The 72,089-nt window shown below is 38.4% G+C and overlaps 1 protein-coding gene across 1 annotated transcript; it reads left to right on the top strand.

The window, feature by feature from the left end:
* The first annotated feature begins 30,936 nt into the window (after window positions 1-30,936).
* On the top strand, window positions 30,937-71,250 carry DSG1 (desmoglein 1). The gene is made up of 15 exons (XM_068993612.1): window positions 30,937-30,984; window positions 39,762-39,797; window positions 40,058-40,189; window positions 41,398-41,553; window positions 43,696-43,840; window positions 46,617-46,783; window positions 52,131-52,265; window positions 52,852-53,037; window positions 55,729-55,988; window positions 58,759-58,898; window positions 61,267-61,560; window positions 64,742-64,875; window positions 65,178-65,250; window positions 66,990-67,198; window positions 70,231-71,250. Exons 1-15 carry the CDS (start codon window positions 30,937-30,939, stop codon window positions 71,248-71,250), a joined length of 3,135 nt encoding a protein of 1,044 aa, XP_068849713.1.
* Window positions 71,251-72,089: the final 839 nt, after the last annotated feature.

The raw sequence follows: 72,089 nt of genomic DNA, 5'->3' as shown, positions 1-72,089 counted from the left end.
ATGTCAGGGAATACTGCAAAGAAGAGAAGCCTTTTGAGATGTATTTTAAAGATTAATAAAGAATTTGTCAGGCTGAGAAATGAGGCAAGGGTTGGGGGAAAGTCAGCACAACAGAATGAAACCACATGAGCACAGTCGTAGAGGAATGAAAAGGCTCAGCAACTGGAGAAAGGTTACGTAGTCCAGTGGAGCACATGTTAGTCATGTCTGGCTCTTTGCGATTATATGGACTGAAGCCCGCCAGGCTCCTCTCTCCATGGAATTCTCCAGGCAAGAATACTGGAGTGGGTAGCCATTCCCTTCTCTAGGGGATCTTTGGAAGTGATGAGAGAAGAGAGGAAGATTTTGGTCAGATATTTAGACTTGAGATAGCAAGTGAAGAAAACTCTTCTAGCCAGTAATCTGCCCCCTCACTGGTTTAGAGAAATACAACTTCATGTAAGCAAACATATGGGGCCTCTGTAGGTAGTTCATTGGGTATTATATCATGCTAATGGTAAGATTCCAAGTTGTCAGTCTCGACTCATTTTCCTCAGGATGGGACCACAGCACAACCCACAAGGTTTCTGGAGCAGTTTTTAGCACTTCCTCTGTTACACTGTTCTTCCTTACAGGAGATGTACGTATGGTATTTATTGACCCACAGGGGATATCTGAACCCATTCAATTAATTTATGACTTATCTAACAGACTAAAAGACCTGAACACCCCTGCACACAGATCTTTGGTATACCTATTGTCCAGTTGGTTCTTGTTTCCAGCTATTATGAGAGGGCCTCCTTTCCCTGTGAAATTTATCCTGTACCCCAGATATGCCTAGAACACCCAGAATTCCCAGGATGTCTCCTGCATGCTCCTCAAAGTGCTCAACTGAACATTACACAACATCTACCATTTTCTTCCTCTCCTCACTGGCCCCCTCAAGTTGTCTGCTCCAGAGATAAGCCACTTTTCCATTACGATCATCACCGTCTGCCGTGTGCCACTGTCTCCTCCTGGAATCCTCAAACTGTACAGTCTACAGGTGTCACACTCTTCTTTCCTACTGGGAGCCATGTTTTAGGTTGCCAGCAATAGGTTTTAGTGAAGATATCATTTCAGTTTTACATTCAACCCCTCCTTTCCCAACAGAATCGGGTATGCATCAGTATGTCAAGGGACAGAGCGATGTATGAACAACATGGTGTATTCATGATTGTTGCTGCTTCTCTGACAGTCAGTGCTTTGTTTCCTAGACCAAACTTGTCCTCCTGTCTCTCTCCATGGGTGAGAACCTCTCCTAGGTAGCCCATCAGTCCCTCATGCATGTCTAAATTTCTGATGAGCCTATACACGCAGAGACACACAACTGGGCGAGAGAAAGGGACCTTTACTTGCACTTCAGTTCATGCCTCTGCATGTCAGCAGCCACTGTCTGTGAGGAAGAGCCACAAAAGGAGATATATATATATATAGTTATATATTTATTCATTGAAGCTACCAAATGCTAAAAGAGTTTTCTATGAAAAAAATGCTTTAAAAGCTCTAAAATGAAAGCAAATCTTTTAATTTATTTCCTTTTAGCATCTTTTGAAGGTAAAAGGAGAAGAGGGTGGCAGAGGATGAGATGTTTAAATAGCATCACTGACTCAATGGACATGAGTCTGAGCAAACTCCAGGAGATAGTGAAGGACAGGGAAGCCTGGTCCACTGCAGTTCGCAGGGTGGCAAAGAGTTGGAGACAACTTAGCAACAAACAACAGCATCTTTTGAAACGTGTTTGAAAAATAATCGAATGGAGTCATTTACAAAAGATACAGTGATAATAAGTATGAGGTCAGGAGAGGAGGTAGAGGTCTCAAGTACTGGAAAGGGACCAGCATGGCATGGCCCAGGAGCAAAGCCTTGTCCCGGGAGAGCGAAGCACACTTGAGAACAGGATGGTATGGGTTCCTGCCTTGCCCATGCCTGAGACTTGGGGAGCTGCTGCTGCTAAGTCACATCAGCCCTGTCCGACTCTTCATGATCCCATGGACTGTAGCCTACCTGGCTCCTCCGTCCATGGGATTTCCCAAGCAAGAGTACTGGAGTGGGGTGCCATTGCCTCTCCAGACACTTCGGGAGACCATGGTACAAAAATCTTCACCTTTGAAAGATATGATAATGCATCATTAATTTGATATCCCTCCATAATAAAGGGTTTCCCTCGTGGCTCAAGGGGTAAAGAATCTGCCTGCAACGCAGGAGACCCAGGTTCTATCCCTGAGTCAAGAAGATCCCCTAGAGAAGGAACCCTGCCCACTCCAGTGCTCTTGCCTGGAAATCCCATGGACAGAGGAGCCTGGCAGGCTACAGTCCATGGGGTCACAAATAGTAGAACATGACTGAGCAACTAATACGTTCACCATTACAAAAGAGGATGGCATTCTTATTTTCCTCTCACCAAGACTACTGTATCATGGGATCCAACTCTCTTCAGTGGGACAGGGGGCATTGACTGGGCAAGGGAAGTGGTCCACTTGGCATCACCAGATCAGCTCAGGAACACTTTGAGGAAATCCTCCAAGAAATCTCAGGTTCAAAGAGTGGTTTGTTTGCAACTGAGGGGTGGGTGTGTATCAGCAGATGGGTGCCCTGTCTGATGAAAGATCAATTTCAATTAAAAGGACCAGATCTATTTTCCCCCCTTTCCCCCATAGCCTGTCCTTTATTGCCTCTCTACCATTTTGTTTATCATTTTTAGCACAACCATAACCTTGGGCAAGTTTCTTGGGCGGTTCACAAAGTCCCTGAAAAGTCCCTGCTCTGAAAAGCACATCATTGTCCTTAGTGTTTCTTCAGTTCACTATGAACTCTACCATCGGACAAAAGTTCCTCACCAGCTACAGAAACCAAATTTGAGATTTTATGAATGCAGCAACAGCTTTTTGTCCTTATATACTGCATCTAGGCCAAATTAGTTCAATGAGCTCTTAATTGGCTTTCGAGCAGTGCCTGAACCACATCATCCTGAGTCAGAAGGAGTCAGGCGTGTCAAGATTCTTATTCAAGTGACTCCAATCTTTCCTTATCTCTTTCGACTTCTTTCCTGCTTTCACCCTTCCCCCATCCATCCATCTTTTCGCAGCAAGTTTTCAAGAGTGCTAACCTCCTCAGAACTGCATCTCATGCCATGCAAACACTAGCCTACTTAACTTTTTCCCTCTCCCTTTTCTCAACCTGCCTCTTTTCAAGGACCCAACACGCCTAATCTCAGCAGAGCCTCTCCACCCCGCCTGCTGCCCAACCCGGAGTCAGAGCACAGGTTGCTGCATGCTCTGGGCTTCTCCTCCTCCCACTATCCTTCTCCACCCACCGCCCCGGTCCCCCGCCCAGTCTGCACCCGGAGGCAATCTCCTGCTCTCCCAAGCTACTTAGACTGCCCATCCTGAGAGCCAGTTTTACTGCTCATTGTTCACTAGGGGGAAAAAAAAAAGCAAAAACCACTGAGACAGCACCCAGGTAACTTCGAGGAGGCAGCTGAGGAGGAATACAGATGCTCTAGACAGTCACTTTCATTTTTTTAAAACCATAACTCATCACAAGAAAATAGTTTATATACTGATCCAGTTGTTCAGTTGTTAAGTCCTGTCTGACTCTTTGTGACCCCAGGACTGAAGCCTGCCAGGCTCCTCTGTCCCTCACTATCTCCTGGAGTTCTCTCACATTCACGTCTATCGAGCTGGTGATGCTATCTAACCATCTCATCCTCTGTCACCTTTTTCTCCTCCTACTTTCAATCTTTCCCAGCAGAAGGGTCTTTTCCAATGAGTCGGCTCTTTGCATCAGCCAGCAAAATTTTAGAGCTTTAGCATCAGTCCTTCCAGTGAATATTCAGGGTTGATTTCCTTTAGGATTGACTGATTTGATCTCTTTGCTGTCCAAGGGACTCTCAAGAGTCTTCTCCAGCACCACAGTTTGAAAGCATCAGTTCTTCAGCGCTCAGCCTTCTTTACAGCCTAGCTCTCACATCCATATCCAGTACATACACATATACTGAGGAATTTATAAATTAATACAACACACCAAAGGAAAGAATAGAATATACCAAGTATACCATCAAGCATAGGATTCAGTTCAGTTCAGCTCAGTTCAGTCGCTCGCTCGTGTCCGGCCCTTTGTGACCCCATGAACTGCAGCACACCAGGCCTCTCTGTCCATTACCAACTCTTGAAGCTCACTCAAACTCACATCCATCGAGTCGGTGATGCCATCCAGCCATCTCATCCTCTGTCATCCCCTTCTTCTCCTGCCCCCAATCCCTCCCAGCATCAGAGCCTTTTCCAATGAGTCAACTCTTCGCATGAGGTGGCCAAAGTACTGGAGTTTCAGCTTTAGCATCATTCCTTCCAAAGAACACCCAGGACTGATCTCCTTTAGAATGGACTGGTTGGATCTCCTTGTGGTCCAAGGGACTCAAGTCTTCTCCAGCACCACAGTTCAAAAGCATCAATTCTTCGGTGCTCAGCTTTCTTCACAGTTCAACTCTCACATCCATACATGACCACTGGAAAAACCATAGCCTTGACTAGACAGACCTTTGTTGACAAAGTAATGTCTCTGCTTTTGAATATGCTATCTAGGTTGGTCATAACTTTCCTTCCAAGGAGCAAGTGTCTTTGAATTTCATGGCTGCAGTCACCATCTGCAGTGATTTTGGAGCCCCAAAAAATAAAGTCGGCCACTGTTTCCACTGTTTCCCCATCTATTTGCCATGACGTGATGGGACCAGATGCCATGATCTTTGTTTTCTGAATGTTGAGCTTTAAGCCAACTTTTTCACTCTCTTCTTTCACTTTCATCAAGAGGCTTTTTAGTTCCTCTTCACTTTCTGCCATAAGGGTGGTGTCATCTGCATATCTGAGGTTATTGATATTTCTCCCGGCAATCTTGATTCCAGCTTGTGCTTCTTCCAGCCCAGCGTTTCTCATGATGTACCCTGCATATAAGTTAAATAAGCAGGGTGACAATATACAGTCTTGACGTACTCCTTTTCCTATTTGGAGCCAGTAATTTACATCAATTCAATCACACATTTTAAAAAACTGGAAACTTACATGGTACGTGCATAATGTTTATTATATTCTGTACATTTCTGTGTTATAATGATAATAATTGACACTTATTCAGTACTTGTTCTATGCTTGGCACATATATTAAATCATGAAATTCTTCTAACACTATGAGGCAGATACTGATATTATACTTACTTTAGCAATAAGGAAACAGGCACAGAAAGGTGAAATAACCTTTCAGGGTCACAGGGACTGAAAATTAACAGACTAGGATTTGAAACCAGGCTGCCTGCCACACTCTGGGACAAGTGCCCTATCCTCCTACGTTAGCCATGTGTAACTTTATGTCACTATGTAGGGCTATGTTCACAAAACAAAGTATATTGCTGTTGATGGATAATTGAAAGGTTTTTTGTAGGTTATTATCAATGTGATTTTGGTTCCATCCACTTACTTTACAATAATCTTACTCTTTGCGAGATGAAATTCATAATGGAATAAACTGACGTTAAAAATTAATATAGTGTTTCTAGTTAAATATAAAGCAGTTTTAGTAAATTACATTTCTAAATCAAGGGGCAGATCAATATTATGAATAAAATACAAAAATAGTAATTTACCAGTGTATCTTTCTATTATTCTTTTAAATAACAGGGGTAAACATTTACATTAATGCTATCATTTCAATCGAATAACAACTAAAAAACCTACCTCTAAAAAATGATAACTATGTGCTAATGACCAGGCAATCTTAACATCATAAACCTGGGAAAACTGAACAATTCCAACTTCTATCATTAACAGGATGAAAACAATAATGAAAAATTTTTGCTATTTTATCAGTAATAATTTTATCAATTATTGGCTAAATTTTCCACTCTTTTTATAACTGTGAAGGTAATATGGCTCTTTTGCTTCCTTTAATTCTAGGAATGTCTGAGGGCTATCTTTATCCATCATCCTGATTGTCATGATCAGTCAGTTCAGTTCAGTTCAGTTCAGCCGCTCAGTCATATCCAACTCTTTTCGACCCCATGGACTGCAGCACACCTTCCTGTCCATCACCAACTCCCGGAGTTTACCCAAACTCATGACCATTGAGTCGGTAATGCCATCCAACCATCTAATCCTCTGTCGTCCCCTTCTCCTCCCGCTTTCAATCTTTCTCAGGGTCTTTTCAAATGAGTCAGCTCTTCACATCAGGTAGCCAAAGTATTGGAGTTTCAGTTTCAGCATCAGTCCTTCCAATGAACACCCAGGACTGATCTCCTTTAGGATGGACTGGCTGGATCTCTTTGCAGTCCAGGGGACTCTCAAAGTCTTCTCCAGCAGCACAGTTCAAAAGCATCAATTCTTCTGTGCTCAGCTTTCTTTATAGTCCAACTCTCACATTCATCCATGACTACTGGAAAAACCATAGCCTTGACTAGACAGACCTTTGTTGGCAAAGTAATGTCTCTGCTTTTTAATATGCTGTCTAGGTTGTTCACAACTTTCCTGCCCAGGAGTAAGCATCTTTTAATTTCATGGCTGCAGTCACCATCTACAGTGATGTTGGAGCTGAAAAAAATAAAGTTTGCCACTGTTTCCACTGTTTCCCCATCTAGTTCCCATGAAGTCATGGGACCAGATGCCATGTTCTTAGTTTTCTGAATGTTAAGTTTAAGCCAACTTTTTCACTCTCCTCTTTCATTTTCATCATGAGGCTCTTTAGTTCTTCTTCACTTTCTGCCATAAGGGTGGTGTCATCTGCATATCTGAGGTTATTGATATTTCTCCCGGCAATCTTGATTCCAGCTTGTGTTTATCCAGCCCAGAATTTCTCTTGATATACTCTGCATAGAAGTTAAATAAGCAGGGTGACAATATACATCCTTGACATACTTTTTTTCCTATTTGGAACCAGTCTGTTGTTCCATGTCCAGTTCTAACTGCTGCTTCCTGACCTGCATACAGATTTCTCAAGAGGCAGGTCAGGTGGTCTGCTATTCCCATCTCTTTCAGAATTTTCCACAGTTTATTGTGATCCACACAGTCAAAAACTTTGGCATAGTCAATAAAGCAGAAATAGATGTTTTTCTGGAACTCTCTTGCTTTTTCCATGATCCAGCGGATGTTTGCAATTTGATCTCTGGTTCCTCGGCCTTTTCTAAAACCAGCTTGAACATCTGGAAGTTGACAGTTCACATATTGTTGAAGCCTGGCTTGGAGAATTTTGAGCATTACTTTACTAGCATGTGAGATGAGTGCAATTGTGTGGTAGTTTTAGCATTCTTTGGCATTGCCTTTCTTAGAGACTGGAATGAAAACTGACCTTTTCCAGTCCTGTGGCCACTGCTGAGTTTTCCAAATTTGCTGGCATATTGACAGCATCATCTTTTAGGATCTGAAATAGCTCTACTAGAATTCCATCACCTCCACTAGCTTTGTTCATAGTGATGCTTCCTAAGGCCCACTTGACTTCACATTCCAGGATGTCTGGCTCTAGGTGAGTGATCACACCATCGTAATTATCTAAGTCATGAAGATCTTTTTTGTACAGTTCTTCTGTGTATTTTTGCCACCTCTTCTTAATATCTTCTGCTTCTGTTAGGTCTATACCATTTCTGTCCTTTATTGAGCCCATCTTTGCATGAAATGTTCCCTTGGTATCTCTGATTTTCTTGAAGAGATCTCTAGTCTTTCCCATTCTGTTGTTTTCCTCTATTTCTTTGCATTGATCACTGAGGAAGGCTTTCTTATCTCTCCTTGCTATTCTTTGGAACTCTGCATTCAAATGGGTATATCTTTCTTTCTCTCCTTTGCTTTTCTCTTCTCTTCTTTTCACAGCTATTTGTAAGCCCTTCCCAGACAGCCATTTTGCTTTTTTTCATTTCTTTTCCATGGGGATGGTCTTGATCCCTGTCTCCTGTACAATGTCATGAACCTCCATGGATAGTTCATCAGGCTCTCTGTCTATCAGATCTAGTCCCTTAAACCTATTTCTCACTTCCACTGATTTCAATCTTTTATCTCACTGGTATTTTTTCTGTCAATAAAAACGGCTCAAGTTATGAAATCTTACATAGACAGGCTAGGCTGGTGTAGAAAAAAGCATTGAAAAAGCCTAAGACCAGAGGTGACCTTGGATGTCTTTCTTGCCGTGTCAGGCCCTCATGTGTCTTTTGTGAACTGAAGTGGTAGAGCAGGCAATAATCACTGTTGTTCCCGAAGACATGATTATAATCCAAAAATACACCGAGTTCATACTGTATGATAAGTACTGTGGTATAAAATAATAATAATTTACAACTATAGAGGATAGAAAATTTACTACACAAAAAATCATCCGAGAATTACACATAACCTTAACGTTGCAGCTTCACGTAATGCAATTCCAAATTTCCCTCTCTCTTAAATTTATAACAAAATGTACTTATTATAAAAATATTTCTTTTGTAGCATCATAAACTATCAGAATTGGAAGAAACCTCCTTGCATCTGATACAACATAACATTTCTTTGTGAGAAAGAACTTTGCCACCCAGAAATATGTCAGCCTCATTCAAGGTATGACTTAAAAATGAGCGGTAGAAGGGCTTAATAAATAACCATAATTTTCATTAAATATTTCTAAGGAAAACTCATTTTTAATATCACAAAAATTTAAATAGGACTTTTAAAATACAGTTTATCTTCTAAATGTTTCCATATCTTTGAAGTATGTGAAATGTTTTATCTTCAAAACTAAGTTCTACATTGGACCATAATTAGAAAGTTGGTGGTTATCATTTCCAAAATCATTGTAAATTCCACTTCTATTATCTCCACTTTCACAGTTGCCATAACCACATCTAGAGCCCACCCTGGTTGCCAAATCCAGGACCTCCATCACCATATCTTCCTCTTCCTCCTCCATAACCAGAGAGATCTCCAAAATTACCACCTCCAGGTCCTCCTCCATAACCATGACAGTCATGTTCCTGTAATCTTTGTGAGAGTATTGGTGTGTAGTCACTAAATCGTGTGTGATTCTTTTGCGACCCCATGGACCATAGCCCACCAGGCTCCTCTGTCCATGGGATTTTCCAGGCAAGAATATGGGAGTAGGTTGCCTTTTTCTTCTTCATCTTTTCTTCTCCTTCTTTGATAATGTTTCAAATGACAAGTGAAACCTTTTTCAAGGTTTTTCTCAAAGTTTTGAAAAGCTATTAACCAAGAATCTGGTGTAATGTTAAATGTGTATGTAAAGAAGCAGTTGTATACTTACGATTAAAAAAAAAATTCTAAAGGGGGAAGAAAAAACCCAAAGTTCTATCTGAGTAATTTAAGTTGTTACAGAGAATAATGAGTATGTCTGTGAAGTTACACTAATTGGTCACACACACCAGAAAAGAAAGTTCGAGTTCTTGCTGAGAACAGACATTTATAAGACTTACTAATCTAGCAAAACAATATTAATATAAAGCCCCTGTCACTAGTGGTAAGATAATAAGATAGCAATGGACATGAAATAATAGTCAAACCCACAAATTTGATTCCAATTCACCAGGTACCTCTCCTCAGACTGAGTGAGATAACATTTACAGTTACGGTCAGAGCTGGGAGGTACCTCCAGAGGGACAAATATGGAGTTAGACAATAACAGAAAGTCCATTCTGTTTCTAGTAGTGTCCCTGTTGAGTCCATTGTCTCTACTGAGTGCAATCAGTTTTCAGCAGTTTCTCTATTGAGTTCATTGTTTCTGTTGAGTCCATTCTGCTTCTAGTAGAGTCTCTGTTGAGTCCATTGTCTCTCCCAGGCCCATTCAGTTTTTATAGTGTCTCTATCGAGTTCATCCTCTCTGTTGAGTCCATTCAGTTTCTAGTAGTGTTTCTATTTCATTTTAAAATTAGAGTACTATTTAATTCAACTATTCACCCTAACTTAGAGAATCCAATGACCATACATCACCACTTGGTCCTGAGACTGCTTTCAGGATGGAGTCTGGGAGACTCTAGCGTGTATCAAACTCACAATTTATCAACTGTCAAAGTCCGAAAAGTCACAACCTACCTAAGATTCCACAAATACCATCTTGATATATTAATAACCACTAGTAAGCAACAAGCTCTTAATTAAGTATCTATACAGTTAAGTTGAAAAGATGTGTAAACTGTCACAACGTACTCATTCGCTCATTGCTAAAAAGAATCAGCTGACTCTAGACATAACTCAACCACTGGAGCACTCACTTATCTTTCAGCCAGTTTTGATAGCCTTTCATTTTAAGTGCAATACACCCTGAAATTCAAAGACAGTTAAATAAACTCTGTATAAGATCCTTAAAAAGAAAGATGCTTTTAAAAATGGTGAATGATTCATTTCATCATGTACACAAAAGTAGTGAATGTTCATTTAAAATACACTTTAGGAGTTAAAGAGGTTTTCAAATACTCACATTAACTCTGAAAGTCTTTTGGTCTGCTATAGTGCAGTAAAATACATGTGGCAGATAATCACACGGAATTTTATACTCAGTTTTTATTTTCACTGCTTATATTCTACTACTAATTGTGAATATAAAACAATATTGCACTTCCCTGGTGGTCCAGTGGTTTGCATGCCAATGCAGGGAACACGGGCTCAATCCCTGATCCAGGAAGACCTGACATGCCACGGGGCAACTGAACCCATGCACCACAACTTCTCAGCCTGTGCTCTGGAGCCTGTGAGCCCCAACTACTGAGCCTGCACGCCCTAGAGCCTGCACTCTGTAACAAGAGAAGCCACCGCAATGAGAAGCTTGCACATGGCAAACAGAGAGGAGCCCCCAGCTCACCACAATCAGAGAAAGCCCCAGCAGCAACAAGACCCAGCGAGCCAAAAGTACAATAAATTAAATTTTAAAAATACTACTAGAGACTATTTCAATAAATCTATTAAGTTTTGAACTTTGGAAAGCTTAAAACCATTTAACGTTTTTGTATCAAACATGTGGTTTAAAAAGGTAATTCAAGCCTTAGGCCCACCCAAGAGCAACTGGGAGGAAATCTGACCATATTTACAATTTCTGTAATTAAAAAAAAAATTTTGCTTTATCCATTTTTTTCTTCGTTCATATTGAAGACCATCTTGTTTATCAGGGTCAATAATGTTTTATTTGAAACATTAACAACTTTCTGTAAATTTATGAGAAAAGCAAATTTGTCACAAAAAAAGGAATTTATATCTTCTTAAATAGTTACTCTCTCCAATATCTGTCAGGTTGTTGTGCAATATTTTGTGCTAGATACAGATAAATACTGGTGGAATAAATGAAAGAATAATATTAAATTCTCAAAAAACTCTTGCAAAATTCCTTGTGGGTAAAAAAATAATAATAATAAGGAATATTAGGGGACTACTCAGGTTTTCCCAGGTAGAACCTGTCTGCCAATGCAGGAGACATAAGAGACAGGGGTTTGATCCCTGTATCAGGAAGTTCCCCTGGAAGAGGGCATGGCAACCCACTCCAATATTCCTACCTGGAGGATTCCATGGACAGAGGAGCCTGGTGGGTTATAGTCCATAGGGTCACAAAGAGTCAGACATGACTGAAGCGACTTAGTACGCAGGCGAGTGATTACTCATTATTTGTTTTAAAATAAACATGACTTAGGCTCATTCATGTTAACAGTTTGATGGTCAGTGGTTCTGAGTGGTTTCTGTTTTTAAAGTATGCAGTTCTCCTTTTAAATATTTACATAGTTTGCATTTATATAAAAGTTTTTTATTGGGTTGTAATATCACTAATGAATATCTGCCAAGAAAATACTCAATTACTGAAATTACAATTAATTAATTTTATTTGTATTTTATTAATTTTATGAAGAAGATAATTTTTATAAATATTTGAAATATTTTATACATATGTGAAAATTTGAACTAATTTTTGGAATTACCACTGTTTAGCTAATAAATGGAGAATATATAAATTGGGGGTCTATACTTAATCTACAATGATAGGAAAATATAAGCTATCAGAGGTTCCTTGCAATAACTTTATCCTGTCACATTCCTGGCTTGCAGAATATGACTTAAAGGAAAGTGACTCCACTGACTTTAAGGAAAATAGATAATACAAATATAAAATAACACTGTCATTTTTCTCCACAAGGGCACCATGCTCTCCGAACTGTGACCTCCATATGGATATGCTGACTCTCTAACATCGAGCATAGCATACGACACATAATCAGAACACAACCCAAGTTTATTGCATGGGTAAATTACTGAATTTCATTCATTGGCAGGCATCTATAAATTCACCATCCATCACTTTCTCAAAATATTACACTGACAGAACATTTTTTTGTTTTAATAATTGGTGGATATTCTTATGCCAAGTATTTGTTGGGATCTGAGTGTGGGGGGAAGAAGATTTTGAGGCGCAGGTGGAATCCTGGCTGGCTCATGGACCATAGCATGCGGTGGGTGTGGCCCTCTTTGTACCACCTGCCTCATCGAACAGAAGGCCTCTGGGAAATACTCTCTTTAAAGAGAAAGTGACCACGGGAGGTCAAACCTCATTTTATGAAACATTCCATCATGGAGGAGCCCCGAGCCTAGCAGGCTTTATAAGTAAGGTCTCATTCAATGCCAAAAAGCCCCTATTTCTAGAATTAGGAAGAAAGACCTGTGGAGATTTCACAATGGACTATCTAGCCCCGTGAGACTCTTTCTAAATCCAGAAGTCCTGACAATAAACAAAAGACAATGAGAGAAGAAGAATCTTCAGTATAGTGTGAGGAGTTTATAGCAAAGACATACACACCAACATACACACAGGCTGAGGTCATCCATCCTCCAGAAAGAAGATACAAAACAGATAAGCAACAGTTTTAACAGTTACACAAATGTTTGTAGAGGAAGACCCAGCATTTAAGAGAGTTGTTTTAGATCCTGATTATATAAATAAAATGGGCATGAAACTTTCCCAGCCAGAGTCTCATCCCCAGCTTGCATGGAGGAGAAGCAACTTATCACTGGGCATCTTAAGATGCTTCACAGATGAGTAACATAAACCAACTGTTGAACAAACACCAGAAAGCATTGCTTGGCCTTCAGAAAAATAATTCTGATGTGGGCTGATGTGAGCAAGTGGGTGATGATTGCATAGACACCTGCTAGGGTGTGTCCCAATGAGGCAATGATGGAGGAAGAGGAGAATGATAACCCACGTGGCATGCCATCCCTGTGGGGCCTTTTGGAACCCACTCTATGGCAGAAAGAGCTTCCCTGGTGGCTCAGTGGTAAAGAATCTGCCTGTCAATGTGGGACACTTGGGTTCAATCCCTGGGTCAGGAAGATCCCCTGGAGAAGGAAATGGCATCCCACTCCAGTATTCTTGCCTGGGAAATTTCATGGAAAGAGGAGTCTGGGGTCACAAAAGAGTTGGGCATGATAGCAACTAAACACCAACAGCTGCAGGAGAAAAAGGAAGCTCACCATGTGCCCTCTTGGAGTAAACAAAACATAGCCAGTTATAGCAGAGCTAACCCAAAGAACAATCACTTGCCAAATCCTGTTTCTTTCAACTGTCTAGGCTTTGGCTCACTGTGACTGTGCCATAAGCAGTTCCCTGTAAGGTGACGCATTTCTCCTACCCCTACATTCCCTCTTCATCTTACAGACATCCTTCACATCCCATCAGTATTCATCTCAAATGCTAACTCCTCTGTGAAGATCCCTCTCATTCTTTGAAGCAGATGAGTGTTTGCCTTTTACTCTTTTCCTAGAGAATTTTGTACAAACTTCTATTGCAGAAGTTGTCATGCAACATCTTAATTCTTTTTTACCTCCATATATTCACCCAAGACTGTGTTACTTAATAACCCATGAGTGCATAAGCGCGTGCTAAGTCACCTCAGTTGTGTCCAACTCTTTGCAACCCTATGGACCATGGCCTGCCAGGCTTCTCTGTACATGGATTCTCCAGGCAAGAATACTGGAGTGGGTTGCCAAGTCCTCCTCCCAGGTATCTTCCCAACCCAGGGATCAAATCTGTGTCTCCTGCATCGTTCTTTACCATGAAGCCACCAGGGAATTGACTCCAAAGTTTGTCTTCTTTGCAATTTCAGGCAGTTTCTCCTTATTAACAGAAACACTGGTTGGCATCCAGTTCCATCACTTCATGGCAAATAGATGGGGAAACAGTGGAAACAATGTCAGACTTTATTTTGGGGGGCTCCAAAATCACTCCAGATGGTGATTGCAGCCATGAAATTAAAAGACACTTGATTCTTGGAAGAAAAGCTAGGACCAACCTAGACAGCATATTAAAAAGCAGAGACATTACTTTGTCAACAAAGGTCTGTCTTAGTCAAGGCTATGGTTTTTCCAGTAGTCATGTATAGATGTGAAAGTTGGACTATGAAGAAAGCTGAGCACAGAAGAATTGATATTTTTGAACTATGGTGTTGGAGAAGACTCTTGAGAGTCCCTTGGACTCCAAGGAGATCAAGCCAGTCCATCCTAAAGGAGATCAGTCCTGGGTGTTCATTGGAAAGACAGATGCTGAAACTGAAACTCCAATACTTTGGCCACCTGATGCAAAGAGCTGAGTCATTTGAAAAGACCCTGATGCTGGGAAAGATTGAGGGCAGGAGGAGAAGGGGACAACAGAGGGTGAGATGGTTGGATGGCATCACAGACTCAATGGACATGAATTTGGTAAACTCCGGGAGTTGGTGATAGACAGGGAGGCCTGGCATGCATGGAGTCGCAAAGAGTCGGACACGACTGAGAGACTGAACTGAACTGAACAGAAACACCAGAACCTTCTCCACTGCTGAAAATGTCAGAAACTGGCAATAACAACTTAAATCAGGGAATACTCCTGGGGCCATTGAGTCTCTATTCATTTGTGTAACAGTTGTGATGTCTACACCAAGACAATCTAGGAATGCTGCTGCTGCTGCTGCTAAGTCGCTTCAGTCGTGTCTGACTCTGTGCAACCCCAGAGACGGCAGCTCACCAGGCTCCCCCATCCCTGGGATTCTCCAGGCAAGAACACTGGAGTGGGTTGCCATTTCCTTCTCCAATGCATGAAAGTGAAAAGTGAAAGTGAAGTCATGTCTGACTCCTAGCGACCCCATGGACTGCAGCCTACCAGGCTCCTCCGTCCATGGGGTTTCCCAGGCAGGAGTACTGGAGTGGGTTACCATTGCCTTCTCCGAATCTAGGAATAAAATCCTTAAGTAAGCTTCTATATCAGAGGCTCTCAAATTTTAAAGCACATACAAGCCACTCTGGACACAAATTAAAAATCTCATTATCTGGGTCCCCCTCTCTAGAAATATGAATTTAGTAAATACAAAGACCTGAGAATCAATATTTTAAGGACATTTTGAGACACAGTTTTCTATACACTCTTCACTTAATTTGCAGAGAATCGAACTTAACACCTCTGAATGGAAGTAAATATGTTTAATGGTAAAAACTTTAATAATATCTTATAGCTATTCCCCGATATGATTAGTCCAAGATAAAAAGTTGATGATGTGATATTGACACAATTTCTGATCGGACTGGGCATTTCTCTTATTCTTACTTCACAATCAATAGCTCTGAATGGATGCAGATTTTCTTGGGTGTTCTCACTGACTCTAAGTTCACAGTTCTGTGACTCATAATATACTAGTTTGACTGCTTGGATGTGCAGTTCCAGGGGTTAGTCATCATCATTTCATATTAACTAGTTAATTATATCATGAAATTCTGATGAGGTCTGCAGCTGCTTGAGTTGAAAAATCCTCCCATGAACCAGAAGCATGTTTTAAAAACCTGTTCCCAAGTTTCTTGTTGTTATGTTTGTCATAATTGCCAAAAAATATGCACTGCTCACTGACTGCAACAGCAATTCACTTTGGAAATCTCCTGTGGTATGAAAATTTTTAAAATAAGAAATCACTGCTTGAGATCAAGTGATGAAAAAAATGAATACAGAAGATACTAATTTCTTTTCAAGATGTGATGGAAGTAATTGTGGGATGAGTCTAGAAAAATGCTATAACAAGAGTGGCAGCATTTCTTTTTTTAAAAATTAATTAATTTATTTGGCTGTGCCAAGTCTCAGTTGCAGCATGCAACATGCAGACTCTCAGTTGCAGCATGTGGGATCTATTTCCCTGAACAGGGATTGAACCCAGGCCATCAGCATTGGGAGCACAGTCTCAGTCACTGGACCACCAAGGAAGTCCCCAGAATTTCTTTAAAATAGGGCCTTTGAATTCAACTTAACTTAAACTGTTAATTGGGTATTTATGGGGCACCAGGCAACACTAGGGAAGCAGAAGTAAAAAGATAAACTCTCCAAATTTCAGTTCAGTTCAGTCGCTCAGTTCTGTCCGACTCCTTGTGATCCCATGGACTGCAGCACGCCAGGCCTCCCTGTCCTTCACCAACACCCAGACTTTCCTCAAACTCACGTCCATCGAGTCAGTGATGCCATCCAGCCACCTCATCCTGCCTCATCTTCTTCTCCTCCTGCCTTTAATCTTTCCCAGTATCAGGGTCTTTTCAAATGAGTCAGTTCTTTGAATCAGGTGGCCAAAGTACTGGAGTTTCAGCTTCAGCATCAGTTCTTCCAATGAATATTCAGGACTGATTTCCTTTAGGATGGACTGGCTGGATCTCCTTGCAGTCCAAGGGACTCTCAACCAATAGAGTATTGTAAAGTAAAGTAAAGTAAATTTTTTTAAAAAAAAGAGTCTTCTCCAACACCACAGTTCAAAAGTATCAATTCTTCCGCCCTCAGCTTTCTTTATACTCTAAAAACCATAGCCTTGACTAGACAGACAATTGTTGACAAAGTAATGTCTCGGCTTTTTAATATGCTGTCTAGGTTGGTCATAACTTTTCTTCCAAGGAGCAAGTGTCTTTTAATTTTATGGCTCCAGTCACCATCTGCAGTGATTTTGGAGCCCCCCCAAAATAGTCAGCCACTGTTTCCACTGTTTCCCCATCTATTTGCCATGAAGTGATGGGACCATGACCTTAGTTTGCTGAATGTTGAGTTTTAAGCCAACTTTCACTGTCCTCTTTCACTTTCATCAATAGGCTCTTTAGTTCTTCTTCACTTTATGCCATAAGGGTGGTATCATCTGCATATCTGAGGTTATTGATATTTCTCCCGGCAATCTTAATTACAGCTTGTGCTTCATCCAGACCAGTGCTTCTCATGATGTACCCTGCATATAAGTTAAATAAGCAGGGTGACAATATACAGCCTTGACGTACTCTTTTCCCAACTTGGAACCATTCTGTTGTTCCATGTCCAGTTCTAACTATTGCTTCCTGACCTGCATACAGGTTTCTCAGGAGGCAGGTCAGGTGGTCTGGTATTCCCGTCTCTTTCAGAATTTTCCAGTTTTTTGTGATCCACACAGTCAAAGGCTTTGGCAAAGACAATAAAGCAAGCAGATGTTTTTCTGGAACTCTCTTGCTTTTTTGATGATCCAGTGGATGTTGGCAATTTGATCTCTGGTTCCTCTGCCTTTTCTAAATCCAGTTTTAACATCTGGAAGTTCATGATTCATGTACTGTTGAAGCCTGGCTTGGAGGATTTTGAGCATTACTTTGCTAGTGTGTGGTATGAGTGCAATTGTGCAGTAGTTTGAGCATTCTTTGGCATTGCCTTTCTTTAGGACTGAAATGAAAATTTACCTTTTCCAGTCTTGTGGCCACTGCTGAGTTTTCCAAATTTTTGGCATATTGAGTGCAGCACTTTCACAGCATCATCTTTTAGGATTTGAAACAGCTCAACTGGAATTCATCACCTCCACTAGTTCTGTTCCCCAACTTTAAGGAGATTTTAATTTCTCAGGAAGCATGTACATAATATCTTGAGTACAATTCATACCATCATAAACACCAGTTCCTGTGACCACCTCTAAGACTTGCAAAATTGTTCCACTTATAACATTTAAATTCTAACGGGAAAGTTTTAGGACAACAACCTTCTATTCTTCCATAAATCTCATTCCTTTGCTCCTAATAGACGTGTCATTGATCTCATTGAGACCTCCAGATCCTTATACCCTGCATTTCTCCAAAATTAATCTGAATGGTTCCTATTCTCATGGATAGAACAATCTAGGCGTGAGGACTGAGAGTAAAATCAGACAAATACATGTAAACTTGTAATTATGAGACCTGTAAAGGAGGAGGTATATGAGGGCCCTTCAGACTCCTTACAAATAGCAGGTGGTACAAGGTGAGACTTGGTCACAAGATTACCAAGTGCCAGACAATTCAGGACCTTTTGGCCTAAATTAAGAACTTCTGTTCCCTTTTATGCTAAAAGCCATTGGACATATTTGTAGGCTTGGGTTTTGCTCTTGAAAATACTTTTCCTTGCACTCACATAGTAAACTGAATGGAAGCTGATCAGAATGGATACAGATCTATTAGGAAGCCACAATGATAATAATCCAGGTGAGGGAACATTATCACAAACCTTAGACAGTGATGGTCAAGATGGAGAGAAGGGAGTGAACTTGAAAGATATTTTGGTCATGAAATCAGAAGAATTTGGTGACAGATCAGAAGTGGAAGGTTACGGAAGAAAAAGGTGTCAGTAACATCTCTTGGGCTTCAGTCTTAAATAACTGAATAGAAATAGTTGGTGGTCTTATTAAGCTTGGGAAATGGATGCTGGTCAAAGTGAGAAAAAGAGCGTGAATTTTCAACATACTAAAATGGAGCTATATTTGAAACTTCCAAGAGGAGATGTCTAGTGGACATTTGGTTACATAGGTCTGGAGTTCAGAGTAAAACAGGGCTGGAGGTTTTTATTGCCTGAGATCACTCTAGAGATTATCAATATGGAAAAGAAATACAGGACCAAGCTTAATGAAATAATGCATAAGTAGGTTGAATTCAGAGAATAGAAATTGTTGCATCAAAGTACAAGTATATTGAATGCTTTTGTTACCTTGTTAAATCACCTTCCCAAAACCTAGGTCTCCTGCATTGCAGGCGGATTCTTTACCAACTGACCTATCAGGGAAGCCCTACAAGGCATTAAATATAATACTACAGTAGTTAACACTTTGGGGATTGAAAATGAATAAAAAGATCAATGAAATAGATTAAGAATTTCAAAATAGATTTAACATATAGTTACAGATCTCTAGTGCACAATACAAATGGCTTCTCAGATCATTAAGAAATATGTGCATAATTCAAAAGATGGTGTTGAGGCAAGTGGCCAGCCACTTAGAACAAAATTAACCTGCCACTTATACCAGAAAAAATTCCAGATGGAGAAAGCATTTAAATGGAAAGGAAGCCAGACATAGCCTTCACATTTACCAGCTGGAGCTTCCACTTTCACTCAAGGAGTTGATTTCCCATTTTTCTACTTCCTCCCCAACAATGGGTGTTATCTAATGATTTTGTTATCAAATGCTAATCTGACTGGTGACGTATTTTTACTTGTTTTTGTTGTCATTATTATTTATATATCTAATTCTGACTAAGATTGAATAAGTTTTGCCTATGAATCATTTTATGTCCTTTTAAAGTGAAAGATCTATTTATGTAGTTTGCCTGTTTTAGGAGGGGTTGTCAACTTTTTCTTACAGATTTGCAAGAGTTCATTGCATACTATGGGAACTGAACTTTGTTATACATACAACATATTTTTTCTAGCTTATCTCTCATTTTTTCTTTGCGCATGCTTATTTGCTACATTCATGTTTAAATTTTTATATTGCTAAAATTCATTAATCCTTTACTCTTGAAGTTTAGATTGACATCCCCCAATTTTAGGTATTAATTTTTACTCAGTTTTTTTCTTCTATGTCTGGCTTCTTTTACATTTAAATGCTTTCTCCATCTGGAATTTTTTCTGGTATAAGTGGCAGGTTAATTTTGTTCTAAGTGGCTGGCCACTTGCCTCAACACCATCTTTTGAATTATGCACATACTTCTTAATGATCTGAGAAGCCATTTATATTGTGCACTAGAGATCTGTAACTATATGTTAAATCTATTTTGAAATTCAAATCTATTTCATTGATCTTTTTATTCATTTTCAATCCCCAAAAGTGTTAACTACTGTAGTATTATATTTAATGCCTTGTAGGGCTTCCCTGATAGGTCAGTTGGTAAAGAATCCGCCTGCAATGCAGGAGACCAAGGTTGGATCCCTGGGGTTGGGAAGATCCCTTGGAGAAGGGAAATGCTATACCCACTCCAGTATTCTGGCCTGGAGAATTCCATGGACGGTATAGACCATGGGGTCGCAAAGAGTCAGACACAATTGAGCAACTTTCACTTTCACTTCACTTTCAAGATTTGACTTCATTCATTACTATACTTTACATATACTAGAATTTGTCAATTCAGCAAAAAAAGACTTTACAGAGTCTTTTTATCACATTGTTTTTCTGCACAAAAACAAGGCGTGTCTTTCAGTCACTTCATGTTGTCTTTATGTCCCTCAGGAAAGCACTAAAGTTTTCATCATGCAGATTTTACACATTTCTTCTCTGCTTCATTATGAGGTAGTTTACATTTATAGTTGTTCCTATAAACTAGTATATTATATTCCTAACTGATAATTGTTTAGATTATTGAATTTTGTTATTAATTAGGTACTCAGCCACCTTAATAAATTCTCTTGCTGTTTGCATTAATTTTTAAATTGATTCTCTTGGAATTCCCATGTAGAAAAATGTATGCTTTATGAATAATCATAATTTTAACTCCCCTCCAATACTTATATTTGGCTATTACTTCCAGAAAATATTATATAATAGTGGGATCATTTTCATGATTTAAAAAATGTGTTTTGGGACTTCCCTAGTGTTCCCGTGGCTGGGACTCCATGCTTCCAAGGGAGAGGACCTGGGTTCAATCCCTAGTCAGGGAACTAGATCCCACATGCTGCAACTAAAGATCCCACATACCCCAACAAAGACTGGAAATCCTGCAACTAAGATCCTGTGCACTCACAATAAATTACAATATATTTTTAAAAAATGTGTTTCACATTTGACGTCAAGCATGAATGGCAGACTTTTGTATGATACATCATTTTTATAAAGTTAATGATCATTTCATTTCTTTATTTTTCATTCTTTGACTTTAGAACAGGTAGTAAATTACATCAAGCTTTTTAAAGCACTTGTGGAAGTTATTTTTTTGAGTTGTTACAATAGTTAAATATTGCAATAGATTTTTCTAACTTTGTACCATCTTACATTCCTAAAGAGATTTTCAACTGGTTATGACACTCTTTTAATATGCTCCTCAAATCTGAGTGTTAATCAGTTCAATTCAGTTCAGTTCAGTCACTCAGTCGTGTCCTACTCTTTGTGACCGCATGAATCGCAGCACGCCAAGCCTCCCTGTCCATCACCAACTCCTGGAGTTCACTCAGACTCACATCCATTGAGTCAGTGATGCCATCCAGCCATCTCATTCTCTGTCGTCCCCTTCTCCTCCTGCCCCCAGTCCCTCCCAGCATCAGAGTCTTTTCCAGTGAGTCAACTCTTCTCATGAGGTGGCCAAAGTACTGGAGTTTCAGCTTTAGCATCATTCCTTCCAAAGAAATCCCAGGGCTGATCTCCTTCAGAATGGACTGGTTGGATCTCCTTGCAGTCCAAGGGACACTCAAGAGTCTTCTCCAACACCACAGTTCAAAAGCATCAATTCTTCAGTGCTCAGTTTTCTTCACAGTCGAACTCTCACATCCATACATGACCACTGGAAAAACCATAGCCTTGACTAGAATGTTAATATATTATTTCAAACTTCAGCAATTTTAGCATGAATAATACTTTTCCATTGGTTTTATTGCTGTGTTACTTTTTGTTTTTGTTGTCTTTGTCTAACTTATTTTCAGAATCATATATTTATAATCTGTCAATGACTAAAGATATAAATTAAAATCTCTTAGTTTTATCACTTTCCTATGCATTTTTTCCTTTGAGCATGCTATTTTACTTGATGGCATTGAATCCAATTAAGAATCAAATATTGTGTGGAGTTTTGATGTCCTTCAATATGCCAGCAAATTTGGAACACTTAGCAGTGGCCCCAGGACTGGAAAAGGTCAGTTTTAATTCCAAAGCCAAATTCAAAACTGGGAAAGGAGTACATCAAGGCTGTATATTGTCACCCTGCTTATTTAATTTCTATGCAGAGTACATCATGTGAAATGCTGGGCTGGATGAAACACAACCTGGAATCAAGATTGCTGGGAGAAATATCAATAACCTCAGATATGCAGATGACATTGCCCTTATGGCAGAAAGTGAAGAGGAACTAAAGAGCCTTTTGATGAAGGTGAAAGAGGAGAGTGATAAAGTTGACTTAAAACTCAACAATCAGAAAACTAAGATCACAGCATCTAGTTCCATCACTTCATGGCAAATAGATGGGGAAACAATGGAAACAATAACAGACTATTTTCTTAGGCTCCAAAATCACTATGGATGGTGACTGCAGCCATGAAATCAAAAGACGCTTGATCCTTGGAAGAAAAGCAATGACAAATCTTGACAGCATATTAAAAAGCAGAGATATTACTTTATCTTCAAAGATCCATATAGTCAAAGCTATGGTTTTTCCAGTAGTCATGTACAGATATGAGAGTTAGACAATAAAAAAGGCTAAGCGCCAAAGAATTGATGCTTTTGAACTGTGGTGCTGGAGAAGACTCTCAAGAGACCCTGGGACAGCAAGGAGATCAAACCAGTCAATCCTAAAGGCAATCAGTCCTGGATATTCATTGGAAGGACTGATGCTGAAGCTAAAACTCCAATACTTTGGCCACCTGATGTGAAGAGCCTACTCAATGGAAAAGACCCTGATGCTGGTAAAGACTGAAGGCAGGAAAAGAAGGGGATGATAGAGGATGAGATGGCTGGGTGGCATCACTGACTCAATTTACATGAGTTTGAGCAAACTCCAGGAGATGGTGAAGGACAGGGAAGCCTAGCATGCTGCAATTCATGGGTCAAAAGAGTCAGACACGACTGAGTGACTGGACAACAACAAATCTAGCATAAGCCTCCACTATATTTTACGCATTATAACATTGACATTTTTTTAAATTTCAGGGTTTTTTATTATAGAATATTCCAAAACTGAGATTTTTGTGATTGTTTTCTTGTTTGGAGATTCAGGTTAAGCATTTTGGACAGGAATATTACATGGGTGACATTATATAGTTTTGACTGCATCATGCAAGGAGCTGCCTATTTTCACCTTCTTAGTTTTATCAGTTGGTGAGATGATGTGATATATTGAGACCATGTAAATACCTGGTTTCCCAACCAAGCTTCATTCAGTAATATTAACATTCACTGATGATCTTTACCTGAATCACTTAGTATCTCACTAAGTGCAACATTAAAATTTTCTAATTCTACTTTTTTTCGTATATTTATTAGCTGACAGTCTCCTCGAAAGAAGATCTTACTATTAGCACCATTATCCTTTTTGAGCAACACTGTGGACTCGCATATTCTTTTTTATTCAGTGTGTCATTGTTCATTAACAACATTCTTTTTGGTTCGAGGACACTGACACTGATTACATAGCAGGAGTTTTTGCTATTAGGAGATATATACGATAGCATTTAGAAATGAAGTGTCATGATATATGCAACTTTCAAATTATTCAAAATATACAAATACACAAATCATAAAAAATATACCAAGAAGATATTTGCTCACAATGAGAGAGCTAATGTGCCAAAATATGAATAGATTTTAAGTCTGGATAAAGGTTTGAATTTTTTTAAGTAGAAGAGGGAAAAAATCACAAACAAAATGTTAAATACTGACCAGTTCTTACACCAAACCGCGAACAGATTCATTTTTCTTCCATTGCACCCGATTTCAAAAGGAGGGAGGTGTTGCTCTCTAGTTTCCATGACCTATTCCTTCATCTTCATTAACTCTATCATTCAATACTGTCTATTTTACTCCATAATACACCCATTTCCTTTTTCCTTTCTCTGAAACCACACTATTTCAGATTCATTACCCAAACCATTATGATGGCCTCCAAATTCATCTTTCTCTCTCCAGTATCTCTTCTCTATCATTACCATGAAGCTTCCAGGACAAATTCCTTAAGCACAGCTTTGACTAGGTAAATACTGGTTCTTGGTCTGCAGTATAATACCATGCAAATTCCTCAATGCAGCATTCAAAGTCCTCCACATTCTGCCAGTTCATCAACCCTGCTACCTTGAACAACCTAAATAATATACTTAGATCTAATCTGACTCATATTTGGCCTGAAAAATACATATCCCTTTTTACCTTCTTTGCCATCTACATTTCCATTTGTTGAGAAGGTAGTCATCCTAAAAATTTCAAAATCTACCACTTCCATGAAATATTCTCCAATTCTCTTAGTGTGGAAATTATTTCCCTTTTGCAGGACTCAAAACACTCACTATACACTTTTCCTACCGCACATACCCCAGAGTACCTTGAAATAGAAGCCTCATCACGCCTGTGGGAGCCAGTCAAGATTTTAGCCTTCTTAGAGACAGAAACTTCTATTATCCATTTTCACCTCTCCTAAAAACTAGTACAGTCCCTAGCAGGGCTCAAGAATGTTGATGGACTGATTTTTTAAAACAGTTATTTGCAGTCAAATAACTGTTTCTGAAAATGGTGAAGAAAACTTTTTACCATCTCATAGGCTATACACTCACCCTTAAATAGAAAATATTCTAGATAGCTATCAATGAACTTATGTTGCTGAAGCATATCAGTATCATCATCATCAAAAGCTATGGTTTTCCCAGTGGTCATGTATGGATGTGAGAGTTGGACTGTGAAGAAGGCTGAGCACCGAAGAATTGATGCTTTTGAACTGTGGTGTTGGAGAAGACTCTTGAGAGTCCCTTGGACTGCAAGGAGATCCAACCAGTCCATTCTGAAGGAGATCAACCCTGGGATTTCTTTGGAGGGAATGATGCTAAAGCTGAAACTCCAGTACTTTGGCCACCTCATGAGAAGAGTTGACTCATTGGAAAAGACTCTGATGCTGGGAGGGATTGGGGGCAGGAGGAGAAGGGGACGACAGAGAATGAGATGGCTGGATGGCATCAGTGGGGGATGGAGAGAATGGGATGAAGTGGGAGAGTAGCATTGAAAGATATGTCTTTCTTTTTAAAGATGCATGCTGAATTATGTAGGAACAAAATCTCATGATGACAGAAATTTTCTTCATGGTAATTCAGCAATAAAATGGAGAAAGTGAATATGGCAAACTGTGAACTTTTAAATCTAAGTGATGGCTGCATAACTACTCAGCTCTGCTGCTCTCCAGGGAACACAGCCATAGACAATACATAAGCCAATGAGCACGGTTGTGTCCCAGCTTTGGGTGACACCTTTAAAAACAGAGTTCAAACTTATTTTCAAAGTTCCACCTGGCACAATACTGAATATGCAGTCATGCAGTGGATGTTCAATGAGAATTTTTTTTTTTTTTTTTAGTTTTGGGACTTTCCTGGTGGTGCAGTGGATAAAGAATCTGCCTGCCAATGCAGGAGACATGGGTTCCATCCCTTGTCTGGGAAGATTCCACGTGTTGCAGAGTGACTGAACCCACGTGCCACAATTACCGAAGCCTGCACGCTCTAGAGCCAGGAAGCCCACGTGCTGCAACTCCTGAAGTCCGCACCTAGAGCCTTTGCTCCACAACAAAAGAAACTAGAGAAAGCAGCAATAAAGACCCAGTAGAACTAAAAAAAATTTTTTTTATTTTAATTTTTTAAAAAGTATTGACAATAGCTATCTCTTCACTACTCTGAGGGTAAGATATTTCAGTAGAATCCAGTGTTTTCAGAGTCACATAGGATTCCCCTGCTAATGAATAATCTTTATGTATAGAGAAAACCACATAAAGATGTGATGATGTTGGACTCTCATTCTAGAACTGACTAGAGAAAAATGAAAAGTCTCCTTATATCTGATTTAAAGGAAAGGAAGAAGAGTTAGACTGTAGGCTATTTTAGTGAATTTAAAAAGTCTTTCCCAAAATAAAAACCTAAAAATATAATTTGATTATAAAGATGTATCTTTTCCTCAATGATTAATTGCTTTAATTTTGGTAGTTATTTTCAGTCTTCCTGATTTTTGTTCATAATCTCCAGATCAATCTTCTGAATTCTCTTAAAATCAACTAATGTACTAATGAATCATATTTTGTATTACAAAATATAATCTATCCATCTGGTGCAGGAGTCAGCAAACTTTTTCTATAAAGGGCCAGAAAAGTAATTATTTTAGGCTTTGCAGGCTACATGGTCTCTGTCATAATTACTCAGCTCTGCTGTTCTAGGGAACATAGCCATAGGTAATACATAAGCCGATGAAAATGGTTGTGTCCCAATAAAATAACAAGGCAGTGAGCCAGATTTGGCCCATGGCTGTAATTTGCCAATATCTACCTATCATTATTTTTAATTTTATTACAAAAATTCTCAACTATACAGAAAACAAAGAGATAACCACATGCCATCACATAGATTTAACAGTTCACATTTTGCCATATTCACTTCATCCATTTTACTGCTGAATTACCATGAAGAAGACTTCTGTTATCATGAGATTTTGTTCCTACATAATTCAGCATGCATCTTTAAAAAGAAAGACAGACCTTTCAGTGCTACTCTCCCAATTCATCCCATCCTCTCTTTCCCCAATTGTGGCTACAATGTGTTTCCAATGCTGCCCTGCAAACAGGTTCATCAGTACCATCTTTCTAAATTCCATACATATGCATTAATATATGATATTTATTTTTCTCTTTCTGACCTACTTCACTGTGTATAATAGGCTCTAGGTTCATCCACTTCATTATAACTGAATCTGATATGTTCTTTTTATGACCAAGTAATACTCCATTGTATATGGGTACCACAACTTCTTTACCCATTCATCTGTTGATGGGCATCTAGGCTGCTTCCATGCTGATTCACGCTGATGTATGGCAGAAACCAACACAATATTGTAAAGCAAATATCCTCCAATTAAAACTAAATAAATTTAATTAAAAATAAAGACACCTCAATAAATATATTAATACATAGAAATAAAATTATAATTAGCTAATTGGTATCAATTACACATCAATTGTATAATTTTATATAATTATAAAATATAATCATAAATATAAATTAATCAATATAACAAATTATTAATATATACATTACCAATAAAATGTATAATTCCTTAACAGCCTATTTAAAAAATTTTCCAAATATCCCCAAAGTTATTTCTAGAGTTGTCTTGTTCATATCAGGAATCCAACTGAGGATCAGGCATTGCATTTGACTGTTATACACAAAAAGAAAAGTCTCATTTAATCAAATGCTGCCTCCATCCCCCAGACTTTTTATTTGACTCATTGAGGAATAGTCTGATTTTAAACAACTTGAGCAAGATCTAGACTCAATACCTCTCATAGGAACACTCACATAGAGGCAAATACAAAAGGTTTTGGTTCTATTATCCTTAACATTTCTCTCAATTTCTTCTCCATTTTTAAGATTTTTAAAAATATCTTTCACCTATTTTTAAAACAATTTCTAGAGCTTATTATGTAATTTAGATATATATATGACACCAGAGGCTCACATATAACATAAAAACATATTCCAAAGAGTTTTTCTGGAATGTATGTGTCCACCCTATGGGTGCCATGTAAACGAAGGGGGATACAACAGTTGCTTAAATAAGGCTTAAGAAATTCTAGATCAGTAGAATCCATCAGCTTCCGTGAAAGATGCTGATTACTTTGTCTTTCAAGAGGGCACTACAATATTCCAAGCTGTGAAAAAAATATAGAAATGTAGACATGACATTCTAGGGTGTGCAATGCCTTAGAAAAGAGCAAAATCCTTTCCCCCAAGAATTTTGATCCTTGTGAAAAAATCTGTCCATTTTACCAGAAAACGCCAGGAAAAAAACAAAACAGAAAAATCACCCCAGATTTCATCAAATTCCCATGAAGGAATGGACATGCACATCCTGAGCATTGTTCACAGTAGAATCAGGATGAATTGAGACCAGGAAGATTAAGCAACGTTGTACAGCACAGTTATGTTTTAGTGGGGTGAGGGTTACAGAAAAGGGGACTGGAAGGAATGTTTAAGGAAACATGACCACAGAAATGAGAGTTGTGTGCTGTTGCCTCTGTTTTAGTTTCTCAGCTCACTGGCATTAGGAAATATGATCAGCAAGGAGTCAAATATAAGGGACTGGGCAACTGAGATAATAGGAAAAGAATCAAATGTGCTGAATGGAAAAGCAGAAAGCTAGAGTTCCCTCAGTTGAGAAAAAGAATAGGGTAGATTTCACTAGAAAGAGCTGAATTGATAAAGAACAGCAATTAGGCTTAGGATAAGATAGAAGATAATAAAAACAATGATGCTCTAACCTCTTGGCACTGGGGCCATATGGTAACCACTGGTCATATGTGGTTGGGCTTCTCTGATGGCTCAGTGGTAAAAAATTCACCTGCCAGTATAGGAGACGTGGGTTCGACCCTGGGTTGGTTGGGAAGATTCCTTGGAGAAGGAAATGGCAACCCACTTCAGTATTCTTGCCTGGGAAATCCCATGGACAGAGAAGCCTCACAGGCTACAGTCCATGGGGTCATGAAAGAGTCAGACACAATTTAGCGACTAAACAAGAAAAATGGCCTTGTGCAGTTATTGGAATTTACAGTAAAAATTTTAGTTTCTGAGTTCTGTTTCAATGCTCAATAGCCACATATGGTTAGTGGCTAGCATAATGGATCCACAGATCACAATCGATTCAAGTGTTCTCCCAGATAGAGAACATTTCCACATTTCAGGAAGTTGTCTATTGAACAACACTGCTTTAAGGACATTAAGATGAGTAGGGAAAAAAAGGTAGAGAAGGAGATGAAGGAGGAGGAATGGTGATTCATAACCTCCCTTCTCCACTTGTTACCTAATGTCACTAGTTCTCATATGACAATTAAGACAGCCATTGCTCCGCAACATCCAGGTTCTTCCACACCTCCTCTCCAGAAGGCTCCTGGAGACACTGCTGCCTTACACGTGCTCTAGTTGGTTGGGATTGTGGAGCAAGTCATTGAGTTAGGGGTGGAGACAGGGTTGGGTGTGGGGAAGAGTCATTCCATGGATGAAGAGGACCAGTGTACATCTTAGCACCATGCCCAGAATTCAAGGTGGAAAGAACATTCACTTGCCACTGGGAGGCTTGTAAATGTATATCCTTCCATCTCCCATGCCCAGTGAGTCTTCAGCCATTTGTGGTCAGACTTTCTTACTACTAATACATTGCTCAGACTAAGTCATGGGTCGATACATACATTCTATCCTACTTGACTAATGAGAAAGTTGATCCAATTATTCACATCAACCAATTCCTATCATAAGTATTCTTATTCACTTTTTTAAAAACCATTTATTCAAGTAAATATAGGCAGTCCATCTCCTCCTTCTAAGCTCCATGATGAAGAGCATGACATTTCCAAACCATTGAGGAGTAACCTTTTTAGCCACACACCTGTAGTGAAATGACAGCATTCTAGAGAACCTCTGACTCTCAGAGATGCCCTTCCTTTCTGGGACAATTTTTAACATCCTTTTGACCATAATCAACATCTTACCAGATAGATCTCTTGTTCCAGACTGCTATTTCTAGCTCCATAGACTTCCTGCCACTCACAATATTTATACTAGACATTGTCAGGTGAAGAGGAGATTACCCTTAGAACACTTCCAAAGGCTTTCCTGCAACAGTCACTACTTATTTTCAAAGACTTCAGGGCTACATTCAGCTTCCTATTTGCATGTGTGGGCAGCTTTTTCTCCAGTGTATTCCCTGTGCTCTAATTGGCTCACTATACAGATTCTTGGCTCTGTGCTTGGGAATCGTCACTGACTTTTAACCCACCTCACCTGAAAAACAGCTTTCTGTGTTTCTATTAGTATTTCAGGCTCTGATCCTCACTTTTTAAATTATCACTGAGATTTTAATTGGTGGTTTTGATTGTTTACATTTAATCTTCCCTAGTGATATTTTACATTTTATTTTAATCCATTTGAAAAGGACAGAACCTTAAAAAGAGAGAAATAATTGGGGAAAGAAGATATTCATTTAGAGAGACAACAGAGACATCCCTGGACTTTGGCTGGTCACTTAAAGGAAACTGTGATTTACGCAAGGGACCTTAAAATTGTAAGTAAAATTGTAAGTATGTACGTTTTGTTTGTTTGAACGAATGCTTAAAAAAAAATCCTCACTCCTAACATTAGCAGAGTTTCTGTCTCTTAAAAATAGTTCAGAAAATGACTGTTTCCTAATGTCCACTGAAATGGAAAGTTTATAATGTTCTATTGTGACCTGAAGGTCTGGCAATGAACATGGGTCACATAATCCTCTTTGAATAGTATAAACACTCAGACTCCACTTCCCTTTTCAATATGGGAAGAAGCTAAACAACCTATAAATAGAACCTGGGGTGAAAAACCCCTATCCATTGTACAGCTCTTCACACTTCTGATCATTCTAAATGCCTGCCACTGGAAACCTTCAACAAAGGGGTGAATCTTCCCTGCCTCACAGAGAGCTGCCTTTCAGCTGAAAGAGGGTGTGTCCCTAAGTTTTTACCTGCGAGCAATGATGATCCTGTTAAGCATTTCAGGGAGACCAGCCCAAGTTTTTAGGGTGGGGATCTAGACAGGTTATACGTACCTTCAGACCTGCTCCCAGAGAAGGCAGAAACACCTCAAAGCCTGCATGTAAGAACATCTACTGAGAAATTATTTTTAAGCAGACGCCAGCTGAGTGGGGGGAAGAGAAAGAACAGAGAAGAAAAAACAAAACTCCCTTGATCTTGGATGTAAGAGAACCCAGCAGCGATGAACTGGCCCTTCTTCAGAGCAGCTGTGGTGCTGCTCATTTTCCTGGTAAGTGAATCCTGTTAAAAAGTTTCCATCATGGATCTCATGGTAAACAAGGGAGAACTTTCAGAAAAATGTTATTTTGTGTTATTTCTCACCTAAACCCATTAAAAGTTTATGCTAATGATAAGGTGATTTTTATGGACTAGAGTTTTAAATAGTGTTTCTCTCCTTAATTGAAGACTCCAAGATCATATTAGTGCATCAGTGTCAACTCACCATATCATATCTCTGACATCGGAGTCATTGCCAAGTCATGCCGGGGAAACACTGAACTTGGGAAAGGCAGATCACTACTTAATAGCGTTCTGTTGTTCAAATTCTCTTCTGCAGGTGGTCTTGGTAAACTAATCTCACAGGCGTATCTTGGTTTTTAATCTAGACATTTTCCCATACTTTTGGTATCTTTGCTGGTAGATTCACTATAATTTTTAAAATGTAAAAATAGGATCCATACAAATTAAAATCATAGCTGTTTGTAACTGGCTTCACCACCCAAACAGTCTCATCAGTTCTGTATGTGGTTGGGGGTTCATATCACTAATATCAGAAGCCCCACACTTCTAAACTGTAATTTTATTTAAAACATTTATTTAATTTCAAAAAGAATGGCAGTATGGGAGATTTATAAATGACATAGTAGTGAAGGAATGGCTATAATTAAGGAATAAGTATAATTATTATGATAATGGTTCTTACTACTGCAAAGTCAGTAATGACCATGAGACAAAAGTTGTACGTTTGATGGTCAGAGAAACTATAACAAAATACTTTATTATTGCAACCCTACATTTTATTAGTCTTCTCTCTTTAGAGACGACTTCTAAGTGCAGCATTAGTGTGTTGTATCAACTTCTCTTGTGTTGAAAAATTGAAAATTGTAGTCTCTCTCACAATAGTGTTAATATAATACAAAGAGGCAAATGCCAGGTAAATTGTGTCTTCCAGTTTGACAGGATGTAGCGCTGTGGTGAATATTTGTCTCTACTTGCTTCATTTTTGAACTGGATTGTTGGGTGTCTATAGTAACAAGTGAGATCTTTGATTCAACATATGCTGGTTAACTTGAATTCACTTTATTAATTGAGGCCATAACCAGTGGATTTATTAATAAATGAGCATCAGTAAGTGGTAGCTATATAGTTCCAAACTGCCCTTCAAACACTAGACTTATTCCAGGGACTTGATACTGAGAATTTCATAATTTGGGACATGGCAGGGATTAATGAGTACCACACAGTATGTCATTTGAAAGTAGGAGTGTTTGTTAATTATGAAATAAGAAAATGCTTTTATTTTTAATTTCATATACATTTGATCTAATTCAGGTCCATTATAGTGTCAGTTGATTAAAGTTTATTCAGATGCTTATGTATTTTCATTGAATCTATAAGATGCCTTTTTAAATTTTTATGATTATTTCTAATTAATTACACCCTATAAAATTCCTTTAAATAGCCATTTGTATCTAGTCATTCTTCAGTACAGCATATCATTTTATCAAAACCATGTATTTTCATGTAACTTTCTCTCTTTGTAGAGAGATTTCTGGGCCTTTGTCCTTTATTTTCTGTGTCTGGATAGTTTTTGCCTGTTTGCATGTGAATCATTTGTTTTTTTGCCATATTTTACTTTGGAATCAATCATAAGTTTCTCATACACATTAGGAAAATTATTTCTTGAAGAACTTATTTTACAAAGAATTGAAATCTTTCATTTAAAATATCATAACTTTTTTTAAAAATTCACTTTCTAAGGTTTAGAAAAATCACAAGTTATTTCTACTACTGATTTTACCAGATGATCTGGATAAATATCCTTTGGAATTATCCAATCTATTTTTGCTTTAAAATACTGTTTCTGAATGTGAACCATCACTATAGCAAACTTTTCTGCTAGCCTTATTCTGAATGTTTGCTTTTATCAATTAAAAAAAAGAAATCTAAGTCTTTATATCCTCTGCTCAAAATTAGTAAGTGAAAATCTACATTAAGGAGCATATTTGGGCAATTTTGAAAACTTTTAAGACATTTAAACTGATACTATCTTTAATGCAAACCCACTGAGAGCTGGGCAACCATGTATTTGCAAGTATGCTGTGTAATCTGCTCAATGTTCCTTTAAATTTTAAGACTTTGTTCAAATTAGAGGGTTAGATCAGGGAGAATAAAGTGGAAGAAACTTCTTATGGAGGCCAAGCTTGCCACAGGACTATTCCATTATCTAGGCAAGGGGCCTGAACAGACACTAGCTTACAGCTGTTATAACACTGCAGGCCAAAGAAATGTTATTAATGCTACATTTATTTTTATTTTTCTTTCTTTTTGTTTCCATGAGATTGTTGTGTATATGGGTGGTTAGCAGGGGGCTGGGGAAGGTTAGAATGAGTTCTACACCAGAAAACAAAGTTAACTTTGTATCAAATATAAGAAATCTTTGTAAGTGGCTGTAACTGTGGTATAAGGGATGGCATGGTGACTGTGAAAAAAGCAAAGTAGAGCCAGTAGAATTTTATAGTTCTATTGATTTCTGAAACTCACTGCAACTTCACCAGGTCCAATCGACCAACTCAAATCAATACAGATATCAAGGTGTCTTTTCCTATAAAAGTCAACTTCTGCAGCATACAAAGAACAAATAAACCTATCTTTACTACCAAGAATGATAGATTTCTTCAGTTGATCATGCCAGCCTCGCTTCTCCTCTTTCCATGGTTAATACTTCTCTTAAAAAATAAAACTTATTCTGACCACCAGATAAACTAATGCCACAGTTTGAACTTAGCTGAAATTATTAAGTATATAAGCAGGTTTTATTTGGAGTATTTCTCAAGCCCAGGGCTAAAATACACGGACTATAATATATACTTTATTACATAGTTCATCAACTTATGTGAACCAGAATCTTAAATTTCCATAATTGTGTTCATTGATGCCTAAAGCAAGAGAAGAACTAATGAACTAGTACAGATACAACAGAAGAGAAGCAAAGGGAGGGATCTATGCTTTCTCGCGCTCATATTATAGTGATACATATTACAGATATCAGAGTTTCAGTAAAGTATTTTCTAGAAGATGGAAGCGGCCTTTCTGTTCACCCGTTAAGTCAAATGTATAAATTGTATTTAAGCAAAATCATGATGCTCTTAAAAGCTTTGGAATTTCACAGCAGATTTAAGATCGGCCTGTTCTTTCACATTTATGAAAATAAAGAGTACAAATTTGTCATCATTTAATTGGTTTGAGTTGCTACAGAATAAAATCATTTGCTGTGTCTGATTAAGACGATAGAAAAACCTAAAGAACTAGGAAATGCTAACTGGATAAATCTGATGACTTGGCTGCTAAAGGACAAGATTCACCTACTTAACTCATGAATCTAGAAAAACAACACTGTCTATTCCCAGAGCACTTTATTTCTGATAACTCGTCTGCTACACATTCTTCAAGAACGTGGTTGTTGGCTACCTCCGTGTCCTAACAGGCACTGGCCTGACACTCGAAGCAGGATGCACACTTGGTACAGCAGTTAGACTTACTGTGCTCCCCACAGTGAGGGGGCCTTCTTCCAGAGCACTGGGTCACGTCACTCTTGCTGGCTATGCCTGGCATGCAATGTCCTCTAATGGACTTAGGCAAGTCAAAGTGGTTTATATGCCACCAGTTGCTGATCTCAGTTGGTCTACAAGCACAGAGCACACCCTTGGCTAATAAACAACCACAGCTTCACAAATTAAGGACCGCCTGCTGCTCATAAAACTACCTGGCTGTAAGTTATTAGAGAGCAGGTTCTGTGTCCAAGTCACTTCTGTATCCTTCGTAGTGCCTTGAACCTGTGTGAGATTGCTCGGTAAACATCTAATTCACAAAGAAAAGGTAAATAGGGAATAAAAGAGGTAAATAGGGAATTTTGGGGTGGTTTCTATTCCCCCTCACACACACACTCCAAATAATCATGAGGGCATTACACATGAAAACAGCCACAATGAATTTTCCTGTTACTTTCATGATGCAGTATACATTTATATTTTATCTAAGGCTTGCCATAATATTTTTAGGGCTTAAGTCCTTCAAAAGTCTTAATAATAAAGCCCTGGTTTCACACATCTGATATGTACTTGTCAAAGAAATAAATAAACCAATCAACAAATAAGAAGAATGACCTACCAACATGCTGTCAACTCCAGCTACGGTCCAAGTAACACAAAGGAAAGACAAAACAGAAGGTTTTTTTTAAAGGAATCCATCTATCATATTTTGGCTTTATCTCAGGTTCATTCTTATGATATGCATAACAGTTAGACACAAAATGTAATGCTTTAAAAACTGTCATGTGACTTTTGAAGGTTAATACAATTATGAAATGCAAGAAGTTGTCCTGACTACTTATTACTTTCAAGACCATTTTTACTATATGTAAAGAAATGTAAACCTCAATGTCAAAAGAAAAAAAAGTGAGCTTAATTAGAATCATTGATATTAGCATGCAACTTTGTGTCTTGTGGCTTAAAAAAAAAAATATATATATATATATATATATATGGATTGGCTCCTAAAATAGAGATGCAGGGAGGGTTCATTGAGGATGTGTTTTAAGTGAATTATTCACTGCTTTCTTAGAATATTTTAATTGGAAAAGGGTTTAGTCTCATATACAGAGGAGGAAACTGAGGCACTGAATGGCTAAGTGACTCACCCCAACACCCATATCCAGTGGGGCAAAAGAGCTGAGATGTACTCAGCTTGACCAGTCTTCATACCTAAGTGCATCTCCATCATGGTCTCCACAGAACACATCCCCAACACATCTCATAATCCAAACTAGTCCTCTAGTTTCCCCCAAATAACCTTATCCTTGTTCTAGAGACAAAGTCTAAATTATTCAGGATAGTGTCCTTCAACTTCCCTCTCCAACCAAGTGACTTTCATCTCCAACACATGTCTCCCTCTCCAAAAATATTTCCTTGCACACTATTAGTAATTTAATTCTACTATCACATCTTTTTGATTTTTTTTTTTTGATCACCAAATTCCTTGGGAAAGTGACCATTTTCATGTCCTTTTCCCCTCTATCTTATTCCCCAATTTCTTTCAGTCAGAAAGAGACTGTTCTGTTCAACTGAAAGCATCCTATTCAAAGTCCTAGAAAACCTCAGATTTCTTCAGGAATCACTCTGCTCAGCTATTTTATATCATCTTATATGGTTCACACCCCATCTGTCTTTCAGTTTTCCTTTCCTTTGACATCCTTGATTTTGCATGACATTTTCTTCCTGTTTTTTCAGAAACTTCTTTTTCTCCTTTTCATTTCTTATTTTTTTGTCATTGTTCCCAGTTACATAAATGTAGGAATTCCCATGTTTCATTCTCATCCCTAGGCTGTTTCTTGGCTGTATTCTTGAGGGATTTCAAATTCTCCCATGATTTCAACTAAGCAAACTGAGCAGTTATTCCTCCATATATCAGGCCTGAAGCATCATTGTTCATGGAGCTGATGTGTTTTTCAAATAGCTAAGCCTCTTCACCCAGGCCCTTCTCTGGCATCTTAAACTTGCCGTGTTCTAACCTGCTGAATTCTGCTATGCCCTTGCTCCTGATCTGCCTGTTTAAAACTGCCATCACCTGAAATTCTTCCCTCTCTTGACTCCCACGTCCCATTGGTTCTCAAGCCCTGTCAGTTTCACCCGTGCAGTATCTCTCCCTTAATCTTTTCTGGTCTGGTCCCACTCCCGTTCAGCTCTGCATCTCTGGCCTAATTTGATGTAAAACACTCACTGCTGGTGGCCTGTAATCACTGCCTCTACCCTGTGGTTGGAGTAACCTTTTAAACCCACAATTTTATCATGCCTTTCCCAAGATCAAAAAATTTCAATATTTTCCTACTGCACGCGGAGATTTATTGTTAGAATGGAAAAGGTAACTGTATATAATTTAGTCTATCCCTGTCATTTCACAAATGAGAAAACTAAACTAAGAGAATTCAGCAAGTACACTGAAAGTTCTCTGACCCTATGAAGTACTTTGTTTATTTCATTATTTTGCCTTTGAAAGTCCAAGAATGACTATTTCAGAGTTTTGGGTTTTTTTCTCTGGACTTTGAGCAAATCACAGTAAGATTATGTTAACGAAACATAATTTTAAGCAGACTTGGCAGTTTTTTAATTACTAATCCAGTTGACAGCCTGACTGTATGGTGCAACTTGCTTGGTCTTCTGCCTGAGTTGCTACTCATGGGAAAAAGAATGACCCAGCTTCATAAAGTTGGAAGGTTTCTTAGTCATCTGGCATAGCTCTCCAAAACAAACAGCAAGCACCGACACTTCAGTGTGGTAAGGGAAGCGCAAGACAGATAACAGATGCATACACAATTCTGTAACTATGAAGAAATGGCTCCCAGACAAATAAGATACCCCCACTCCCCTGTTCCACACCTACAAATTAAAGGAAAAAGTGTTCATGAGTTCACAGGTAGCAAGAAACACACACCTGCATTAACATCATTTCAATTCAGTGCCCAAGAGGGACTCTACAATAACAACTCAGTTACTTGCCCAAAGTAACTTGGACCATTTGGGTCATTTATTTTTCTTTCCCCTCCTACCCCACGCATAGCATTACTGTTATAGCTGTCATTATTGTATATAAGCATTCTTGTTAATAATTCACAAGGATATTATGAGATTAGACTAAAATCAGAATTATTTTGAATTCTCAAAATTGTAATAATGTCAATTGAAAGTGAAGTCGCTCAGTCGTGTCCGACTCTTTGCAACCCCGTGGACTGTAGCCCACCATGCTCCTCTGTCCATGGGATTTTCCAGACAAGAGTACTGGAGTGGGTTGCCATTTCCTTCTCCAGAGGATCTTCCCTACCCAGGGATCGAACCCAGGTCTCCTGCATTGTAAGCAAGACGCTTTACCGTCTGAGCCACCAGGGAAGGATAATGTCAATTCTTCATAGTATATTTTACTTAGAAATTTACTTGGAATAAACCATCTTATATTACACATACCACAAACACAAATTTAGGCTGAATTGTTTTGGACTGTGAGTATGTGCTCAGTTACTCAGTCACGTCCAACTCTTTGTGACCCAGCCAGGCTCCTCTCTCCATGGGATCTTCCAGGCAAGAATACTGGACTGGGTTGCCATTTCCTCCTCCAGGGATCTTTCCAACCCAGGGATCAAACCCCTGTCTCCTGAGTCTCCTGCATTGGCAGGCAGATGGTTTTGTATTTAGCCCTAAATTAATATCCAAACCTCAATTTCTTCATCTTTAAAATGGAAAGAATTATAGTATTGACCACATATACTACTGAAGATTGAGTGCATGGATTTCTCTAAACACATTTTCCAATACTTAGTTATCATCCAGTAAATTGTAATGGTGATTAATGATAATGATTAATATTTGATACCATGATAAAATAAAATAAAAACATAATCTCTTTATACTACTGATATTAACCATTATGAATTATGGAAATTTTTTAAAAATATGTACTTGGAGACTAAAATTTTATTTTTATTTAAGGGTAAAATTGAAAGTGACTATAAAAAGTAATTATTACATTTTGAAATTACTATTATTAGTATTTTTAAAAATACAAACTATAATTTTCTTTTATCAGTGGTCCAGATAAAGTCTAATTATGATAACAGCTTTCATAATTAGCAATTCTAAAAAAAACCTGAAGTTAAAATTTTCTTATTTAGGGGTGAATAAAAACTAAGAATTTATACCATCTTTAACTAATTCTAAGTTAAATTTAATGAATGTAAACAAATCCTTCAAATCCACACTTAATTTTAGATATTTTAAATGTCTTTAGTATATTGATATAGTAGACTTAATATATAAGTGTATATTTTTAGAAGTGCCTTTGTCTTTAGAAAAAAATAATTTAAATTATATGTATAATTTTACAAATCATATACAAAGATCAAGGCTAGAGCTGAAACTAGGGAGAGTTCTGTTTGACTACTTCATTTATCTGACAGGGAAATTGTTCAATGCAGGAGGAAAGATTAATGAAAGTTGCTTACACAGCAATTTGTCCTTACAGTCTTATAATTTATTTTCATTGCTGTGGAAGGATGCATTTATATCATCTGTTTTGTTTAGTGCCAGCAATAAAACATCAAATATGAACTCATTTTTACATGAAGAAAATTGTTTTGATCTCATATTTCAAAGCAAATTAAAGATTTATCATCTTCAGATTTTCAAGAATACTCGAAAATCTTCCATCTAGAACTGGACTGTGAAAAAGCAAACATTCCAAAGTTTTCCAGATATTTTCTGCTCTACATGCTTTCTTTACTTCAGATTTTCTTTTCTATTTCCATCTGTGGCTAGTCAGATCCCAAAACTATAGTCAAATATTTCAGTATCATTACATACTATTGAAATCACTAAATACCATCCAAGTGCTTTCAACTCTTCAGGCATAAGATTTACTAAGAGATCTTGAGTTCCCAGCCTTCATTCTCCCTGGGTTCTAGTTTCAAATATCCTAGCTCATATGATTACAAGTATCTGTACAGGCTAAGAATGAAAAAAAAGTTAACAATAAAAAGTAATGAAAAGAAGAGCAAAATTTAAAGGTAAAAACCAAACATAAAAGAATCCTTAGTATTGTCCTCAGACCTTGAGAGAGAAACCAAATCCACCTGCTAATGACCCACAAGACTGTTTAAATTTTTTTTTAAGCAATGGGATAGCATGAATTGTAGAGCATTCAATTAAAAATTAACTATTATGATTATCTTATTTTTTATAGGTGGTGCTGGAAGTTAACAGTGACTTTAGAATCCAGGTAATATATAGCAAATTAATTTTTTCCAAATTAAAAGTAAAAAAAAATAGTTTGGGAGAAGTAATATATTTTTCAATGAAAATTTATCCTTTATAAGTAAAGTTAATGTTATGCTAAAATTAATGGGTTATCAAAATTACCAATCATTCCTACTAAACATCCTCTCTTTCTGACACTGCCCTGACCTCTAAAATCTCCAGTGGAATGTGAATTATGAATAAAAGTTAATAGACACTATTACTTTGTCCTGCCCACCCAAGGTCAGAGATTATAACACTAAAAATGGCACCATCAAGTGGCATTCCATCAGGAGGCAAAAGCGTGAGTGGATCAAGTTCGCTGCAGCCTGCCGTGAAGGTGAGGACAACTCAAAGAGGAACCCGATCGCCAAAGTAAGTATCAACCCCAAAGCAAAAAACCGAAAATCAGAACAGACAGAGTTAAATTTTCAAAAGAACCTATCTTTGAAATATTTTATGAGCATATCTCACTGAGAAGTTATGATTCAGAACAGAACTATAGCTATTCAGATTATAAAAATTGAAGCCATCAAAAGTGTAAATTAAGAAATTTAGCCACTTGGGTAGACAGTTGAACACTGACTCATAACATTAATGAAATTAATATACACAATCATGTGTCACGCTAAACTCTAGATGAAAAAATACAGTGATTTAAACAATGAATTTAATGCTCAGCACATTCACAGGAACCATTTAAATGTGTGCTCTTTCTGCCTCATAATCTCTTAGAATTGACTTTCTACTTTTAGCTTTCTATGAACATTCACAATGTACCCTCTTTCACGTTCTCTTTTCCCTTCGTTTTCCCTTATTTTCCTTTAGTAAACACCCAGTCACATGCACATGTGCACATACACACACACGGAAACATCTCCACACACAGATTCACACATACAAACACATATATATATATATATATACATATACACAGATTTACACAGAGATTCCCCCATAAGATTGCTTATAATCATATATTTTTTAATTTCAAAGAGATCCCTGGTTTCTATAAAATTTATCTGGGGTGGTCTCTGATTTTTCTGCTAATACAACTTCCTATTTTCAGAATTAAAACCTTCTACACTAGAGTTGGATGACTCTCTCTTGTCACCTACATAAATCCACTTAAAACTTTCTTCAAAAACCTTACATTTAAAAAAACATTTAATCAGAAGATCAAAGTTATATAATAACATTGAGAAACTCCTTCAGAGGGTAAGGAGTTTCCTACTGGCCTCAACATTAGCACAGACATTAAAAATAATATGATCCATTTTAAATGTTGAATGAGTGAATGCATGAATGAGAACTACACAGATTTAGATTTATGAGAGTGATATTTTACTTTTTTATTTGGTAGAAACTAAAATTGAATTTCTTTTATTACATTGTCGTGTACTGCTGAAAATACTAGAACTGTAATTATTCCACTTATCTAGGAAAATAACTCCTATTTCCATTTCTCAAAAGATAACAGGATAACTCACATTCAACAATTCTCCAGAAAGATAGTTATTACATCAAACAGTCGCACTTTTGATTTCCTCTCTGTAAGGTTTTCACCTGTGCTCTCTTTGCAGATTCACTCAGACTGTGCTGCAAACCAGCAAGTTACATACCGCATCTCTGGAGTAGGAATTGATCAACCACCTTATGGAATCTTTGTTATTAATCAAAAAACTGGTGAAATTAATATAACATCCATAGTCGATCGAGAGGTCACCCCTTTTTTCATTGTAAGTGCATGGATATGTATGTTCAGGCCTATATTACTTTTGAAATATCTTAAGTTCAGATCATATGTATTTGATTTCAAGAGTCCCAATATTGGGCGTTTGTGGTTGTCTCTTATTTCATGAGCATCCAATGCCCAGAAACAAAAGATTAAGAGAAAGAGGAGTGTTTGCTTAACAGCCTTAGCAAAAGGGCTAACCTCTTGTCAGTTCCCGTGTCAAGCTAAATGTTCGTCAAGAAGAGCAAGTGCCTAACTTACTTCTTTATCTTTAATTCAGTTGAAAGTATCAGTTCCTCTTAACTCCAATGCCAAATGATGATTTCTGGAACTCCAGATGGAGCCTTTCCTGAGTGAACGTACTTGATGATAAATTCATATTGCTCGACTCCCCTGAGCTCAGAATGTGCCCTAGAGAAACTTTAACTCACCCTTAACGAATCTCACTCTATTCTTCACAGTCACTGTTACTCACCCTTAATGAATCTCCCTCTCTTCTTTACAGTCGCTGTGACAAAACTTCAAACTCTCAACCTCATTTCCACTTTACGCAGTTGACCTGATGACCCACTTCCTTAAAAAGTCTGAGGCCTTCCATCACAAACTCCCATAATTAATTCTCTCTCCTCCAGTTCAGAAATGTTCTGAATTAAATCCAAAAAAAGGATCGATTTTCTGCTTTTTCCCAATGACTTATCACAAGAGCTAGCTATTTTCCCATAATTACCTGTCCAAGAACCTTACTCAATCTACTTTGTTTTTTCATCTCTCTTCTGACTGCTCCATTGGCTGCTAATCAATTTCCATCTATCACTAGGGTCAACACTTGTTAATACCGTAAAAACAAAAATAGAGAAATTTTAATATCTTTCTTTGATTTTGTAACCTCTCCAATTCAAACCCTATAATTTTCCAAAATGCCTTCAAATAGTAATCTATGCCTACAGGTTTTCACTCATACTGCTTGTCCGTATGCCTCAAACTACTTTAATTCCTTAGTCTTCTATTCCATATCGGTATTCCCGCCTTGTCTCCCACAATGTTTCCCTGAAAAGTCTAAATCAACATGCCAGCCTATTAGCTTCTCTTGAAACACATGCATTTTTGTATGAAACACAGTAAGTTCCCTGGGCTTCCCACATAGCAGTAGTGGTAAAGAACCACCTGCCACTGCAGGAGAGGTAAGAGAGGCAGATTTGATCCCTGGGTCAGGAAGATTCCCTGGCGGAGGGCATGGCAGCTCCAGTATTCTTGCCTGGACAATCCCATGGACAGAGGAGCCCAGTGGGCTACAGTCCATAGGGTCACAAAGAGTTGGACACGACTGAAGTGACTGAGCATGCACACACGCACAGTAAGTTCCCTATATACCAACGAGCTTTGTTCTGGGAGCGCATTCGTAAGTCCTGCAAAGTTAGCCTAGGTACCCAACTAATACAATTGGCTATATGGTACTGTACTGGAATAGATTTATAATACATTTGCATCTTTGAAAGTTTGCAACTTGAAGGTTCATATGTAGGGGACTTACTGTATATCAAATAGGCAAAATAGTACACATAACACTTATGTAACACCCAATAAGTGAAGCTGGTGTGCTGCAGTCCATGGGGCCACAAAGAGTCAGACACGACTGAACGAACGAACAACAAAAACAAATAATAATAATATAGACACCCACATAGCTACCACTTATCCTATGAATGCTATATTTTGAAGCCCCTGTGTGACTCTCCTTTGTCATATTCTCAAACCCCATAACCCCTATTCCTAATTCCAAGCAATGAGTTTTTGCCACTTCACTTCCTTCCTCACATGAATCCTTTTTCTTGGAACACTCTGTCAACTGTCTGCTTCACCTGTTGCAATTTTCTTTGAAGATCTCTCAATCATTACATCCTCCTATGAAGTCATAGCTATTTTGTTCTTCCTTTATATAACTTATCATGTTACCTTTTCTCGAATGGGATTTTGACTTTGTGTTTGCCTCCCCTTGTAAGTCCTGCTTGTGCCTATCTTCGAGTAGGAAATCATATGTCTCACTGTCCTTTTAGTTTCCCACAATACCTACGCATAATGCTCAGAGAAAGCGAGAACTTAATAATTATGGGTTGCACCATGTAATTATTCCTCTTTTCTCTCCTAGATCTATTGTCGGGCTCTGAATTCACTGGGCCAAGATTTAGAGAAACCTCTTGAGCTTAGAGTCAGGGTTTTGGATATAAATGACAACCCTCCAGTATTTTCTATGTCTACTTTTGTAGGAGAAATAGAAGAAAATTCTAATGCAAGTAAGTATTCTACTTTATTAAGTAAACAAGACTATTGGGTTTCCAGATCATTCTTAACAGTCAGGCATCTAGAGGCTAAACTCTGTCAAGATACTACATCACAAATGTGAAAGATAAGTTTGGAGAAGCATGTAGAACAGGAGGGCATGAGGAAGGCTCCATGATGGCTTTCCCTTCAACCACGGAAGCAGCTCCAGCTGTCATACACAAGAAGCAACGCTAAAGAAATGGGAGGAATTTGCTCACACACCACCTCTGTAGTAGATTCCTAAGGAAAAATTCCCAGAGTGTTTTGCACAGTGATGACAGAGGCACTGTGCAGAGAATTTAGCCTCCCAGTCTGACTACTTTGAGGGTTTCCGTGGTGGCTCAAAGGGAAAAGAATCTGCCTGCAATGCAGGAGACCTGGGTTCAGCCCCAGGGTAGGGAAGATCCCCTGGAGAAGGGAATGGCTACCCACTCCAGTATTCTTGACTGGAAAATTCCATAGACAGAGGAGCCTAGCAGGCTACAGTTCATGGGGTCACAAAGAGTCAGATACGACTGAGTGACTAACACACACACACACACTGACTACTTAAAGGGGAATCTCATTCGCTTCTATTCATATTGCTTTTTTTAAAAAATTTAACTACTTTAACTCACAGAAATCACCTCTAGACAATCTATTTGGTGTTCACAATCTTCAAGAGCTTTTTTTGACAGCAAAGAAAAACAAAACGCCTACAATGCGGGAGACCTCGGTTTGATCCCTGGGTTGGGAAGATCCCCTGGAGAAGGGAACGGCTCCCCACTCGAGTATTCTTGCCTGGAGAATTTCATGGACGGAGGAGCTTATAGTCCACGGGGTCGCAAACAGTCAGACATGACTAACTTTCACTAAATACAAAACAAGCATTTCTCCCTTCATATTAATAAATATACGTTTTGTTTGCTTTTTAGTCAAATCACCCATTTTATGTATTTGAAATGTATTTTAAATCTAATCCTGTTTGGTCCTCCATGTGGATTTAAAGGTGACCATCTCAAGAGATGCCAGTGGAAGGGAACCAGAAAATCTAGAAACTAGATCCAGTATTTACTCTCAAGAGCTTTCACAATCTAAACGTGCAATTACTTCCTTGTGGATTACTGTTAAAAGCAATATTTTAACTGCCAAATATTCAATCACTTGTGCAGATAGTGTATTAACTTTTTAGGTTACCACTGAAGATTGTCCTAAATATATCAAAAAACACCAGAGATGCTGTCTCATTTAAATTCAAAACTTCAACTTACCATAGTACTTTTAAGCAGTATGCTGCTGCTGCCGCTGCTAAGTCGCTTCAGTCGTGTCCGACTCTGTGCTACCCCATAGACGGCAGCCCACCAGGCTCCCCTTTCCCTAGGATTCTCCAGGCAAGAACACTGTGGTGGGTTGCCATTTCCTTCTCTAATGCATGAAAGCAAAAAGTGAAAGTGAAGTTGCTCAGTTGTGTCCGATCCTCAGCGACCCCATGGACTGCAGCCTACCAGGCTCCTCTGTGCATGGGATTTTCCAGGCAAGAGTACTGGAGTGGGGTGTCATTGCCTTCTCCTTTAAGCAGTATAATTTCTTGTAAATTCAAATAATTCTTACATTTTAATTTTTATTTGTTAAAATATTATACCTATATTTTAAACTTCTAAAAATACTACTATAAGAAGGTTTACTATAAAAATTTCACAAATGTGAGTAAAAATGGAATAAAATGCATTCTTTGCTCTCCTTTGTACCATTCTTCAGAGGCAAATAGAATCACTAGTTACTTAGGTACATATTTTCTATAATCATGTAAATATATATAAACATATTTCCAAAGAAGAAACAAATATGACCATATTTTACATACTAATCTACAGTGTGAATTTTTAAATATATTTTGAACACATTTTCATATTAGGAAATACAGGTTTCATCATTTAAGATTTTCATGAGATTTTATTGTATGAATGCACCATAATTAATGAAATAATTGCCTCTGAAAACACTTAAAACTGCTGAAATAAATTCACACAGAGATTGAGAGAGAGAGACAGGAGCTGATAGTTTATGTCTAAAGACAAGGCCAATTGTGCAGAATTGAGTATAGAAAAGTCTAGTTTATGAATGCTTGCAGCTCCTCACATTTCCAGCATCCTTCATCAAAACTACCAACAAGATTACCGGAAAAGGTGAAGAACAGATGCAGTATGTAATTACATATGCATCTCTTTAAACCACTAGATATCTAGCACTTTACTAGAGACCACGCAAAATAAAATAATAAAATATATTTACTGAATGTGTATTATTCAATAGGAACGTCACATAATTTTATTGCTTATAACTATTTAATTCTTTCATGAACTCAGTGAGGACAATCCAATTTCATCCCCATTTATAGATGCGGAAACTGAAGCCAAGATCACATAGCTAGAAAGTGCTGTAGCTGGGAGAGTTAGTCTGTCCTTATATCACTTTGTTTCACCATAGAAGCCTTTAAAAAATAATTACACTAGAATAAGAAATGTAAAAGCAGAAGAAAATATTTCCTTGTGTTTTAAATATCAGTAATGTCTAAAGTTCCTGGTAAAATGTGATCTTTTCATCAAGACAAAGGTATAGAAAAGGAGCTAAGATATTGATATGTTGAAAAAATAGAAAGGGGAAATGGTGGAGTTCCCATTACATGGACTAACTTTTTAGAAAAGCAGTATACTATATTACAACAAAAATGCAAATTGTCCATTTGCAATCAATTTTCTTGACTTCTAGATACACTGGTGATGGTACTCAATGCCACTGATGCAGATGAACCAAATAATTTGAACTCAAAAATAGCCTTCAAGATCATAAGACAAGAACCTTCAGATTCACCGATGTTTATTATCAACAGATACACTGGAGAAATTCGAACAATGAATAATTTTCTAGACAGAGAGGTATTTTTTTTTCTTTTCAGTGGGTTGTAGTCTCAATGGAACTGATTCTAAAAGCAAGAGTTCTAAGAAAAAGAAATGGAAAAGAAAACAATAGTTTAAAACTTTTCACATAATGGGAATGACATAAGAAATATCTGTGAGATGAAAATACTTCCTCAAATAGATTTTATACTTATTTCCCATTTAATTTACTGAATTTGTCTCAATTTGAGAAAACTACATTCTAAAAGTACATAAAAATACACACAAGGTCAATGTAAAAGCTCTATTTTTTCCAAGTATGTTCTACAATGAAATAAATTTAAGAAACAATTGCTGTAATGTCCCCCATCTTGGTGAGTCACAATGCAGGTGAACACAGTAGAAGCCCCAAGAATTTTTACAGGTTAAGAAACTTGCTTATCTTTCTTTTTTGTTTTGTTTGCTGATCTTTCTTTAATCCAGCCTATCATAGGCTCATTTGACAAGAGAACTCTTTTTTCCCTTTTCTCTTCCTATGTCTCACATACTGACAGCCCACTGATTACTTTGGGAAATGACTCACAGAATCAGAAGGATGGAGAGGAATTCAGTAACATCCAGACCAGTCTATTCACTTACAAATTTAAAAATAATTACTGATGGTTACCAAATGAGAATCAGCATCACATGGTTTCTATAATACCATGTGGTCCCTTGATTTAATTTTAAAATAGCAACTTTTCATTATGTCTTTTAATATGGATAGAATATAACTGATATGCATAATTTCAGGGTTATAAATAAGGAAATTTTATTTTATACTTGATAAATTAAATTTTAAGTGCTACAGCTATTTTTAAATGACCATCTCCCTGCTAACAATTCAGGATTTAGGATAAATCAGATTATTTTAGTGCTCTATAATAACCCAAATGCCATCAGTTTCCAGGTTATCACTATGTCCTTTATTATTTGTTTGAAAATTACCATCAGAAAAAATTGACTATTTAGTTGTTTTTTCCCTCTCAAACTTTCTTAAGGAGCCCAGTGGGATACCTTTAACATGAAAAGAGTTGTAATGGTGAAGAACTCTAAACAATAAAGGAACTGTGCAGTCACTGGCAAGCCACTAGAGCACATATTATTTTATTATAATTTTAGTCTATATTGGAGTATAATTAATTAACAATGTTGCATTTGTTTTAGGTGTACAGCAAAGTGATTTAGCTATACATATACATATATCTATTCTTTTTCAAATTCTTTCCCATTTAAATTGTTACATGATATTGAGCAGAGTTGACTTCCCCGGTGGCTCAGACGGTAAAGCGTCTGTCTACACTGCGGGAGACCTGGGTTCAATCCCTGGGTCGGGAAGATCTGCTGGAGAAGGAAATGGCAATCCACTCCAGTACTCTTGCCTGGAAAATTCCATGGACAGAGGAGCCTGGTAGGCTACAGTCCATGGGGTCGCAGAGAGTCGGACACGACTGAGCGACTTCACTTTCACTTTCACTCCCTGTGCTACAAAATGGGTCCTTGTTGCTTATCTGTTTTAAATATAGCAGTTTGTACAAGTCAATCCAAGACCCACAATCTATCCTTCCCCAACCAGCCTTCCTTCTGGTAACCACAAGTTTGTTCTCTAAGTCTGTGAGCCTGTTTCCCCTTTGTAAATAAGTTCATTTGCATCATTTTTTTTTTTTAGATTCCACATATAAGCAATATCATATGATATTTGTCTTTCTCTGTCTGACTTACTTCACTTAGTATGATCATCTCCAGTTTCATCCCTCTTGCTGAAAAGGCATTATTTCTTTCTTTTTAATGGCTGAGTAATATTCCATTGTACGTATTTACCACATCTTCTTTACCCATTCATTTGTCAATGGACATTTAGGTTGCTTCCATGTCTTAGTCATTGTAAACAGCACTTCAGTGAACATTGGGGTGCATGTATCCTTTCAAACCATGCTTTTCTCTGGATATTGCCCAGGAGTGGGATTGCTGATTAGACAGCAGCTCTATTTTTAGTTTCTTAAGGAACTTCCATATTATTTTTCATAGTGGCAGCAGCAATTTACATTCCCAACAACAATGTAGTAGGGTTCCCTTTTCTCTATACCCTCTCCAGCATTTATTGTGTGTAGATTTTTTGATGACAGCCATTCTGGCTGAAATTACCTCTGGTGTGAGGTAGTATCTCAATGTAGTTTTGATTTGCTGATACTACCTCTGGTGTGAGGTAATATCTCCATGTAGTTTTGATTTGCATCTAATTTTTAGTGATGCTTAGCATCTTTTCAGGTACTTTTGGCCATCTGATGTCTTCCTTGATATATGTCTACTTAGATCTTCTGCCCATTTTTTTGATCGGGTTGTTTGTTTTTTCATATACAGAGCCACATGGGCTGTTTGTAAATTTTGGAGACTAATCCCTTGTGTTCAACTCATTTTCTCCCAGTCTCTAGGTTATCCTTTCATTTTGTTTATGGTCTCCTTAGCTGTGCACAAGCTTTTGAATTTATTTAGGTTTCACTTGTTTATTTTTTTTTTTTAATGGAAGGATAATTGCTTTACAGAATTTTATTGTTTTCTGTCAAACTTCAATATGAATCAGCCATAGGTATACATATATCCCCTCCCTTTTGAACCTTCCTCCCATCTCCTTCCCTATCCCACCCCTCTAGGCTGATAACAGAGCCCGTTTGGGTTTCCTGAGCCATATAGTAAATTCCCGTTGGCTATCTATTTTACATATGGTAATGTAAGCTTCCACATTACTCTTTTCATACATCTCACCCTCTCCTCCCCTCTCCCCGTGTCCATAAGTGTATTCTCTATGTCTGTTTCTCCATTGCTGTCCTGTTATTTTTGTTTTTATTTCCATTACTATAGGAGATGGCTCAGAGAAAAATATTGCTGAAATTTATATGAAAGACTGTTCTGCCTATCTTTCCTTCTAAAAGTTTTATAATATCCAGTCTTACATTTAAATCTTTAATCTATTTTGTGTATGATGTTATTTTTGTATATGATGTTAAAGAATCTCCTAGTTTCATTTTTTACATGTAGCTGTCCAGTTTTCTCAGAGGTATTCTCTGAATACCTCTTAATATTGAAGAGACTGTCTTCCCTCCATTGTAAAGTCTTGCTTCTTTTGTTGTAAATTAACTGATCATAGGTGTATGGATTTACTTCTGGGTTTCTATCTTGTTCCATTGATCTATGCTTCTATTTTTGTATCAGTTACATACTGTTTTGATGACTGCACCTTTGCAGTATAGTCTGAAGTCAGGAAGTCTAATTTTCTCAGCTTCATTTTTGTCAAGAGAGCATTGGCTTTTCAGGATCTTTTGTGTCTCCATACAACTTTTAAGATTTTTTGTTCTAGTTTTGTGAAAAACACCATTGGTAATTTGGTAGGAATTGCATTGAATTTGTAGATTCCCTTGGGTACTCCAGTCATTTTGACAATATTTATTCTTCCAATTCAAGAACATGGTATATTCTTCCATCTGTTTGTGTCATCTTTGATTTCTTTCATCAGCATCTTATAGTTTTCAGAGTACAGGTCTTTTGTCTCCTTAGGTAGGTTTATCCCCAGGTATTTTATTCTTTTTGATGTGACGAGAAACAAAATTGTTTAATTTCTCTCTCTGACCTTCATTGTGAGAGTATAGATTTCATTGTGAGAGCAGCAGATTTCTGTGTATTGATTTTGTATCCTGCAACTTTACCAAATACATTGATGAGCTCTAGCTTTCTGATCGCATCTTTGGGATTTTCTATATATAGTATCATGTCATCTGCAAATAGTGACAGTTTTACCCTTTCTTCCCCAATTTGGATTCAGTTTATTTCATTTTCTCTGATTTTGTGGCTAGGACTTCCAAAACTATGCTGAATAAAGGTGGCAAGAGTGGATATCCTTGTCTTGTTCCTTTGTTCCTGATCTCAGAGGAAATATTTTCTAGCTTTTCACCACTGAGTAGAATTTTAGTTGTAGGTTTATCATATTTGGCCTTTATTCTGTTGAGGTATGTTCCTTCTATGCTCTTTATGAAGAGTTTTATCATAAATGGGTATTGAATTTTATCAAAAGCTTTTCTTTTGATGATGATAATGAAGATAATCATATGTTTTAATTCTTCCATTTGTTGATGTGATGTATCACACTGATTGATTTGCAGGTGCTGAAAAATCTTTGTATGCCTGGGATAAATCCCTCTTGATCATGGGGTATAATCCTCTTAATGCATTGTTGGATTTGGATTGCTAGTATTTTGTTGAGGATTTTCATGTCCATTTTCATCAGTGATATGGGCCTATAATTTTCTTTTTTGTGGTATCTTTGTCTGGTTTTTGTAAGAGGGTGATGGTGGCCTCATAGAATAAGTTAGGGAATATTCCTTCCCCTGCAATTTTTTGGAATAGTTTCAAAAGAATAGGTGTTAACTCTTCTCTAAACGTTCGATAGAATTCACTGGCAAAGCCATCTGGTCCTAGACTTTTATTTGTTGGGAGTTTTAAAATCACAGTTTCAATTTTAGTACTTGTGACTAGTCTGTTCATATTTTCTGTTCCTTTCTGGTTCAGTCTTGGGAGATTGTACCTTTCTAAGAACTTGTCTTTATTATTCCAGGTTGTCCATTTTATGGTGTACAGTTGCTTGTAGTAGTTTCTCATGATTTCTGTGGTGTCCATTGTTACTTCTCTTTTTTTCATATCTAATCTTATTAATTTGAGGCCTCTCCCTTTTTTTCAGAGCAGATATTCTTAACCTGGGATTTGTGGAGAGCCCTCAAGACATCTCTAACTATGAATCCTCTAAAAGTATATGAACTTTGAGTGAGGATGCACACATACCTATATCTAGAAAAGGCTTCATGGCTTTTACCAGCTTCTAAAAATTTAAGTACTATTGAATAGAATTGAGAAAACAGATCATCAGTAACTGTACTGCCACATCCTGCCACTCCCCAGAAATGCAAACATTTGCTATCTCTTTATTCTACTTGCACATTCAGGGGCTAATAATTTAGGTACAGAATTTTCATTCTATAAATTCCTGGTAAACAATCTCTCCCCTCTTGACAATTTTGGTCTGCTTCGTCCTTTATATTATTTTTCAGCATATAATAAGGAATGAGGGCTTTTAAAATTTTTGCTTCTTTTAAATAACGCTGGATAGGCATTGTTAGGAATAGAAGTGGCAACTTCATATTGATTCATGTGAGATTTGTGAATTTTCAACATTCTGTGTTACCTCTATCTTCAACATAGATTTATGCAAATGTTGAGCCAACATTTTAAAAGATCTTTGTGCAAGACAAAATAAGAACTGTCTACATCAACTGTGATATTGTTTGTTGTGTCTTTTTAGCAATATGGCCAGTACTCTCTAGCTGTAAGAGGCTCAGACCGAGATGGTGGGGCAGATGGTATGTCAGCAGAGTGTGAATGCAACATTAAAATCCTCGATGTCAATGATAACATCCCATACATAGAACTGCCAACAGTAAGTAATAGTCCTTGAATTTTTTAAAAGTATTTATTTATTAGTCTGCACCTGGTCTTAGTTGCAGCATGTGGGATCTAATTCCTGAACTTGGGCCCCCTGCATTAGAAGCTTTCAGTCTTAGCCACTGGACCACCAGGAAAGTCCCAAAGTTTGGGGTCTGTGTGTGTGTGTGTATGTGTGTGGCACCATGCAGCATGTGGGATCTTAGTTCCCCAGCCAGGGATCAAACCCCTACCCTCTGCACTGGAAGATGGAGTCTCAGCCACTGAACCACCAGCAAAGTCCAGTCCTTGAATTTAATAACTTTAGTTTCCTTACCTTCTAAAATTTGTTCTAACAATTCTCTTTACAGATGTACATGTTAGTTATTTTTAAGTCATAACACAAAGGTACACACATATTTCATCTCATGTTTGTTTATATAATACATATGAAAAAAACCCTTATTTGAACAATGAAAAGTCAGACCACAAACATGGACCCCCTTTCTATATCATGAATAATTATAAACATTCTATATAAAACTAGTATAATTCTCTTTCTCACACAGTTTGTGCTAAAATATTTTTATTTCTTGTTTCAGCAATCCATAAGCATTGAAGAAAATACTCTGAATTCAAATTTGCTCCAGATTAGAGTAATAGATTTGGATGAGGAGTTCTCAGCTAACTGGATGGCAGTCATTTTCTTCATCTCTGGAAATGAGGGGAATTGGTTTGAAATAGAAATGAATGAAAGAACAAATGTGGGAACCTTAAAGGTTATCAAGGTATGGCACTCTATTATATTATATCCTATCCAATATTTTGTTTTCTTAGCTTTTTTCAAAGTGGTAATCTTAAAATGATGTTGACACTTCACAAACTTGAATAGGCAAAAGAATAAAAATTACTGTGTTTTAGGGTTATATATGATATAGAGCCTTTTATAGAGAGTTTTTCTCCTCATATCATTTTATAAAAATAGGCACTGAAGTTTTTACTTGAAACTCTTTCCTATCAATACAATATTCCCTCACGGATCATATAAAGGGAAAGCATTTTTAAACATGAATCTTGTTTTATGCTTGCAACAATAATTGATTAATCCTTTCAGTTTGAAGAATTTTATTATGAAGCAGATTCAACATGGCCTAAAAAAAGGTGTCCTTGTCAATACTGTACATCAATTATTATTCACTAACAATATTCATCATATGAATTAAAAGTTATTAGTTTATCCAGAGTTTTTTACAAAATTAAAATTAGACTACAGTCCATGGAATTCTCTGGGCCAGAATACTGGAGTTGGTAGCCATGCCCTCCTCCAGGGGATCTTCCCAACCCAGGGATGGAACCCATATCTCCCACATTGTAAGTGGATTCTTTACCAGCCTAGCCACCAGCGAAGCCCAAGAATACTGGAGTGGGCAGCCTATCCCTTCTCCAACAGATCTTTCCAACCCAGGAATCAAACCGGGGTCTCCTGCATTTCAGGCAGATTCTTTACCAGCTGAGGTACAAGGGAAGCCCACTGTAATTGTAGGATTATCAAATTCTCATCTCACATTGGCTGCTGACCCAGGCTTATTACAGGCATACATACACTAGAGATTTGGTCCAGATCATCCCAGTCAACAGAGTTCTTCTGTGTCTCCACTACATTATTTATCCACCAATTTAACTGCAGTAGAATTTTCTCTGGGATTCAATGAGAAAAAATGTCTGACTCCTAGGGAGTCAACAGTGAAAGTTTCACCCTCTGCTGTTAGACTTGTCAGTCAATTTTTTAAAATCTGCAATAGCTGTGCATGGATTGTATCTGATGCATGCAACACGTATTCCTCATGGTAAAGTGCAATCCTTTTTTTAACTATTTCCTTCCTTCAAAACTGCCCTGGGAAATGAACTCCTGAGGAATTGTGTCCCTGTAGGAATGTGTGATCATTTGTCTCATATGTCTTCATAAATGTCACCATACCTAGAGCTCCCATTCACTTACTCATTGAACACATGCCTTAATTTATTCTCTACAGTATCCCTGCAAATTAGGTTCTATGCCCACATACTGAGGTTCAGAGAGAGTTTGTAACCTGCTCAGTTCTCATCTCTAGTAAGTGGGATAACTGACATTCAAACCTCAATTTTTCTAGCTATTAAGTTCACATTCTTTTTTCCACAATCCTATCTAGAATTCCATGCTGGGAAAACTGAGTCCTAATCTATTACACTCCAAACTATGATGTTACTTTAGAAAGTTGATTATCTATCTGGCCTCAATATCTCTATCTGTAAAATGGGATTAATGTTGATTTTTTTCCCAGATGTGTGTGACATCATGTATCAATTTTGTGTTAGGATTATATGCATGTAGTAAGTGCATAGAGCTTCCCTGGTAGCTCAGTCAGTAAAGAATTTGTCTGCAGTGCAGGAGACCCAGGTTCGACCCCTAGGTCGGGCAGATACCCCTAGAGAAGGAAATGGCAATCTACTCCAGTATTTTTGCCTGGAAAATCCTATGGACAGAGGAGCGTGGTGGGCTACATTCCATGGGGTCGCAAGACTTGGACATGACTTAGTGACTGCTGCTGCTGCTGCTAAGTCACTTCAGTCGTGTCCGACTCTGTGCGACCCGATAGACGGCAGCCTACCAGGCTCCCCCGTCCACCACAACAATTGCATATGATGTGTATATATACATAATTTTATAACCATTCTTGGAGTTGCAAATAGAGATAATTTTAGAGCAAAGACTGAAAATTTTAGCTAACTGGAGAGCTCAATGTGTGAATTGATGGTCATCTAATCTACTCTTGTGAAAATTTAGAAAAATGTAGTTGGTATTTACATGCATACTGCATAGTTGTGGATTATATGAGTAGTGGATTTTGACAACATCTTTCATAATGAAAAAGACTACTTGATAATTTTATAATGTAAAATGAATTTTTTCCTGGATATATTGAATAAACTATGGATTTCATTATTTACTTATTCTATTCTATTATTTGATTTATTGAAAGAAATCACATATACAAAATAAAATTTCTTGTAAATAGTTCTTTATGGATAAAATCAGTCAAATGATTGAGACTAGATGTATTTGGCCCATTGTTTGTAATAAATAGGGCTATTTTCTGAGAAACGTGAAATGATAGCAACTAACATAAGCTCTCTTTGCACTACAAAATCAATGGATTTGACCATCTGTATTATTTTAAATTTTTTAATTTGGTGGACAGTTAGAACTCACACATTTTTAACTTTTTCAACAAAGGATCTGACTACTGGATTTTTTTCTTACTGTATTTTCATGTGTTTGTATTGAATTGAACATAAAGTAAGAATAGATTGTGTACTTATATGTATTTATATTTTATTAAAGATATAAGAATTTCTTTTGCCTCTAATCAAAGAATTTCTTTTTCCTCTAGAATGCTTCTTCTCCTTCTAGTAAAACCATTTCACTCTGTATTTTCTAGCCCCTAGATTTTGAAGCTATGAATAATCTGCAGCTTAGTCTTGGTGTTAGAAATAAAGCTGAATTTCATCAATCAATTATGTCTCAATATAAACTCACAGCAACTGCAGTCTCTGTGACCGTGTTAAATGTAATTGAAGGCTCAGTGTTCCGTCCAGGTTCAAGGACATTTGTAATAAATAGTAATATGGGACAAAACTATAAAATAGGAGACTATGTAGCTTTGGATCTTGACACTGGTCGGCCTTCAACAACTGTTAGGTAAGACTGATTTTTTCCAACTAATTTTCACCACATATTGAACTGTATCTGAATTAAAATAGTTTTCACTATTTTTGAAATTCAATCATATAACATACAAACTGGTGAACTGTTACTTAGAGTGTTTAAGAAAGTATAAAAATCTGTGAAAAATGTAAGATGGAAAGTGTGAAGGTTTAAAATGTGAAAATAATTGTATCTTGAAAGTTTGACACTCCTGTGTTTAGATATTTTATTGATCAGTTAGCTGATTTCCACACATCATGGTATTCCCCTTGGAAGATTTGATTGATTGATTTTCCCATTGCAAATCCACACATTGAAATCAATTAGATTTAGCTAACTCATATGAGTTACTTTCTTACTTTAATCAGCACTTAATATTGATCAACAATAACCTTGATATGAAAAAGTTGGTTACATTAAGGAAAAGGTCATGCTTTGTAGTTTTTTTTAAACTCTACATATCCAAATGTTTCTACTTGATCCTGAAAAATCACTGTATTATATGTGCACATGTATTTTGAAAAGTGTCTGTAGTCAAGAACAATGGTGGGGTGGAAAGATCTCACAAATTAGTTTTAAAAGATTTTTGCTCTGTAGTCAACTCACCCATATGAGTATTATAGCTCTTACCACACTGTGCCATTACTGTTTGTTTTTTTTTTTTTTTTTAATGTTATTGGAATATAGTTGCTTAAGGCTTCCCAGGTGGCTCAGTGGTAAAGAATCCAGTTGCCAATGCAGGAGAAGCAAGAGACATGGGTTCAATCCCTGGGTCAGGAAGATCCCCTGGAGGAGGGCATGGCAACCCATATTCTTGCCCCAGTGGAGAATTCCATGGACAGAGGAGCCTGGTAGGCTACAGTCCATGGGGTCGTAAAGAGGTGGATATGAAAGAGTGATTGAGCAGGAGCTGGAGCATGTTGCTTTCCAGTGTTGTGTTAGCTTTTACTATACAGCAAAGTTATTCAGCTAAACATGTATATATATCCCTTCATTTTGGTTTCCTCCCCACAGGTCACCACAGAGTACTGCCTAGAGTTCCCTGAGCTATACAGTAGCTTCTTATTAGTTACCTATTTTATACATGGTATCAATAGAGTATATATGTCAGTTCCAGTCTCCTAATTCATCACACCCTTCCTTCCACCTTGGTATCCATACATCTGTTCTCTATATCTGTCTCTATTTCTGCTTTATAAATAAGATCATCCACACGAATTGTTTTCAGATTCCACTATCTATGGTCTTCGCACCACCATTGCTGATAAGCTCTCTTGTACTCCACTGATGTGAGTTCACTGAGGGAAGATCACACCCCTACCTCTGACTCCTTTCCAAGTTCTATTCCCCACGTTACCACAATGCCCAACACAGAGAGTTCTCTAATCAATGTATGTCTAACAAACATATAAATGGAAGGAAAACTTCAAAGTCAAAGATGAAGAGAGGAAGAGAACAGAGAATAGGATAGAGATACAAGACAAGGATGGAGTTTGGAATCCACAAGAAATCTTGTAAATTCACTGTGTATATGGGGAGGCGTTAGAAATAGGAAAGGGATGAAAGCCAAGCTCTGAAGAAATAACTTCTTTGGTAAGAGAAAAGTTTAGAATTAGCAGCAGTCCAGAAGTCCCAGTATCTGGGTTGTCCAGGACAGTTCTGATGCTACCAAAATCAAATGAAAATGAGGCTGAAAGTATCAAGGGATTATTCAGACATCCAAATGGGTGTAACAGACATTCCATCACAAGTGGTTGCTTAATTCTTTTTCTTAAATTTAAATCTCCCTCCATTTCTGAATGTCCTCAGACAAAGTTTCTAATGATTGAAAATTATATCCAGGGGTTACATCTACTGGCAGGAAACATGTTTTAAAATCAAAACCATCACCTCACACCAGTTAGAATGGCCATCATAAAAAATCTACAAACAGTAAATGCTAGAGAGGGTATAGAGAGAAGGGAACCCTCCTACATTCCCTCCTGTTGGTGGGAATGTAAACTGATACAGCCATGATGGAGAACAGTATGGAGATTTCTTTTTAAAAAAAAATCTAGGACTAAAGCTACCATTTGACCCATCAATCCCACTACTGGGCACATACCCTAAAAAAACCATAATTCAAAAAGACACATGTACCCTAACGTTCACTGCAGCACTATTTACAATAAGTTAGGGCATGGAAGATGTCCATTGACAGATGAATGGATAAAATGTGGTACGCATATACAATGGAATATTACTCAGCTATAAAAAGGAATGATTGAGTCAGTTCTAGTGAGGTGGATGAACCTAGAGCTTATTACACAGAGTGAATCCAGAAAGGGAAAAATAAATATTGTATAGTAATGCAAATCTATGGAATCTAGAAAAATGGTACTGATGAGCCTATTTGCAGGCAGGAATAGAGACACAGACATAGAGAACAGACTTGTGGTCATAGCAGGGGAAGGAGAGGGTGGGACAAATTGAGAGAGAAGCATTGAAACATATACATTAACATATGTAAAATAGATAGCTAGTGGGAAGTTGCTGTGTGACACAGGGAGCTCTGGGAAAACCTAGAGAGGTGGGAGGGGATGGGGGGGTGGAAGGGAAGTCTAAGAGGGAAGGAACATATGTTTACCTAGGGCTGATTCACGCTGGATGGCAGCAGAAACCAACACAACACTATAAAGCAATAATCCTTAAAAAAAAAATCAAAATCAATCTCTCTTCCTCTACATAACTAACATTAATTTGTACCACTGTCTTTCAAAAACAGATACGTAATGGGAAGAAATCCAACTGACTTGCTCGCTATTGACTCAAAGACAGCCGCAATTACTTTGAGAAATAAAGTTACTATGGAACAATACAAAATACTTGGGGGAAAATACGAAGGAACAATTCTATCTATTGATGGTAAAAAATCAACTTATTTTTTTCCCTTCTCATGAAATTTATGTATAGTTATATTATATATATATGGAATTTGTATATACATATTCATTCAGAAACTAAAATTTTAATTATTGTATTTTGAAGTACCCTTTTTCCAACAAAAATTATCATACTGGGCATTATAGAATCAAATCCTGAATGATACAAGAGACATTATAATTTATGGTTAGGACAGTGAGCTCTGGGATGAAACTGGATTGGTATATTGTACCATCACTTACTAGCTACAGATTTTAGAGAAGTTATTTAACCCATTTATCCCTCAGATTTTCTTCCATAAAGTGGGACAGTAACATTATGGATTTAGAAGTACTTAAGGAGTTATTAGGTACTTCCCTGGTGGCTCAGACAGTAAAGAATCTGCCTGCGATGTGAGAGACCTGGGTTCGATCCCAGGGTTGGGAAAATCCCCTGGAGAAGGGCATGGCAACCCACTCCATTATTCTTTCCAGGAGAATTCCATGGACAGGGGAGCCCAGTGAGCTATACAGTCCATGGGGTTGCAAAGAGTCAGAGATGACTGAGCAACTAACACTTTCACATTCAAGGAGTCATTACAGTAAAGTGCTAGACAAGTGCTGACTTTCAATAAATGTTAGTTCCTACTAATGTCGGTAATTGAAAATTTTTAATGATATTGTAAAATTATTTTCAAATAGACACAAAGCCAAGCTAGCTTAACTTTATATGATCCTTACTTGATGTACAACTTCATGTAAACAATTTGGAATTAGCAAGTTTACTACTTTTCAAGACCAACAGCTTTAAACTAGGTTAGATCACTAGGAGGAAAGTATATTACAAATAGAAATGTTTATTCCATCCACAGATAGAGCTTATTTCAGTGCTGAAATTGTCTTAAGCAATTGCTAGTTTACTCCTTTTCTTACACCCAACATCAAGCTTAACTGGACACATGAAGGGGAAATTGAAACTTAAGCTTACTAAAACTGTTGGTTTAGGGCAAGTAGGGAACATTAGCTTTGTCATTAAAAAATATAGTTTTCTGGGATAAACATTGGATCTGATGATAATAATAAAAATAACAAAAACAGTAACAATAGAATTGTTGTACTCTGACACAGCAATAACAATAGAATCAGCTTAGCTTGACTGAAATGACATGGACTTTGATTTCAGGTAGATTAGGATGTGGGCTTCTTGGGTGGTGCAACGGCCAAGAATCTGCTTGCCAGTGCAGGAGACTCAAGAGATGTGGGTTCAATCGCTGGGTCAGGCAGACCCCCTGGAGTAGACAATGGCAACCTGCTCCAGAATTCTTGCCTAGAAAATTCCATGGACAGAGGAGCCTGCTGGGCTGCAGTCCAGGGGGTTGCAAAGAGTCGGACACGACTGGGCACACGTGCACACGTGCACACAGACTAGGATGTGAGCCTGTCTCTATCACCTGCTTTCAGGAATACTCGTATCCATTTATTCAGAAACTATGTGTTGAATTCTAACCAAACGTTAGCCGTTGTGCCAGATTCTAGAATGACAATGATGAACAAAGTCTGACAACAAAACTTATATCTATAAAATAGAGATAATACAGCTCATGGGGTTGCAAGAGTCTGACACAACTTAGCAACTGAACAACAATAACAATTATAGTAACTTGCTGAAACCAATAGCAAGTGTGGAGCCATTAAGTTGAAACAAATCACAAAGATCTCTCCTCTCATGTGTAGCCAACAAAGACAATAATTTACCGAAACTTCGAAGGACAAGAAGAAAGCAAATTTGGAATATCTGATAGTGAAACAAAAGTTCTTCACTTTATTAATAATGAAAATCCACCCCCCACCTCCAATAGTGCCAAATTCTCCCTCCTATGAGTCGTTTGAACTGACAGTTATGAGTTTGAGGATATGATGTTTTATCAGTAGGTGATTTCTATACAAATGACAGACCAACCTGCTCAAAGTCTGTTGGTTTTGTCAGCCTATAAAAGGGAAAAAAAAAAAAACGAGAACTGAAGATGAAAGACAGTCAAACAGCAAACAAAATATGGAGAAGTATGCAACACATAGTCTAGAAATGTCTCCACATGGGCTTATAACACACTGCTGACCAACACATAACGTGATGTTTACTGTGTATGTTTCTCAACACATGGAACAGTTTTTCTCAAGCACTAATATTTACTCGTAATGATTTGATTTAAAAACTGAGTCACAGACAAAAGACAATATGGGGGGGTTATTGAATTGGTAGGAATTAAGACACTGAAATAAGTATTTATGCAAAGAGAAAATAGTTTTGTATCGTCCAACAATCATTAACCTACATGTATAAAATATTTCTTTCGTTTTAAACTTTGTTACAGATGCTCTTCAAAGAACATGTACTGGTACAATTATTATTAACCTTGAAAACGGTGGCTGGGAAACTGATCGTACAAATTTAAATGGAAGTACTACCACTGAATATGGCCTTACTTCCAGACATGTTGCCACTAATGGCTACACAACTGGTGTTGGTACTGACAAAAATACTTATGCTGGTGACACAAATGGTAATGCTGGAGGTCAACCTGGTGTTTATCAGCCACTAGGAGATAATGTACATTTTGGTCCTGCTGGCATTGGACTACTCATCATGGGATTCTTGGTCCTAGGATGTAAGTATTTGAACAGTTCTGTTTTTATGCGTCCCTCCAAAAAAACTAGGGAGGCAATTAGTTTTCTGTCTCTTTGATGAAATATATTCTATACATTCTTATTTTGTGCAAAATTATCAAGAAATTTCTATGTTTGGTGTTGGGTTTATGACATGAAAAAAAAATCAGTTTGATTTCTTAGAGTCCAGTGGAGGATAAAAACTAGTTTGCATTGAGTTTCAATGTAATAGGGAAGTACCATAACAGGCTTCCCTGGTGGCTCAGTTGGTTAAGAATTCACCTGCAAGGCAGGAGACTGCCTGAAATGCAAGAGACTTGAGTTTGATCCTTGGGAGGGGCAGATTCTCTGGGGAAGGAAATGGCAACCCACTCCAGTATTCTGGCCTGGGAAATCCCATGGACAGAGGAGCCTGGGGGGCTATAGTCTATGGGGTTACAACAGTCGAACACAGCAACTAAATCACCACCAACCACCACCATAACAGACAGGTTCAAATTGCTGTTTGAGTGAAGAAGACAGTAAGAAACAATTGGTTGAAACAATCAGAAAAAGCTACATAGAGCAAGTAAACTCTGAGTTGGGTTTTAACAGATGACTAGGAGCTAGCCTACTGGACAAGAAGAAGAAGAAGAAATCCACGTGCACAGTCCCAAAAGAATGAGAGTACAAGCAACCGCAATAAAGGACTCCAGCAGAGAAGAAATAAAGGATGTGTCTGACAGTGTGATGAGGGCTGGTACTACAAACATAGGCAGGGGTTGACCTTGAGGGGACTTCATCTCACCTCAGTTCAGTCGCTCAGTTGTGTCCGACTCTTTGCAACCCCATGAAGTGCAGCATGTCACGCTTCCCTGTCCATCACCAACTCCCACAGCTTGCTCAAACTCATGCCCATCTAGTCAGTGATGCCATCCAGCCATCTCATCCTCTATCGTCCCCGTTTCCTCCTGCCTTCAATCTTTCCCAGCAACAGGGTCCTTTCCAGTGAGTCAGTTCTTCGCATCAGGTGGCCAGAGTATTGGAGCTTCAGCTTCAGCATCAGTCCTTCAAATGAATATTCAGGACTGAGTTCCTTTAGGATTGACTGATTGGATCTCCTTGCAGTTCAAGGGACAGTCAAGAGTCTTCTCCAACACCACAGTTCAAAAGCTATGCTAAAGCTGCACGGTCTAAGAAAAGGAGAGCCAAAGAGAAGAAGGGGTGAACCCCAGCTTCTAAATTCAATTGTCTGAGTCTTTCCATGGTTACCCAGCTTTTCTGAGCCTTGTGTTTTTTTTAGTATCTATTTTCTAATTTTTATTTTTTAAATTATGAAGGTATAATACATTTATAGGAGACCTGGAAAACACAGAACAAAGTTACACATAGTTCCACTATATATTACAATATTTTTAAGTAGATAAGTTAAGATTTTTATTTGGAGTTTCAATATCGAACTCTCTGGGCCTTGCTTTTGCCTTCTGTGAAATAATAAGACTTACTTCACAACAACACTTTGATAATGAAAAAGAAGTATCACGCATGGGAGCTTTTAGAAGTAGACCACAGGCTCCCCTGGTGGCTCAGTAGTAAAGAATCTGCCTGCCAGTGCAGGAGACATGGTTCAAGTCCTGATCCGGGAAGATCTCACATGCTCCTGAGACACTAAGCCTACGTGCCACAGCTATTGATTCTGTTCTCCGGTGCCTGGGAGCTTCAGCTACTGAGTCCACAAGCCACAGCTACTGAAGCCTGTGGGCCTAGACCCTGTATTCAGCCACAAGAGAAGCCACAGCAGTGAAAAGCCCACACGCCACAACTAAAGAGCAGCCCCCAATTGCCACAACCGGAGAAAAGCCCCTGCGTGCAGCAACCAAAAACCCAGCACAGCCAAAAATAATAAAATGATTAAGCAAATAAATTTAAATTTTTTAAAAAAGAGACAGACCACATCCTGTGATCACTAGAGAGGACCTAGTCAAAGATCTAAATATGAGGGTATAATGTTCAATGGATTCTCCAAGCAATCTTTAACATTTCTTTAGAGGATGACAGAGTGGAGATGAGCCAAATGTTACAATCTCTGAGGAATATTTCTCCTTTAATACTTCCCTAAGTAATGACAGGGCGGGGGTGGGGGGGGGAACTCATCTGTTTTAATAGTATAATACCATCTGTAATTGGAATACTCTGTAACAAGTAAAAATTGACTGCAGTCTGAAGCTCACACTGATTTTGGTATCTCACCAATATTCAGCTTGTTTTCTGAAACTTTCATAATTATGTTAGAATCAGTTCAGTTCAGTCACTTGGTCGTGTCCGACTCTTTGCGACCCCATGAATCGCAGCACGCCAGGCCTCCCTGTCCATCACCAACTCCCGGAGTTCACTCAGACTCACGTCCATCAAGTCAGTGATGCCATCCAGCCATCTCATCCTCTGCCTCATCATCATCTCATCATCCTTCTCTTCCTGCCCCCAATCCCTCCCAGCATCAGAGTCTTTTCCAGTGAGTCAACTCTTCTCATGAGGTGGCCAAAGTACCGGAGTTTCAGCTTCAGCATCATTCCCTCCAAAGAAATCCCAGGGTTGATCTCCTTCAGAATGGACTGGTTGGATCTCCGTGCAGTCCAAGGGACTCTCAAGAGTCTTCTCCAGCACCATGGTTCAAAAGCATCAATTCTTCAGTGCTCAGCCTTCTTCACAGTCCAACTCTCACATCCATACATGACCACAGGAAAAACCACAGCCTTGACTAGATGCACCTTAGTTGGCAAAGCAATGTCTCTGCTTTTGAATATGCTATCTAGGTTGGTCATAACTTTTCTTCCAAGGAGTAAACGTCTTTTAATTTCATGGCTGCAGTTACCATCTGCAGTGATTTTGGAGCCCAAAAAAATAGTGACACTGTTTCCACTGTTTCCCCATCTATTTCCCATGAAGTGATGGGACCGGATGCCATGATCTTCATTTTCTGAATGTTGAGCTTTAAGCCAACTTTTTCACTCTCCACTTTCACTTTCATCAGAGCCTTTTTAGTTCCTCTTCACTTTCGGCCATAAGGGTGCTGTCATCTGCATATCTGAGGTTATTGATCAAGTGGAGTTAAATTAGGGATTCAAATTTAATCATAAGGGTAGGTCGTTTTCTTTTACTGTGGTCCCACTGGTAATTCCAATATTCCTGTCTTTTCCCCATCAGTGGTCCCGTTCTTGCTGATCTGCTGTGACTATGGAGGCGCCCCTGGCGGCGGGGCTGGCTTTGAGCCTGTTCCTGAATGTTCCGACGGAGCAATTCACTCGTGGGCAGTGGAAGGTGCACAGGCCGATCCTGGGGTAAGTGTTCATCAATAACAGGTGGCCCCTTCACAGGCTTCAAAACTCTTGAACCAAGACACAGGGAATCACTCACAGTCTAGACTGTTCTTTTTTCTGAGAGAGCCAAAAGGGAGAACCAAGAGAAACCAAAGGTGCATCAGAATTGGGTGACAGTAACCAAGAAAGCCTTTATCAATAAGGTTCACATTGCTTTTAGTGTTTTTCTTTGTAATGTCTCAGATAATTTGAGAACAAGCCCACTGTATAATCATTGAAAGAAAAGAATCATTACAAATGGGAAAATGTTTCCTGTCCTTTAGGCTCTGACCAATATTGGTGTACCATGCATACCAGGCACTAATGCAAATGTAATTGAGTACGTTGACAACTCAGGTAAGAAAAATTTTTTTAAAGTTTTAACAATTCAATTACTAAGAAGGAACTCTGTTCTCTGTCTTTGTATACCTTACTATTTCCCAACCGTCTTATCTTTACAATTGTTCCTATCATTCTTTTTTAGATGACTAATTTGCAAATTAAATGATAAAGAAAAACCTACAGTAATTATTATTCTTTTAAGCTGGTATTTTTTTAAATCTTCCGTAATCATCAAAAAGTACACAGGTGATGATTGGGATTTCTGTAAATAGAGAAGTACAAAAGTCAATTTTGGTTGAGATTTTTTTGTTTAATAGAGCAATTGTTATTTATTAAAAACTACTCATTTGAACTTAAAAACAACCCTATTAAATAGATGTATGCTCATTTATTGAGGCTAGCCTCTGCTTCTACAATTCACAAAATCAGTCTAATAAAAAGAGCAATTAATTAAAAACTCATATTTTGAAAATAATTGTACCATCTTGCTTCTTTTCAAGGTAAATAAATATTACCAATTCTTTTTTTTTTCCAGTCCTTTTCAAACTTGTGATCATGACCTTTCCACTTTGAACTCTTCAAAATGGAAAAGACATAGAATGTTTATAACTTACAGAACTAGACCACATTCAAAAGGCGGGAGATGCTAGTCTTTAAACTTATTTCTCCCCATGAGGCATCCATTTTTGTTAATGATACCAACACCTTCCACCTCAAAAGCAGAAACTTATTGTTGACTCTCATAGCTTCCTATTCATTGACACCCAATCAGTTCTCAAGACTTGACAAATCTTCAAATCCACGAGGATTTATTTATGCATTTATTCCCTTATTAAGTCTACAAACCTTGAACAAAGCACAATGAACAGCATCCGAATAAGAAGTACGAAATGCTGTACCTAAACTCAACAGCTTTAAAATATGAAAGCCATAGGACTGTTCCATTGTCAACACTCTCTGTCAATGGCACTTGCATAGTCTAGGCCACCCTTTTATCTCATCTATATGGAATACTATAACAGACTTCTACTCACTCCTCACATTCAAATGCAAATCCCAGAGTCTCCATGCAAACCTTTGCCCTCATCATAGCCATGTTTTCTTCTCTGAAAGCTTTGGAGTGCCTGTGCTAGAGTCTAATATATGTACACTGAGTATTCTTATACTTTTTCTTTAATTTTTAGAATTTGGGTATTTTCCTCCAATTTGAAATCAAACTCTCTTAAGTATAGATAGGGTTTTGTAACCTCTAGGGAGCCCTCTTATCCCAGTACAACATACAGTAACCTCTCAACAAATGATGGGCTTCCCTGGTAGCTCAGACAGTAAAAAATTCCACCTGCAGTGCAGGAAACCCGGGTTCGATCCCTGAGTTGGGAAAATCCGCTGGAGAAGGTATGGCTACTGAGAATTCCATGGACAGAGGAGACTGGTGGGCTACAGTCCATGGGGTCACAAAGAGTCGGACATGACTTAGTGACTAACACATGTAACAGACAAAAAATAATTACTGGATTAACAAATTGGTTAATAATATTATTTTGAACTCAATATCATATTTATAATCTCCATTCTTTATGTATTACCTTCATTTTATTTCTTTGCTCGCTCACAACTGCATACCTAAATGAAGAAACTATACATTAGAGTAAGTTACTAATTTTTAGTTTATAATACACTAGAGAAAATATAGTTTACTAGATTTAAAATATAGTTTACTGGAAAGTAAAATTTAATTTGATCAACACTTTTAGGAGTTTACACAAATGAGTATGGTGGCAGAGAAATGCAAGATCTGGGAGGAGGAGAAAGAACGACAGGATTTGAACTAACAGATGGAGTTAAAATGTCAGGAGGACCCGAGATATGTCAAGAATATCCTGGAACACTAAGAAGAAATTCTATGAGGGAATGTAGAGAAGGAGGGCTGAATATGAACTTCATGGAAAGTTACTTCTGCCAGGTAAGCTCTCTGTCCCCATGCCTTCCCTCCATCCTGCACCCATATCTTTACCCCTTGCTCAGTAGCTCAGTCATGCCCAACTCTACGACCCTTTGGACTATAACCCACCAGGTTCCTCTGTCCAAGGGATTTTTCAGGCAAAGAATACTGGAGTGGGTTGCCATTCCCTCTTCCAGGGGATCTTTCCGACCCAGGAATTGAACCCATCTCCTCTGTCTCCTGCATTGCAGGTGGATTCTCCACCGCTGAGCCATCAAGGAAGCCCCACCTCTACCCCAGACCCCCACTGTTTTCAACGAGGTTATGGTGGCCATCTCCTAACTAGGTTCCCAGCCTCTGGTCTTTAGATATGGATGCTGGCAATCTATATTCCAGTTGAATAACATTTCTAAAACTCTGACTTGAGCACTTTGCTGCTGCTGCTGCTAAGGCGCTTCAGTCGTGTCCGACTCTGTGCAACCCCATAGACGGCACTCCCCTGCTTTAAAACAGCCAGTGGCTCCCAGCTCTGTTTTGCCTGTGGAATAAAATCCAAAATTCCTTCACATAGCCGTTAACCAGCTGACCTCTGCCCTCACACCTCCAGTTACTCCTTACCAACAACCCCACTTGCCAAGCGCCTCTGCCTTATTCACGCTGGTCCACTCCCCCCCATGTCTTTTTTCATGCTGTGCTCGTCCTGGAATGCTTCTATCTGATCATCTCTCTTACCAACCCCCACTCATCTTTCAATCCACTTCACACATTTCCACCTTTCTGAGATTGTTAACTGTTCATTCTCTCATCCAAAATAGGATTGATGTTTCTCTATGTGTATTTCTGTAGTACTTTGTATGTTTTATGGAATGTTCCATTGTTAGAATCTGTTAGTCACATGCCCACGTCCACACATGCTCTACATTATGTTGCTGGTACCTGGCTCAGTTTCAAGCACAGAGTAAAGGAGTGATATAGTAAGAGTAAAGGCAATTTTAAAAAGGGGATATATATATATATAAACACATATAACTGATTCCCTTTGCTATACAGCTGAAACTAACAAAAGCATTGTAAAGCAACAATACTCCAATAAAATTTTTTTTAAAAAAGAAAGAGTAGGCCCAAGAGCCATAGTACACTTCTAGGATATTCTAAGAACCAGAGATAATTAATTTTTCTATCTCCAGGTAGAGACAGAATTGCCCTTAGTTATACTTCATAGTGGAGAAGGCAATGGCACCCCACTCCAGTACTCTTGCCTGGAAAATCCCATGGATGGAGGAGCCTGGTGGGCTGCTGTCTATGGGGTCGCACAGAGTCGGACACGACTGAGCGACTTCACTTTCACTTTTCACTTTCATGCATTGGAGAAGGAAATGGCAACCCACTCCAGTGTTCTTGCCTGGAGAATCCCAGGGATGGGGGAGCCTGGTGTGCTGCTGTCTATGGGGTAGCACAGAGTCAGACACGACTGAAGCGACTTAGCAGTAGCATACTTCATAGGGCACTTAAACCTTCAAAAATTTCTTACCTCTGAGACTGTCTCTCATACCTTTATGTCCTTATACATCCTGGCCTAAAACACCTTCATTAACTCTCCTAATCAGAAAAACAGTGAAAAAGTCGCTCAGTCGTGTCTATGTCTGACTCCATGGGCTGTAGTCTGCCAGGCTCCTCTGTCCATGGGATTTTCCAGGCAAGAATAGTGGAGTGGTTGCCATTTCCTTCTCCAGGGAATCTTCCTGACCCAGGGATTGAACCCAGTGGCTGATATTTTGAACTGAAATACCAGTAAAAATCTTTCAAATGGTAGCAAATAATAAGAAAACTGTTGCTGAAATCTATAGGCATATTTTTTATCTGTGTCCCTACACATGAATATTATTTTCATGAAAAGTACAATTTCTGCCTCAAAACTTTTGCACTTGTAGCTCCTTCTGTCCAGAACCCTCTCTCTCTCTGCTTTACTCTCCCAGTGACTTTACTCCAGTTTCTGAACAAACATCACTTTATGAGATGCTTTCCCTGACCACTCTGTCTGAAAGAGAAACCCCATCTCTCTATTCCTTTACTCTGCACCTTCTGACAGATACCTTTATGCGTTATTTTCTGGTTCATCCTACTGAAATGTAAGCCCTATGAGAAAGGGACTTTACCTGGTTTTGCTCATTACTTTATTGCCAACTTCCTAATCGAGTGTCTGGCAAACAGTAAGGACTCAAAACATAATTCTGAATTGAAATGGCACAATGAGTGGTTTGCTAGGTGTTTCTGTTTAACCTGAAAGTTTGCAATCCAGTATCACAGACAAGAAAGATGAGATAAAAGCACACTCGTCTGTGTGCTTTCACTTTAACTTGACAGAAGTTCCATTTTTAAGAACTGTCTTTGGTCACCTTCGATTTTGAATCTCAAAGTAGCATAGACCCAAGGTCAAATTCTCCTCTTATCTTGCTTTAAAAACCACATTGAAATAAATCACCATATTCACTTCATCTGAAGGAAGACAAGTACAATCCCAAATGAACCCAAATCAACTATAAACTGTGTCTTTTAAACAAATCCAAAAAATACACAATTCTGGCATACTTTAAGTTCTGTGTAAGTATGTCCTTCTAGGTTGGTTGAAAAATAATTCATGTGATTCTTTTCATGATTTTGTGTCCAAAGTGCACCAACATGAAAAAGTCCATCTAAATAAATATCAAAATATATTATCAAAATTACAGTTAAGGTAATTTCTAACCAAACTCTTTCAAGTAATTACATAACGACTTCTAAAGAGTCTGTGGAGAAGGAAATGGCAGCCTACTCCAGTATCCTTGCCTAGAAAATCCCATGGAGAGAGGAACCTGGTGGGCTACAGTCCATGGGGTTGCAAAGAGTCAGACACGACTTAGCAACTAAACAACAAGGGTCTCTGGAAGATGTTAGAATTTTGCTTTACGTGTAGTTTTCTGGTAAACCCCTGGAAGAAGAAATAATGATAAAGACCTCTATTGCTATTAAAAATGTATTCATCATTCCATTTTCTCTTTCATCTACAAATTCAGAAAGCATATGCTTATGCGGATGAAGACGAAGGACGCCCATCCAATGACTGTCTGCTCATCTACGATATTGAAGGTGCAGGCTCCCCTGCGGGCTCTGTGGGCTGTTGTAGCTTCATTGGAGAAGACTTGGATGACAGCTTCTTGGATACACTGGGGCCGAAGTTTAAGAAGTTGGCAGACATCAGCCTGGGAAAAGACGTTGAGCCATTTCCAGACTCTGATCCCTCTTGGCCACCAGACAACACTGAGCCGGTCTGCCCTCCGCAGGGAACAGAGCCCACTGGTGGTGGACACCCACCCATTTCCCCACGTTTCGGCACCACCACCGTCATCTCTGAGAACACCTACCCCTCGGGACCTGGGGTACAGCACCCTACGCCGATTCCTGATCCTCTGGGCTATGGTAATGTCACCGTGACCGAGTCTTACACCTCCTCGGGCACTCTGAAGCCCACTGTCCACATTCACGATAACCGACACGCATCAAACGTGGTAGTGACAGAGCGGGTAGTCGGTCCGATCTCCGGTGCTGACTTGCAAGGGATTCTAGAGATGCCTGACTTGAGAGACGGGTCAAATGTGATAGTGACAGAAAGGGTAATAGCACCAAGTTCAAGTCTGCCCACCACTCTGACCATCCCTGATCCTAGGCAGTCTTCGAATGTAGTAGTGACGGAAAGAGTGATCCAGCCAACTTCCGGCATAGTGGGCAATCTGAGCATGCACCCTGAGTTATCGAACACCCACAACGTGATTGTGACCGAGAGGGTAGTTTCCGGCTCCGGCATCACGGGCGGCAGCAGCCTGCTGGGCAGTGCCGGTGGAGGAAGTGGTGGCGGCATCGGGCTGGGCAGCCTAGGAGGTGGTGCGGGCCTGAGTAGCAGCCTAGGGGGCACAGCCACCATTGGCCACTTGAGGGGTTCCTCTGAGCATCACTTTAGCAACACGCTCGGTTCCGCCTCCCCTACCACAACCCGGAGTCGAATCACAAAGTACAGTACAGTTCAGTATACCAAGTAGCCAGGGACCCCAGCATGCTTTTTTCACCATCGTTGTGATTTAGGTTTAATTCCCATCACCAGAAAACTAACAATGTGATTTAGGATGCACAACCACGTGCTAAGAAAATTGTGGCACAAGGTGAGACACCACAATGAGAAAAATCGATGGAAACAGTGCCATTGGGCAAGAGCTCTCCTGAGCCTTTATAACTTTTTTTTGTATATGAATACTAAGGCAATCATGACCATGAACTAAAACTTGAGACAGGGGCTTCTTTGTGCCTGTAGGGTCTTCTGTGCTTTTGTGTGGCCTCTAGTGTATCTCCAGCACGTGGAACAGAACACTGACCTTAAGATGGCAATGGTCATCATTCTTCTTGCTTGGTTTTGAAATTTCATATAGCTCAGGCAATATTTAAAGACAACTAAACATGCGATAGACACTCAAGTATGTGGGAAGAATTTGAAATGTGCCCCAAATGCCTGGTCTGGTCAGTGTCACAGATGATATAAATAAAAACTCAACCACATATTTAGACCAGGGTTAACCATTAAAGAGGGCTTGCCTCATAGCTCAGTGGGTGAAGAATCTGCCTGCAATGCTGGAGACCAGGGTTCGATCCTGGGTCAGGAAGATCCCCGGAGAAGGGAATGGCAACCCACTCCAGTATTCTTGCCTGGAAAAATCCCGTGGACAGAGGAGACTGGTGCGCTACAGCCCATGGGGTCGCAAAGAGTCGGACACAACTGAGCTACTAACACTTTCACTTTCACTTTAATCATTAAAGAGTAAAAACCTGGCTACACATCCAAGTCCAGAAGTGACCAGCCACTCCCACCTTAATAACGGCATTAGAT

The sequence above is a fragment of the Capricornis sumatraensis genome, chromosome 21 (genome assembly GCF_032405125.1).
Source record: "Capricornis sumatraensis isolate serow.1 chromosome 21, serow.2, whole genome shotgun sequence".
In the NCBI taxonomy this organism is placed as follows: domain Eukaryota; kingdom Metazoa; phylum Chordata; class Mammalia; order Artiodactyla; family Bovidae; genus Capricornis; species Capricornis sumatraensis.
The sequence above is the reverse complement of the archived record's forward strand: the minus strand, read 5'-3'. Positions and strand labels throughout refer to the sequence as shown.

Coding starts and splice junctions, on each gene's coding strand:
- DSG1 (XM_068993612.1), top strand. CDS start 30,937: ATGAACTGGCCCTTCTTCAGAGCAGCTGTGGTGCTGCTCATTTTCCTG. Junction 40,190..41,397: donor AGAGGAACCCGATCGCCAAA/GTAAGTATCAAC, acceptor CTCTCTTTGCAG/ATTCACTCAGACTGTGCTGC. Junction 52,266..52,851: donor CATACATAGAACTGCCAACA/GTAAGTAATAGT, acceptor TTCTTGTTTCAG/CAATCCATAAGCATTGAAGA.